This window comes from Anastrepha obliqua, chromosome 4 (assembly GCF_027943255.1).
Source record: "Anastrepha obliqua isolate idAnaObli1 chromosome 4, idAnaObli1_1.0, whole genome shotgun sequence".
In the NCBI taxonomy this organism is placed as follows: domain Eukaryota; kingdom Metazoa; phylum Arthropoda; class Insecta; order Diptera; family Tephritidae; genus Anastrepha; species Anastrepha obliqua.
In genome coordinates, this window is record NC_072895.1 from 84,943,725 (window position 1) to 85,015,813 (window position 72,089).

Below are 72,089 nucleotides of genomic sequence, written 5' to 3' on the forward strand. Positions count from 1 at the left end.
CCGATAAATTAAAGTTCGGTTTTGCCTTGGTGAAAGATGATTCATCTTTGTCATGTGCGACTCATCTACGCCCGCGATCTGAAAAGCTGGAAGTACCTCAACAACTTAAAACTGCTTAAAAGGTAAGGTACCTCAGCTGATCAAGGAAGAAATTCTTAGCTTAAGTGTTAGACATCTGAGGCAAACAAAACTTCCTGGATAGTTTTTTGATCGTTAAAGTATATTCATGCTTAAAATTTATTTTATAATAGGACTATGAATAAGTTCGTGCGGTTTTTTTTCGAAATTTGAAACTTTATTGACGTAAAATGGTTACAAATTTAATATTCAAAGTATTGTCCATCGCTTGCTACTACTTTTTCCCATCTTTCTGGCAATTCACGGATTCCCTTTGTGAAAAATTCGGTCGGTTTTGCCGAAATCCACGAATCGATCCATTTTTTGACTTCATCGTAATTACGGAAGTGCTGGTCAGCCAGGCCATGTTGCATCGATCGGAAGAGATAGTAATCGGATGGCGCAAGGTCTGGACTATACGGCGGGTGGGGTAGGACATCCCATTTGAGCGTTTCTAAGTATGTTTTGACCACTTGTGCAACATGTGGCCGAGCATTGTCATGTTGCAAAATAACTTTGTCGTGTCTATCGGCGTATTGCGGCCGTTTTTCTCGCAGTGCTCGGCTCAAACGCATCAATTGTCGTCGGTAGACATCCCCCATAATCGTTTCATTCGGTTTCAGTAGCTCATAATACACAACACCCAGCTGGTCCTACCAGATACACAGCATAACCTTCAGGCCATGAATATTCTGCGCCGACGTCGATGTTGAAGCATGGTCAGGGTATCCATACGTTGCCCGACGTTTTGGATTGTCGTAATGGACCCACTTTTCATCGCCAGTCACAATTCGATGCAAAAAACCCTTTCTTTTGTGCCGTTGAAGCAGTTGTTCGCATGCCATAAAACGGCGTTCAACGTCTCTTGGCTTCAATTCATACGGCACCCAATGGCCTACCTTTCGGATCATTCCCATGGCTTTTAAACGTTTGGAAATGGTTGATTGATCAACTCCCAAAGTTTTTGCAACCTCTTCTTGCGTTTGAGCCGGATCTTGATCGAGCAATTCCTCCAATTCGGTATCCATGAACTTTGGCGGCGCACCCTCGCGTTCTTCGTCTTCCAAGCCAAAATCATTACTTTTAAAGCGTGCAAACCACTTCTGGCACGTTCGCTCAGCTAGAGCATGCTCACCATAAACTTCCACCAAGATACGATGACTTTCGGCTGCTTTTTTCTTCATATTAAAATAATGAAGAAGAATTCCCCGCAAAAACACATTATTTGGCACGAAATTCGACATTTTCAAGTGTGGTAAAAATATTGTTGTTTACGCTTCAAATAAAAAACTTATACTGACGTTTGTGCCTTACGACAGTAGCTCTCCAATGAATGTTTGGAAATGTGGATCGATGGAATAATAATCAAGTTACGCCATCTGTTGTAAAACCGCAAGGAACTTATTCATAGTCGTATTAAGTATACCGAACTTGAAATTATTGACTTATCACAGCGACATAGGTAATTTAAGGCCTTTGCAATCACTACGGCAACTGCAAACCACGGTACGAATTTTTGTGCTATTTAGAAAGAAAGAGCAACATTTTAAAAGCGAAAGCGTCAATTCTGCGCATACAATCTTTAAAGGATTATTATGATTGACGTAAACCATTTGTTGTCGAGGAGGCTAATAAAAGGGTTGCTATACTCAAATCGGACTAAAAACGAGTGGAACGCTTTTTGGATAGCTTTTTTATAGAATCATAAGCTAGTTGGCAGTGTTCACTTGTGATTGCTCACCTCTCCAATTTACCTTACCGGTAATAATCAACTGCGTTAGCCACTGCATCGTATTACTTTATCTACTGAGACTATATACAACGACTATATAAATAGGCGGATATTAGGCGTCATAAAAATTATATATTTATTTATTTTGGCTGAACCTAAAATTTTTTCTTAATTTGATTTTTTTCGAGAAATATGTAGCTGATCTTATAACTATTAGAAATACAGAAAGCAAAAAAAACGTATAAGGCTATTTTTGTTTAGTCTTAGTCAGGACCAAGTAAAAAATATTGCAATCAGTTGTGGCTTCCCGCAAATGAATAATTTACTTATAAATTACTACATTCCCAACACCTCTTTGGTAACTCTTAGCCTTCCTTAGAGAGTGTGACCATGTATATTAGTAGCTAGACGTATGATATCCGGATATCAAGTATCTTTTAGGCTGCAGTATCGCTCAATTCCCTTTGATACCAGATGATTTTTATAAACAGCTTTTTCAAAACAGAAATGCCCTAAGAAAATAGTCATTATTTGCTGAGGGGCAACAATTACTGGAGGCAACAGTGACACACAAATCCTTTCAGTTACAGGGGTCGTTAAATAGATAAACTTGAGGTTTGCACTTCGAAATCATGGTCTTTTGCGCCCACCGCTCATTACAATTTCCCATCCAAACCCAGTTCCAGTATTAAATTTAAGATAGAGCTGGGTTAGGCTAAGCGTATTCGCCTTTATTCTGGCCGCATCTAGCCGAGATGTAACAAACCTTCTCTGCGCTACAGCGCCATATTAAAGGAATTGGTAGTAGAAACAACAAGAGCAAGTGGACCATATATGCCATACTCAGTTTATTTCAAGGAACGCTATGAGTTTCTTAAACCCCTTTTGATTGTACCCCCAGGACTCCGCCTGTAGGTTTAGTCCCTTAGTTTAAGTTCTTCACTTCTAAGCTTCTCCTTGAGAGGGTGTTGTATCATATCAAGGAAGGAGCCGGCACCTATTGGTAATAAGGCAGCAACCTTTCTAACCAATGTGTCCGCTACTTCGTTTCCAATTATACCCCTGTGTCCTGAGACGCATATGAGCCGGCTGCGACAGGATGACAATGATTTGAGTGTCGGCTGACTGTCGCTCAAAATAGCAATTAGTTCATTTTGGAGATTTCTGTCTAAGTTTATCTCTACACATAGGCAGATGGCACACACCTCCGCTTGAAAGCTGCTTGAAAATCAACCCATGGCAGAGAACGCTTTGTTTTGGGGCCATATATTCCAGCGCATAAGCCTTCTGGTGTCTTCGGACCATCTGTACACCAATGCAGTGTACACTTATGGAGCTTCCTCTCAAGTGCAGATGTACTCCAGCTTACTTCTGGACTTCTTCCTCTCACTGAAGTCATTAAATCATCAAGTCCATCAATCATCCCTGGTTAGGTGGTCAAGTGGGGATGCAGACTCAGTTGTTAGACTCTTTAGTTTGGTTGATTGATGGTAGCGTTGATTGCTTTTCTAGTCCAGCACCTATTCAATGCTTGAAGCATTATTTTAACGCTTGATTCACTTTAAACTTCCGGAATAAATCCAAGTCAATGAATAAAATTATGTTATTCAAGGAAAATATGCAGGGGTGCTTTAAATTTCGATTTAAAAACCCACTTAACACAAATTGAGTTAATTCGTTAGTTTAGTAAGTATATTACAACACCAACGCATGGAATGCGAATTTGATACTATGAACGCAACACTCAATAGCTCTTAGCTGCATAATTTAATCAACGTAAGCAAGTACGCTGAAAATAAATTTGACAAAATTTTTCCACTAATTATTTTTTTGAACGAATTTTTGCTCATTTTCATTAAACTTTTTTCCATAAATAGCACACGTAATTGAAATAACTTTATAATTGCTAGTGCAATGTGCATTCGATTAAATGCATCCCCTTCGAATTTGCAAAATTTTTCCTCACAATTTAAATTTCTGTTTTCATGGTTTAATCTCAGTTTTTTTTTTATTTTATTTCGCTCACACTTTTTCTGCTTGTTGCACTACTTCACATTTGAAAAAAAAGAAGAAAAAGCAGTCATCACGCACTTCATTCATGCGCTTTGTGCACTTCAGTATTGCGCTGGCAAAGTCAAGTGCACCAGGGCGTATGATGCACATTTAATTAGTTTTCCACAGTTTTATGCTGCGTTTTATTTTATTTTTGCTTACTTCATCAGCGTGAAAAAGCTACATTTGAATTTCTCAAAAAATAAAAACAACAATAAGAACACACACACACACAGAGGTAGTGGTTTTGAGCACGCTGCAGCGCCACAACTGTGGATTGAGTTAATAAAAATCGAAAGAGTTGAATTGCGAAAGTGATATACAATACATAAATATGTATGTGTGTACGTGCAGCAATAAATTATTTTGGCAGAAAATATGTCAATACTTTGTCATAAAACTAAGTTGTTGCATTATGACGCGCTACTGAAAAATGGCTTCCCAAAACAATTAATGCAAATAAATGTGGCAGCAGCATGTTGTTAATTAGCTGGAGTTATGCTTGTCAAAAGGCGGCCGCCGTAGCCGAATGCGTTGGTGCGCGACTACCATTCGGGAGTAGGTCCCTCCATTTGTGGAACAACATCAAGACGCACACTACAAATAGGAGGAGAAACTCGGCCTAACACCTAAGAGAAGCGGCTTTTAATGGTTTGGAGATTCTTTGGAGAGAGAATGCCCCGTACTTAGAACCTAATATTATGAAAGAGCAAAAAAGGCTAACGTTACATTAAATATGTACTTGCAAAAAGGTGGTCGTTTTTAAATGGGGGTTAACACCTCGCGTTACATATGGCCTCATTACTTCTATAGTTAGGCTAATCTTAATATATAGAATACTCGTATGGTGAGTTACGCTAAACTCATTAGTAAGGTCCAAAGAATCGCTTTTTTATGCATCTCTGGTGCTTTAAGGACTACCCCAAAGAAAACGCTGAAAGTGCTAATCAATTTACCTGCACTAAATTTGGTAGGGAAATACGTGGCTGCCGCCTTGGCGCTCATACACAAAAGTATGGCGTTTGGCCACGCTTTTATTTTGCACTCTCTGAATAGTCACAAACAAGAAATAGACTACTCTATTCCTAGACTCACCTTCGAGAGGCTCTGCAAGACGAGTATATATACTTTCAAGAAGGGAGTGGCGGACACCAAAGCCATGGAGAAGGGGAAAATTTAATTTTTATGCAGATGGGTAATAGCTAAACTTTACAGTTGACTAAGGAGTATTTTCGAAGGAAGTGAGATCAAAGGTTGCACAGGAATGTCGTGCAGCCCTAAATGTTATTAGCGTCGCAGTCAAGGTCAGTCTTGAGGGAAATGTAAGCCGGGAAAGATACTGCTCTTCAACTGTTCAGTGATAGAAGTACCATTGGGTTACCTATGACCACAACCAATTAATAATTAAGAATAACATCCAATAGCATCCAAGAGACCAATAAGTCATGGAGAGATGAAGATACATGTGTAACAGCTAGGCTACTGTGGCCGCAAATAAGCAAGAAAAAGACAAAGGAATTCATTAGCCTCTCAAGAGAGATGATCTCTTGAAGGTCGTGGCTTGTATAACCGGTCATTGTCTATTTGTCAGCTATTCCTTGAGACTAGCAATTTTCTGCCATGGATATTGTAGAAGTTGTAGAGATGAAGAAGAGGAAGAATCAGTTGAGCCCTTCCTTTGCAATTGTTCAGTTCTAGCTAAAATCAGAGCGGGTTGTCTAGGTAAACACTTTTTCAATTATCTTACAGAACGGTCTGGCGTGGGGATTAGACCAATCCTGCGCTTCATAAGAGCCACCAAAAGCTTTCATGAAGATAAATAAATAAGGTTCCTGTGTGGCACTGTGGTATCACAACTGACCTGTAGGGGCTAAGTGAGTTGGCCGTACGGACCGACTACCACCGAAACCTAACCTAACAGAAGTGTATGCGCCAATTATTTATTTTTTATTTTTTATGTTTATCAAAGGCGTATTGTGAACTACTACGTGGGTTGTGACTTCCCTTCATTTTTCTATTACTAAATGAAGAATTTGTTATTTCATTTTTTATTGTCATTGCTCTATTACATGTGCATTTCTGCCATGAAAGGCAGTAATATCTGTCTATCCACGATTAGGGATCCTTCTAATGTATTGACTCGCTGAAAACGCTGTCTTTATTGGAAGAGCTTTTCATGCAACTTATTTTAATAGATTAGAGTCACTTTTGGAGGTTTTTGCATGATTTTCTTTTCCCTAAGTGAAATTTACAGACCCTGACCCATCATACTGCTCACGCTGTCTATTAAAGATAGATACTGAGCATACTTTTCGTTTTGTTGTTGGCATCATTTCGGGTTCTATTGATTGTGCGTGCCTGCTTATGAAAATTGAGTTTAATTTTCCCCTTGCTTTACTTTTCTTCTTTGGAATTTCATTTTCTACTTCTAATCTAATTTTTACGCTTTTAACAATAACAGCATTATGTCTTTTCACGCTTTTCTTCACCAGTTTACTGCAAACTTAATTACTGTTTATTCATTAATTAAAGAAATGAAAGCTTCTATAGAAGCTGCAAAAAGGCCTAGATGGCAGAAACAGCTAACTCTCTTGCACTGCGTAGAAAAAATATTTGGTACAGTCTGTGCCCGAAACAAGGAACCGCGATTATTCATGAAGGCCACCGTAGCCGAATGGGTTGGTGCGTGACTATCATTCGGGATTCATAGAGAAAACGTAGGTTCGAATCTCGGTGGAACACCAAAATTAAGAAAAAGTTTTTTCTAATAGCGGATGCCCCTCGGCAAGTAATGGCAGACCTCCCACTGTTTTTCTGCCCCTCATAAAAATATCTGCCGTTCGGAGTCGACTTGAAACTGTAGGTCCCTCCATTTGTGGAACAACATCAAGACGCACGCCAGAAGTAGGAGGAGGAGTTCGACCAAATACCCAAAAAGGGTGTAATATTATATATAAAGGATATATATTTAAATTTTTTTACCTGAAAGTATGTATAAAACTACGAGTCACAATAACCGTGTAGCCTTCATCGTTGTCGAGTATAGCCTGGCATCTTCTTTATGCTTTGAACCAGCTTTTCTGCGTAGATGCGTTTTCATAGTTTCCCACGCATTTTGAATGGGGTTGGCATCTTGGGACTGTGAAGGCCAGCCCAATACTGTGCAGCCGCGGCGTAAGATAATTTCGGCCCTTTCGAATGCATGCATAAAAATACCGCCTCAAAACGCTTGGCGTGCTTCTCACACATTTTTGTTTGGTTGCGTTTACGGGAAAGTTTTGAACGACACTAACCGGAGTTAGCACTGGCGTCGTAGCCCTTGAATGGGACTATTATGCAGCAAGAATCAGAACGAAATATATCTTGCAGTTACAAGACACACACTGTATATGGGAATAACAGTCTTAGATACCTTAAATCAGGTGACGAACATTGGCCTAGAAGGCTTTATGCAATTCTTCAGAGACACAAGTTGGTTCTCCAAAAGGTGGCCCCTGGTAGTCCAAAATGTGATATCATAATGAATGATCTACAATTTGCATTAGCACTACCTTCATTATACCAACTTCTAACGCTAGTTGTCTTTTTATGAGAAGCTTTTTCATGGCAGAAATTTACTCGGTTGCTTTCCTCTGCTCGCCAAATGCTATTAGAAGCATTTTATTCTATGTTTCATGCCCCAGCTTCGGTAACTGCGGACTGCATATTTATGCATTTACATTACTATTAGTGCAGTATGCCAATTATTTTTTATATTTAAGTAGCATAAAGCGATTTATGTACACATAAAAACCTTAAAAACAATTATTTACGTACTTCGTATGGCAGAACATGTTTGACACTCTATGCAAAATAAATTGCCAAAAATCAACGATATTTTATATTCACTTGCAACTTACATTTAATATACTAGAATTGAATTAGCTAGAAGCCTACATACCAAAAATTACTCTGAAAATTTAGATTAAAGAGTTTGAAGTGTCTCCGAATTTTCAAAGCTTTTGCGCAAATTAATTTAGAAGATACGCCGCTTTTAATTAGAGCGATCGGACGGAAGCTACTCTCTTCCAGTGGGTTCCATTATACGCTTACTTACTAACTTGTATCCAGAAACTGAACTGCTCGCTTCCAGTGCGCACTGTCCTCACCCACGTCAGCTTTGGGTGACCACGACCTCTTTTCCCTAGCGGATTCTCTTCAAATAGTCATTTTTACTACGTTGCTGTTGTCTTTACGTGTGTATGTGTGTCCAACACAGCTTCATTTACTCTTTTTGATTTCCAGATTGAAGTGATTTTCCAGTGAATATGTTGTGAGAGCGTGAAGCTTCTCGTTTATGATAGCAATTTACCAAAACATCTACCAAATTTTTTGGGGGCATTTGTTTGCGAAACTACAAGAGTTTATTGCAGATCCCTACAGGAGAACAGTTTTGATGCTTGTATTTGAGATACTGAGCTTAGTCTTGCGGGATAGAAGATTGGAGTCACAAATCTTTTTCACAAGCGCACATAAACAGCTACGTCTTCACCTCCGTCCTTCGCCATCACACTGCCCAGATGGATGAATTGCTGAACATCAGCGATTGATTCAGTGTTGGCGTTCATCCGTTAAAGCATTCATTAATTAAAGGCTTAGTCACAAGTGTCTTCATGCGCATTAGCTTTGTTTTTTCTATGTTCATTTTTAAGCGCACATTTAACAAGGGCTTCTAGGCTCAACTTAGTGCCTTGTCATGAGTGAGACAGGAAGAAAATATCCTCTGCATAGTCCGGTCGCTCAACATTTGGAAGGGATTCCATTAAATTCTATCAGGGGCTTCGCGATCAGACTTCCTTAAGATTCCATCCACCACTAATATGAAAAGGAGAGTTGACAAAATACAGCCCTGACGTACTCCTTTCGCTATCCCTAATTTCTCGCTATCATTTCCTTTGAAACGGACGCTGCACTCTGCATGAGTGTAGTGTAAAAAAAATTAATAGACACTAAATATGCAAATGCAATGGATTGTTTTTTGTCCATGAATGTATATGGGTGAAAACTCCTGAACTGGACCACCTTCTTTTTGTAAATTAATTTTTTATGAAAGGTAATAAAAAGCAGTGTTGTCAATCGAAATTTTCTATGAAAATAAAACTTTCTTTATCTATGTGACGCTACAACCGCGTGTGGGTTTTCGCCTGTGCTTGCTGGTACCAGTTAGAAATCTCGAGTACCGACAGCTCCTACAGCACTTGGTCCTTCCAACAAAGATGTGGTCTTCCTCTTTCCTCGCCTTCCGTCTTGAGGTACGTACGGTGCCGTAGATTCGCATTGCTGGAGTTCCTGCTTTCATATGGGTGACATTGCCAAGTCAGTGTAGCCGCTGTATTTTCACATGCTTAACTATGTCCCTCGATCGCCGCCGTAGCCGAATGGGTTGGTGCGTGATTACCATTCGGAATTCACAAAGAGAACGTTGGTTCGAATCTCGGTGAAACCAATTTAACAAATTAACATTTTTCTAATAGCGGTCGCCCCTCGGCAGGCAATGGCAAACCTCTGAGTGTATTTCTGCCATGAAAAATCACCTCATAAAAATATCTGCCGTTCGGAGTCGACTTGAAGCTGTAGGTCCCTCCATATGTGGAACAACAGCAAGACGCACACCACAAATAGGAGCAGGAACTCGGCCAAACACCCAAAAAAGAGTGCATAAAAGGGTTATATATATATAACTATGTCCCTCGATTCAAAAAAATTTCTCATTTGCTGTTGACATCGTCCATGCTTCTGCGCCATGTAGCAGCGTCTGCTTAGTCCTTCGAAATGTAGTTGTACTTCTCAATTGCCTACTGAGCCCAAAGTAACACCTGTTGGCTAGAGTTAAAAGTAGATACGTCTACATTCGGAAAACAAAAACTTGTAATATATATAATAAACGCCAATTTTAATAATTCCGTTGAGAAAAATAAGGACCGCAATGAGCTTGAAATTTATTAATATTATAAATATTTCTTATATTATACTTCAACTCAGCAATATCACTTTGAAACAAGTAGAACATCTCAGAAAAATAGAAACACTATTATTGAGTGCAATCCTTTTTCTTTTTAACTCCCACCGTTGGGCCATTTTCGGGAATTTTAAAAGTAAAAAAATGCATATTTCAGAGATAAGTTTCCGTTCTTCCTTAGCCAAAGTTACGAATTATTTAAACAATTAAATAATACAAGGTATTATGTCAAGTATGTGCCATTGGACGCTACAACTTTACTCGACATTTCAGGCAGAATACGGATTCCTCTGGCGAAAAATTCGACTTCTTTTGACTTCAACCATTCATTGAGCCAGTTTGCGATGCTCTCGTAAGAGGTGAACTGCTCTCCAATAAGGGCTGATTGAATTGATCGCAACAGATGGTAATCCGAAGGTGCAATGTCTGAGGATAAAGGCGGGTGGGGCAAGATTTCCCAATTCATTGTCGTGCAGCAAAATCAGTTTGTCATGTCTACCGTCCCATTCCGGCCACTTTCCTTTCAGAGCTCGATTTAATAGCATTAGCTGCAGTCGGTAACGATCGCCAGTGATGGTTTCAGATGGGCTAAGGAGTTCATAATAGATGACACCCTTCTGATCCCACCAGATGCACAACATAACCTTTGAAGCATAAATATTATTTTTCGCGGTCGATGAACCTGGTTCACCTGATAGGCTCCAACATTTTCGATGCTTAGGGTTATCATAATAGAACCATTTTTCATTCAAGAAGCATCTCACACGTCACCAAACGTCGCTTTATATCCCTCTCCTTCAATTGATGATGATGCGGCACCCAGTTGCCTGCTTTCTGGACCATTCCCATCGCATGAAAACGTTTACCGACGGTTGATCTGTCAACATTCAACTCTTTAGCATGCCATCAAGGGTTCGACATGCGTCTTCATCCAATGATCGTGGTAGTTGAGTGTCTTCGATTTTTTTCGGTGCCCCTTCGTATCTGCAGCTACACCTCTTTTAGCGGGGCGCAAACTTATTTTGATACACTGACATCAAAAACAGATATCAAACTTAATTGAAACTTTGGCTAAATTCCTTTTTTTTGCGGGTAAGGGGGTGGAAAATGCCTAAGGCATCATCAAAGCTGCCGTCGCAACAATGGTATGTCCGGAGACTAAAAAACTTCCCTCGTTTGGAACCGTCGCCCACTCTGGAACCACTTTCGCATTCCTTCAAAGTGGCTTTCCATCTCCCACGTTTCCTCGCTGCTTAACATCTTGTCAATTACATTTTCAGTGGTTATGTGACTGCAAGCATTGGAAGAATGTGTGTTTAGCGTCATCTTCGGCGGCATCCCGTCTTTGCAAATGAGGTGTTCGTGTTTCCCTATTTTAAACAGATATTTCTGGTAATACTCCTGCTCCGAAAGCATTTAGTTGTATAAATATTCACTTCACTAAAGTCCTTCCTGTTTCATGTGGCGACGTCTTTTTTAAGCCTAGTCGTCCATCTGCCGCGTGTTTCGTTAATCCAGCGGCCTTGCCTTCCTTTAAACTCTAGCAAACAGGATGCAAATAGTGCATTTGGACTTTGTCAAACATTTTTTTTGAAAATTATTTAACTCAAACGCGCCCATCCTGCATACAATTAAATTTTTGATTTTCATATATCCGCTTTCTATGCAGCTAATAAACGAAGTTGCAAATTGAAATGAACGAATCCGGCCAACAATCATGCAAACTCTTTATTCATATAATATTCATATATGATGTTTTTCAAAATTACTGAAAATGCGATACTGTGCGAAATATGATATATATTATATTATATATGTATATATATAATCTCTCACAAAATTAAATACGAAAAAAAATCGAAAACGACCCTACACATTTCCAATTATTTTATGTGACCCAGCTGGCTGCGGTATAGTAAATTTACGCAAAAGCCGCATTACATTTTTTAAATAAGTACCACAAGCCGTCATGTCCCAAATTACGTAGGTAATTTAATAAATCATACAAATTTCTCTGGTCTGCATAAAGAATTTGTTGTCGCAACAGATTTCACTGCTCGTAAACAAATGTCACTCATACGCCAAGTAGCACAAAAAGTGTATACGTGGTCCTCTATATGTATATATATGCACCTACATGCATACATATATCAGTCAATGTGTGTATAAAGAACCTGTCTTTTGTTGTTATAATACGTTTGCCAGGAATAAAGCATATATTTTTGCATTAAGTTTTGTGCAAAGAGGAGATAAAACGAAATGGCAGAAGATGTCAAAATGATATACAGCTGTGAACAGATAAATGACACACTTTTGGCAAATAACGGGTGATGTTTTAGCTATTATCTTTTTAAACAGTTCGTTTAAACAGCTGATGCACATTTCGTGTTTTATTTCACTGTCAAACATCTTCAGTTTGGTCTACAATTTAACCATGAATCGTCTTACAAACAAACAACGCTTACAAATCATTGAATTTTATTATCAAAATGCGTGTTCTGTAAAGAAAGTTTATCGCGCGTTTCTTCCATTTTATGGTCAGTTTAGTCGACCCACTGAAGCGACTATTCGAGCTATTGTGACTAAATTTAGAACCAAATTTACATTATTGGACATCAAACCACCAACACGCTTACGTAGAGTGCGAACTGAAGAAAATATCGCAGTTGTATAGGCCAGTGTTAATGATGACCATCAATTATCGATTCGTCGCCGTTCGCAGCAATTGGGCCTCTGTTACTCAACAACGTGGAAAATTTTGCGAAAGGATTTAGGTGTGAAGCCTTTCAAAATACAGCTGGTACAAGAATTGAAGCCGAACGACCTACCGCAACGCAGAATTTTTGGGGAATGGGCTCTTGGAAAGTTGGCCGAAGTTCCACTTTTTCATAGAAAAATTGTGTTCAGCGACGAAGCTCATTTTTGGATCAATGGGTACGTAAATAAGCAGAATTGTTGATTTTGGAGTGAAGATCAGCCAGAAGAATTGCAAGAGCTACCAATGTATCTAGAAAAGGTCACAGTTTGGTGCGGTTTATGGGTGGAGGTATCATTGGACCGTATTTCTTCAAAGATGCTGCGAATCGTAATGTAACTGTGAATGGTGAGCGCTACCATGAAATGATATCCAACTTTTTTTTGCCCAAAATGCAAGAGCTTGACTTGCATGACATGGGGTTTCAGCAAGACGGTGCCACATGCCGCACAACACGCGTAGCAATGGATTTGTTGAGAGGCGAGTTCGGTGAACATTTTATTTCACGTTCGAAACTGTCAATTGGCCACCCAGATCGTGCGATATAACGCCTTTAGATTATTTTTTGTGGGGCTATGTTAAAGCTCATATCTATTCAGATAAGCCTGCTTCAATTATCGCATTGGAAGACAACATTAAAACATTTATATGTGAGATACCGGCCGAAACATTGGAAAGAGTATGCCAAATTGGACTAAGCGGACGGACCATTTGAGCGCAGTCGCGGTCAACATTTGCATGAAATAATATTCAAACATTAAATTATATGAACTGTACTATCGATTTAAGTAAGAAATTCATGCATTTATCTGAATTTTACGTGCGTTTTTTTTTAACTTTCCCATAGCTCTTAAAACATCACCCTTTAATATAAAACGGTGGATCCTTTCACACTTTTATATTTATTTATTTTGCTTTAAACAACAAAAGTTCTTACTAACTAAAATTATAATTTAGATGAACATATAGAATAAAATAATTTTGAGTGCATTAAAAATGAACCATAATGGAATTTCAAATCTCGTTTAGTTATCGAAATGAACGCACTATTGGTGCAAACGCTGGTGTAATTTGTACTAAAGTTTTTAGATATAAAAATGATAAAAAGAACGTAGAGTCCTCTTTGCAATAAGAATAGCAACCAGTAGTAACGGACAGTCAATATCACCATTTATCGCAACAAACACAAAATGCAGAGATAGAAGAGTTCTTCTGTTTTTAAGGGACTGTAGTTAATTAAAAAGAGGCAACAACATCAGTCAGTAAAAACTAAATATATATGTATATATATACATATATATATATATATATATATAATTAGCAGGTAAATAAATAGGCAGGTAATTTTTCTTGTAAATAAAAACAAACATAAAATGCAAAAAGTAAGCAACGCATTGGATACATGTAAAAATTTATGCGCCGTATTTGGAAAAGATATTGCAACTGTTCGTACTTGTGAAAAATGGTTTAGCAAACTTCGTTCCGGGGATCTGAGCCTCCTAGAACGTAATCGATCTGGACGACCATCCAAGATTAATAGTGAGGTTTGGCGATGCCTTTTGGAAAATAATAAACATTTTACAAGTCGAGAAATTGCAGAAGAGCATGGCATTCATCATACAACTGCTTGAGATCACATTAAATGTCTTCAGTTTAGTGTTTGGGATCCACATGAATTAACGGAAAATAATTTGTCTGATCGTGTAAGGATGTGTTCATCACATCTGATTAGACACCGCTGAGCTAATTACTGGAAATGAAAAGTGAATTCTTTACGAAAATATTAATAGAAAGAAGATAAAAAATCTTACTGGAAACCATAAGCATCATCAGCAACAGTTCCAAAACCAAGTATCTATCAACGAAAAGTACTGCTTTGTTTGTGGTGGGACAGGAAGCATCCAGTGTACTACGAGTTGCTGAAACAGGGAAAAACCAGCAACGCGGATCTCTACTGCAATCAGCTGGCCAAACTAACTGCAGCTATTAAAGAAAAAAGCGAGCGTTAGCATCGAGAAAGGGAATAGATTTCCACCCCTATAATGCTCGACCGCATACTGCAATGGTGACACAACAAAAACTGCATGCGTTAGGATGGGAAGTCCTTAGTCACCCACTGTATTCACCTGGCTTTGCACCATCTGATTATTACCTGTTCAGATCTCTGCAAAATTATCTAACGGAAAAAAATTCAAGTCTTTTGAAAGTGTTTCTTAGACAGTTGCTGACTATTTTAATTCCAACTACGAGAACTTCTACAAAACAGGAGTTCACAGGTTACCTGAAAGATGACAACAAGTTGTAACAAATAACGGAGCATATACGAGCATAATTGATTAGTATTAAACAAATATTTTTATAAATGAATTCAAATATTTTCTTTGAAATACGACAGAACTTTCCTCAAACCCAATATTTCTATTAATGAAAAAGAATATCGAAATCAGCTATAATTTCAACCTGTTAATTTATAACTTACATTTCAAAAACCCTTTACTCATGAATTTATATGAAGAAATAAGGTGCAGAAAAAATACTGATACTGAGCAAGAAACCAATGATTTCATCCGTGATTCAGTGCTAGTGTGTGCGGCGGGGTAATGCGGTAAAATATTTCTCACATAGGCAGGGCTCCAAAATTTGTTCATTGTTGCCTCTATTTGGATCTGCTGTACAATTCCAATAAAAACGGGAAAATATACTCTAGACCATTTGGCTTGCACCTTGCCGAACAACAACAAGCCAACTCGTTGCTATAACTTCGCTGGTGCGTCTCCTTACGAAATACATGCCAAAAGGGTTACATTTTCAAATCAAAAGTCACTTTTGCCAAACCAACTTTGTGGAAGTACTCCCAGCTGATCTAGAATTTCAGTGTCTTCGACAGTTTTTAATATACTTTACAAACACATATACTCAAAATATATCCTCAAGATAGTCTTTCTGCTTTTTTTAATGACAAAAATCTAACGAAATTGGTCCTAATGCATATGTGATGAGCAATTCTAAATGAGGTTGATCTGAACTCATAGTTTTGTTGACCGCATCTTTTGGTTGCCAAATCAAGCAAAAAATGAGCAATAATATTTGCTTTAAATACTTTTAAGACTAGCGCCTTTGTATCGATTTGTGCGACTTTACCTAGCTAGTGCAGCAGCGTGATCTTCATTCACTGCCCGATATCTATGTCACGCGGAGCTATTCATTCCGTTGGTAGAGCTCTTCATTGTGCGGCAGTCGGAGTCGGCAATAACACTGTGGAATACGAGGAAGTAAGAATAGAAAAAATATCACATTACTTGTAAAACTAGTAAAGTGACTATAATCTTATAAACGCAATTCCTTGGATAATTTCTAACGAATTCTTTTGAATTAGGGGTCATTAAAAGCAAAATTAAATACACTTTTGATGTAGTAAGAGAAAATAGATGTTTTATATAAAATTAAAGCTACCAACTAGTCTCAAAGCAGAAAAATAAGTAAAAAAATCAAATTTTTTGAAAGTTTTTGGTCTCTATCTCCATGAATTCAAAAGATAATAAAAAAATTCTTTCACGGTTGGAAAGGTTAAACTTTTAGCTGGAAAATGAAAAAAAAAATTTTAATTTCGTCAAAAAATGACAAAGATACGATGTATTTTGTACATGAATATGCCTAAAAACGGTTTTTTGGCTCTAAAACGAGATTTTGAGGGTGTATTCAAAATTTAATACATACCATTCTTTTCAGTTTTTCATAAGCTACAACCCTCACCATGTCCGATCCAAAGTTTTTTTGCAACTTTTTTTTTTGTACCACAGTGTAATCGGTATAAATCTTGCATATCACCTCTCTTTCTAACACTCTTAGGGTGCAGTTGTCGAATATTATCATCATCCAAGCTTCTGTCTCATACAATAGGACAGCCTGAAGAGGAATATGTAAAGTGTATCATCGTTCGTTGAAAGCGTTCGTTAATAACATAACACCCGAAAATTCCACTAAGCCAAATACTACTTTTAAAGTTAAGGAAGACGTTCAAAACAAGCTACAACATAGCTTGTCTTGTCCAGCTTAGCAATCCATTACTACACTTACAAATAACGAAAACTGCAAACGACATTCCTGCTCTGCATTTTTACGTAATTTTGTATATGGCAGTGTAAGCGAAAATTTCTTCCATCGCATTGATTGCTTGCAAATTCAGTTATTCTTTCATATACAGTCAGCCTAATGGAAGTGTGAACGCCATAATTTAGAAAATATGTCACCAATTTTTAATTTTAACAAAATGCATTCTGCGATATATCCATTTGTGGAACAACATCAAGACACACGCCACAAATAGGAGGCGGAGCTCGGTCAAACACGTAACAGAAGTGTACGCGCCAATTATTTATTATTATGATTTCTATAAAAGAAGAGTATAGTTACCACCATTAACTATAATGGCTTCATGTTTCTCCAACATTTCAATCCAATTTTGCTGCATCCACTCTACATACCTTCCGCTTCGAGGCTTTGGGATTCTGATCTTTTTATAAAATCCAAAATTGGCTAGGTTTTCAAACATCTATACAGCTGACGGTAATAATACTTTTTTGGTAAATTTTACTCATCAAAACTGCATTCAAATTGGGCATTCAATGTGAGCACTAATAAGCAGTCAAATCCATTTTCGGAGAAGCAGCCAAACATGTACCATAACTGGATACTTAGCAGTTCTTTGAAGTTGTCGATTATCAACAGTACACCAGAACCGACGTACCAACTATTCGTCCAAAACCTGGATTCATCCGTGGATGAATTGACGTTTGCCCGATTTCGTTCTGAATTTGCCATAGCCACTGCAAGTCTTTTTTCAATGTGTGGTAATGAGAGCAGCAGTTTTTTCAATGCACTGCGGGATTTGAGATTTTTTGCACGTACACGTCTCGATTCGTGTCTTTGGATGCATAAACACCATTTCTCCTTAAAACTACTTCATCTTCACGCAGCGAGAAGTTTGGCTTTGTCACGAACAAATCAATGATCTTCTGATCTTGCTTTGGGCCTTGTCCGAGAAAGTCGTCAATGTTTTTAGCTTCTGTATACCATTGCACCCATTTATTTATAAACGTCCTCGACTTCTTCAAATATTTTGTTGAAGGTGCAAGTGATATTTCTGAACCTTTAGGATGTGCACATAGAATCACTGCTTCACCTTGGTTCATTTTGTAAAAGCAACGCACGCTTTCTAAAATTTTTTACAAAACTAACAAACTGCACAACGAATTCTTCAAAAATTTTGCTGCAGATACGCGTAACTTGTATGGATCTTCAGGGTTGTGTACATATGTAGGAACACGGCGTCAAATCGTTTTTCATACGCAGAACTCATTTTGTAAAAACAACGTACGCTTTCTAAATTCCTCGCAAAACAAACTAATTGCACAGCACGTATTGCGAAAAGGATACGACTATTTAGCGGCATCTACATTTTTTTATAATTTGGCTCTAAGTTTGAATTTTGCCGGTCACACTTCCATTAGACAGACTGTATATATGTACACGTACTTATGCATCAGTGTAAAGACAATTCAAATGCTCCTTTTCTATTTTTTTTTATTTTTTTGTCATTTGCTGCTAGGTTTCTTTTTTATTGCCTTCCCTGCTTTCAACATTTTTGAAATGGAAGTCTTAGGTCTTATGCTGCCTTATTATACATGTTCCTGGTTTTATGCGTAAATCTTTGTGGGGATGCTATCGCTCATGCCCCTTGGCCGTTATTAGCATATCATGGTTATTCACATTAAAATTCAAATTCAAATTCAAATTTTTCGCCACAAATGCAATACGTTTCCCTTCAAAGCATTCATTTTCATTCGCAAAGTGTCGGCCAGCGATGGCTTGTGCAAGCATTGAATTTTTGATATATTCTGATTAGGCATGCTAATCCCGGGTCGGTTTTACAGTCTTTTTCAAGTATCGAAAATCTCGGTATTTTTGGGATTTTTAATTTCTTACGAAGCATAGGAATTGGAGGCAGTAAAATCCATTTGCAGGTCAAAAAAAGTAACTTTGATTTTAATTTTTTAGTAAAAATAGGTGTCTTTGAACGCTTTTGCTTTTTCTTTTGCTTTACTTTTAATATAAAAAGTAAGGCATGCAAAAAGTGTAAAAAGTTGCACGGACTTACCTGATTTTTATTTTAACGTAAGTGAATATGTATTCATATTTACTACTTTCCGCTCATTCCGCTTAAATTGCACGAGACTAAGAAATATATGAACTTCTTACAACCACGAAATGAAATGTATACATTTGCTTGCTTTTTCGCTTTTTTTACGGCATAGCAAAGTTACGTTACTTTATCAGACAAGTACACTTAAAGTATTACAAAATGCGTTTAAATTGTCTTTTGTTTTGTTACTCATGAAATAATTTTCATTTTAAATAAAAATCATCCCGGACTAACCCCGAGATCCGGAATTGTAATGCCGAAATCCCGAAGTTTTTTACTGTAACACTAGATTTACTAGACCAGTAATTTTGACTGGTCGTGCAATTTCAATTCAAAACTCTTGCTACATATAACATTTGCTTTTCGAAATGATGTGATGACTTTTGTAGCTATAAATAGAGAATATATCTTATGAACTCAATATTGCTTTATATGTATTAGTAATAAAAATATATTTCTCGTTATTGACACTTATACCAGTACCAGTTAAAATAACTGGTGCGAGTTTTTATGAGAAGTGTATGATCTCGGAAGACTCATTAGACCGACGCAATACATATAGCGCGCTTGCATCTTTCGTTCAGTTATCGGCATTGAGTTGATTGACAACCATATTTTCGAGCATATAAGAATTTGTACAGAATAAGAAGTCTCTTGAGTTTTGGAGGAAAACTGGGCATTACGCAAGCAGAACTGAAGGCATTTCTTGCAATATTGTAGGCACGTGGGGCGTATGAAGGAAATACTTTGAGACTTGAATATTTGTAGAACAAGAAGTGCGTGCCAACATTTTTCTCCGGCACTATGAGTAGCCGTGATTTTACTGAAATTCTGGGATACATTCGTTTCGACAAAAGAAATCAGAGAAGTCAACGCTTGCAAACAAACAAATTCGCTTCACTTTCAGCAGTTTGGGACAAATTTATTGAAAACAGTCAAAATTGCTGCAAGCCGGGGGTTTATATTACCGTAGATAAGCAACTTTTCCCAACGAAGCCCAGGTGCAGATTTACCCAGTATATGACAAACAAAACCTATAAATTTGGCATACAATTTTGGCTGGCGTCTGATGTAGAGACGAAATATGTGGTAAAGGGCTTTCCGCATTTAGAAAAAGGCGAGGCTTGAAATGCCTCAACCATCCCAAGCGAATTTGTTGTAATGCAACTTCTTGAACCGTATACCACAGAGGGTAGAACTGCCGACAACTTTTTTACAAGTATTCCTTTTGCGTTAACATTAAATCTCTAAATATTATATACTTCGTTGCTTGGAACAAGACGCGCAAACAAGAGGGAACTGCCGAAACCTTGCAAACTGAAAAAACGCAGCATGGCAAGTTTCTCAACGTTGTTGTACCAATCCAAAAGATGCACCCTGATATATATATAATTGGCGCGTACACCCTTTTTGGGTGTTTGTCCGAGATTTTCCTCTATTGGTATAGAATGGTAGTCACGCGCCAACCCATTCGGCTGCGGCGGCCGCCTTACCAAACCAAATAAAAAACTAATTATACTAAGTACAACATCTAAACACATCAAAATGTATAAAGCTGCTAAGAAATTACCAGAAACTGTATCGTTTTATAATAGAAAAAAATTTGGAGTAGATGTCACTGATCAAATGGCACGAAAACATACGGTGAAATCAGATTCCAGAAGTTGGTCACTTCAAGTGTTTTCCAGTATTTTAGATTTAGCCGGAATAATTAGTGGGATATTGTTCAAAAACACATCAGGAGAAAATATCTCACGGAAAGACTTTTGTTTAGATTAGCAGAAGAAGTTGCTTCAGAATTTCATACATCAAGGCAAAAACGAAAAGTCAAACGTCGACAAAGTCAACGAAATGGTGCTGGAAAACCATCACACCATCATTTAAGTTTGAGGGAGGTACCTCGTGACCTTAGCGTATCTCACGAATCAATTTGCTTCATTTTACACCATCAATTGGACATGAGACGCTAAGACGCGTGGCTGCTCCGCTCATTCCAAGACAATGGAATTTCTTTCGAAAAATTCTTCGAAAGACGGTGACTGAAGACATGCTTGAGCAAGTGACTTCGGAACCAACGTTTATCCAGCGCATGATAATAAATGATGAGACGTGGGTATATAAGTTTGACAAGCAAACCAGTCAACAGACGGCAGAATGGCGTTATCTACATGAGCCGAAACCCAAACACCACGTCAAAGTCGGTCAAAAGCGAAAGTCATGGTACTCGTTTCCTTTGATTATCATGGTCTTGTGCACCTGGAATTCATTCCGAATGGTTCTAGGGTAAATAAAGAATGTTATTTGGAAGTTATGCGACGTTTGAGAGAGAGTGTGCGTAGGAAACGGCCCAATTTGAGCAAATAAATCTCATGGATATTGCATCATGATAACGCACCGTCTCACAAGGCTCATATTGTGAACACTTTTTTTTAACAAAAACTCGACAAATTTAGCCTTCTGTGACTTTTTGCTTTCCCAAAACTTAAATTGCCACTCCGCGGTTGCCGCTTTGAGTCGATAGAGGTCATTAAAGAGAATTCGCTGAAGGAGCACCTCTAACAGGTGCTTTGATGACTGGACTAATCATTGGTCTCACATCCATTCGAAGGCGATAAAATAAATTTTGATGATTAAACAATTATTTGGCGTTTTATTGAATAATTTCCGGTACTTTTTTCACAGAATGTACACACAAAAAAATATACCCGGGAAATGTATACACAGCAAAATATACCTATGTAGAAACAGTGACCGACAAACTGTAAACAGTTAAGTGTTTTGTTATTTGGTAATGTCTATAAATCCATTTATCTATTGTAATTAATATGGTTCAACTTTTTTGGCATTTTCTAAGAGTGAATAAGGACTGAAAGCCACAAAAAGCATTTTTTCTATACACCAGTCACTTTGACTGATTTTGGTAGAAATAGATTTATTTAAATAGCTGGTAAATCTAGAGTTAAATAAAAGTGATCCCGAACTAGTCCCGAGATCCAGGGACTGTAATACCGAAATCTTGAAAATCCCGATATCATAAAATCAGAAACATTTACCTTCCTAATGTGTATGTGCAATCATACTTATGCAGCTGCCACCGTTTGAATACAAACATTATTTATGCTGCTTTCGAGCGATACTTAGTCAGAAAATCAGCGTGGTGAAATTCAGTTATTCAACTAGTTTTGCACCACTACTAGTTTGAGGTTGATTTGCAAGATTTTTTCTCCTGTTTGTTTGAATAACTGTCTTCTCTTTCGTTTACGTTCAACAAGCTGGTAATTTATTTCGGTAAAGTAGTTTCTGAGTTATTCAAAGGTAGTTTAGACTTCATTTAAGTGGAATAGGTTATCTTTTATTTGTTTTTTTTTGTTTTTTTGTTGATTAATTGTCATTGCGTGTGGTGTATAGTTTCCACGATGCTCAAATCTATAATATAAAAATGAATCGCAAAATTTGTTGGTAAGGGCATAACTCAACAACGCATGGGCCAATCTTAACAATTCTTTTTTAAATGTTCCCTGAAGTCCAAGAATGGTTTGTGCGGCGAGAAAAATTCGAATAATTTCCGGGGAAACCCTAAAACAGCCCTATTATTTTTCCCATACAAATATTGCGCGTTCATGTGTGTGCGTGTTCGCGTTGGAGGATTTAATGCATTCACACAAAAGTGATAATATCGTGAACCCGACCAAATTGAAAAGCCAAAAAATGTAAGTGCTATAGATTTGATTGACCTCGCTATATTCTTTCTTTTGTTTTAGTTTCAGAACGAGTAAAGGTATGATTTTATTCACAAATAATAAATAAAAAAAAGGTAAGTTAATTCTAAGAATAATCATGCAGGGCTGAACAAATCCAAACATATTTTAAGAATACCAAAAGATAAACATTAGCGACCGCCGTAGCCGAATGGGTTGGTGCGTGATTACCATTCGGAATTCACAGAGAGAACGTAGGTTCGAATCTCGGTGAAACACCAAAATTAAGAAAAATATTTTTCTAATAGCGGTCGCCCCTCAGCAGGCAATGGCAAACCTCCGAGTGTATTTCTGTCATGAAAAAGCTCCTCATAAAAATATCTTCCGTTCGGAGTCGGCTTGAAACTGTAGGTCCCTCCATTTGTGGAACAACATCAAGACGCACACCACAAATAGGAGGAGGAGCTCGGCTAAACACCCAAAAAGGGTGTACGCGCCAAATATATATATAAAGATAAACATATATATTTTAAGAAGAACAAAAACAAAGATATGTTAAGAATAACAAAAGACAAACATTATTAATTAATCTAGAAAACCCATGTTTCACACATGGTCAATTGTATGTTGCCTGTTCCCGTGTTGGAAAGCCATCAGATTTGTTTGTATATTCACCAGGTAATCAAAGAAAAAACATTGTAAATCATACCATAAAGCACTACAACAAAAATAAAACAGATTATTGTTAATAATTATGAATCATTTGATTTACAATAAAGCGATTGCTGAAAATACTTATATACGTTTTGTTTCATTATTCTTTATTATATCGGTTATTAACCCTATGTTAATAATAATAATAATAAGTAAATAATTATCTCTATGTTTTGTCATTGAAGCACCCATGTCACCTTTAGGTTCCCACTATCCCTTTAGATTATTTTTCAATCAGGTTTGAACCTTAAGTTCCCTTCTTAGTTTGAAGCCCTCTGGCAAACATCCCAGTCGAGGTTTTTAGTGGGTCCGAAGTTCGTGGAAGCGAAGATACTTAGGTCACCCGAGCTGACCCTTTTCTTGAATTCTCCTGAACAGAACCGTCACCATGATGATAGGGCGGTGTGTGAGGGTCAGCAGAGTAAAAACATCTTAAGGTCGAAATATAAACTGGCACATTCAAAATCTATTTGTCAGAACGAAGTCTGTTGGGTCCGCTAGTATAATATAAAATTATGTTCATACGTAAAAGTCTGAAACTAGAGTTTATCGCTCGATAAAAATTAGAAGGTTTAGAAAATTTGCACATTCATGCTTTTGGCATAAGCGGGACGATGTCTCTGGGGTGTTCCACCTCAAATGGTGCAGATACGTAGCCGAAAGTTACTCGGTGATTTTCGAGATTGCTGAACACGAATCTGTAGACAGAATTTTAAAATTCGAGCTCAGGGATCCTATGCAGAGAAAGATTTTTCAAAACATCTCCAGAGATTGCTTGAAATAAAAACAGTTTAAACATTTTTGGTTCAATATGTCGAATATTTTTGAAAGCTTTTTTGCTTTTGTTTGCAGAAAACTCCGAAAACCTCCGCAATTTAATTTTTTTTTATTTGAATACGACATTTTGAATTTTTAAAATCTGCGAGCAGATTCGCATCCAGTGATCCCAAAATTGCTCAAAAAAATATCTGTTTTTTTTATTTGCTTCCATAAAATATTATACCGGAAGTGAGACAATAAGTAATATGATTAATAAGAAACACAAAACTTGGAAGAAAGAGTGATATTGAAGAGCTATGTTGCTTTACAGCCACACAAAAAAACAAAAAATATTAATAACTGGCTAGTACACCTCTGTTAGGTGTTTGGCCAAGCTCCTCCTCCTATTTGTGGTGTGTGTCTTGATGTTGTTCCACAAATGGAGGGTCCTACAGCTATAAGTCGACCCCGAACGGCAAATGGTTTTTTATGAGGAGGTTTGAGCGCTGTGGCTCTGAAAATATTCGAGGTGGTGCTAGCTGGTGGTAGCAGAAGAAGAGGAAAGCCTCTACTGCATCGGAAAGATCAGGTGGAGGAAGACTTGGCTTTATAGGAGTACCAAACAGGCGCCGGTTAGCATAAGAAAAAAACGTCTGGCGTGCTTTGTTAAACATGGCCACAATCGCTTAAACAGTTATCACGATTGATAATCAAGACGAAAAGAAGAAAGTAACTCTATTCAAAATTTTGGGGTTGGTGGATGCCGTAGCCGAATGGGTTGGTGCGTGACTACCATTCGGAATTCAGAGAAAACGTAGGTTCGAATCTCGGTGAAACACCAAATTTAGGAAAAACATTGTTCTAATAGCGGTCGCCCCTCGGTAGACAATAGCAAACTTCCGAGCGTATTTCTGCCATGAAAAAGTTCTTCATAAAAATATCTGCCGTTCGGAGTCGGCTTGAAACTGTAGGTCCCTCCATTTGTGGAACAACATCAAGAAGCACACCACAAACAGGAGGAGGAGCTCGGCCCAACTACGCACAAATTACATACATATATATATATTCAAAACACTGTATGTTTTACCTAAAGTGGTGAAACTGAACTTAAAAATCAAATTTGGTGCAGTATAATGGAGAGATGACGCAAAAATACCATATAAATATATGATAGCAGCAGAGAGAGTCTTGGAAATATTTTGCCTCAGTCATCAATATTTTGTAGTTTATGTAGACTTGATTATCGAGCTGTCTCTTTTTTATCGGACAATATGTGAACATTTGCAAAACTGATCATTTCACAGTAAATAATGGACTTGATTGACACCTCATTGGCACCCAAAAGTCACATACATACTTATCTCCTCGTATTAATAGTTCGTAGAACAATTCCTGTAAATTAAATTTTTTTTGCAAATTTAAAAATCATTGTTAGGTCATTAAAGGTAACTGATTCTTAAAAAACGTTTACATGACTTCCAAATACCAACAAATAAATGTCATTCAAACCAAATCGGTGAGAAAAAATAAAGTCATTAAACGTAACTTGCTTTTTTCTCGTTTCTCCATTTACTATAAATGACCTCATTTCAAAAGTGTTTACTAAACATGCAGTTAATATAACTGAAATGCTTTCCAGTAGAATAAATTTCAAATTAATTTCAACTACAGCCAATTTTCTGTGCTCTCTGCTTTTTAAAAATGATTTTAATAATTCAGCATTGCGGTTCATTCACGACTCAGTACCCAGCAACAGCAGCCAACAAAAGTAACAATTCATTGCTTTCATTTTTCACAATGCTGCTATTTATTCACCAGGAGTACACGTACACATGCATATACATACATACATATAATGGCATTCAGATGTTTACAATAGACATTTCATCTATGCTATGCTTTCAGCGTGAATTTTATTCTATGGAAAGAAATAAATACAAATGCCAATCAGTGTCGCCAACTCTCTGCTTTTCCACATTAATATATAGTTTTGTTGCAATTTCCCGTTATTCTCCTCCTTATTTACTGATTTAAAATTCCCCGGTGGTAGTTGAGAGGCCAGCAATACGTCGACGCCTCTGCACAAACCGCTGCCAAAAAAGGCAAAATGGTAAAGAGTAAAAACGAAAACAAAATTGTACCGTTAACGAGCAGTGGTAACATTGAATGGCAGTGAGCCTCTTTGAAGCATGGGAATAAAGGGGAAACTCAGTATAATTTGAAAATAATACAGTAAAAGAAGAGAGAGAACCGCGTTGGCACCTATCAATGGAAGTCCATTAAAAAACAGTCAATCACAGCTATGAACTGGCTCCGTTGGTGTTTATATTATATTTGCATTTCAGTGTGAAGACATATTGGCAGGTTTTGTTCATAATTTTCAACTCATAATAGAGTATGAAGAGTGTAAACCACAATATTTGTGGTTGTGCAAATCAGAGTGCTGTTTTTGATGACTTGTTTGGTTTAAAATTTTCTATTTAAACAGCAAAAAATCAACTCTTTTATTCTTAAATACATTCTTGAATTATAAATATAATGAAAATAATAATGAAAAGTTTGGTCTTAGTAAAAAATATTTAAAAGGCTCTAGAATATGTTTAGAAAGGTGTAATATTTCAAGATATTCGAAGGAATACTGTTCGTAAAGGTAAAGGTGGTCTTATTATAGAAACACAGCTCGACTGGGTAAATTCCAAGGGATGGATGCAAATTTGTCCAACTAAAGGATCTCTTCAGTTAAGGTGGAAGAAGAAAATAACCCTTTTTAGAGTTAAGTCACGATGCCTGATATCTGATAAGTTGTTACAAAATATTAGATGAAGCAAAAAGGTATGAGTATTTTCCGCTGGAGGTCTTTAACGATGCAAAAACAGTTACCAGTCATAAAAATATATATAAACATATAAATATGCAAAAACAGTAACCAGTCATACAAAATATACGGCACTTTACACTTCATAAAAAGTTTTGTGTTTGGTGAAGCCAAATTGTGTTACAGCGTGTCAAAATGGGGGGAAGAAAGCGAGAATTCGATATGTTCTTTTGTTCTACTATCTGGTGTTTTTAGCTCCATGAGAACTATCGACATCGATAACTATGGTTTAATAGCTGAGAATGACAAAGTGTGTTGACATTTCTTTTGAAATGAGTAAGAAGTTGTCGTTACGATGAATGGCGGCCGCTATTGAACAATGCTGACTGAATTTTTCTTCCCAAAAATTAATCAGCTAAACATCAACTACATTTGATTTTAACAAAACGGCACAGATTGCCATGCAACGCGCTTAACAAACGATTTATTGCAATATTCAAGCCACCATTGACGTCATACGACCAGATTTATTGGAAAAATCAAAAATAGAACCGATTCAAAGGACCATGCGATTCGCTTGTAGCCGCCATGAAATAAAACGCCCAAAAATTTATTCCAACAATATTTTTGTTTTGTCTCATTTTAAATTAAATTCTTCCTGATACAAGAAAATGAAAGCTCGGAGTGGGCAACCAACAAAAAAGGGCGCTGTGTATGGAATGCAATATCAAAACGGTGATTCCAACCATTCAACTCTGATAGGGAAATCGTCGAAAACGTTGATGAAATCACGAAAACCATCGTGTCGAACCGGTTGCTTCCATTGCGCAGAAATTAAAGGTTAGAAAAACTGTTTGGCATCATCTGTATACGGATAATTACAATTATGTTAGCTCATCGTTGAAATAAAGCGAAAAAATTTTGAGAGCTTTTTATTTCACCCAATATATGTAAATGGGAAAATGTTATGTCAGAATAGCTAGATTTTCAAGATTTTGGACTTCCGTATCAATGACAATTGTTTTGGCTGTGAGTTCCTAGTCAGTTTTCTTGGCCGAGAACGTTGAAGAAATGAAATCCCAACTCTAATAACCGATTTATAAAATGGTATATATATTCATATATATATGTAATGGGCGGATACATTATTTTTTCGGTGTTTGGCCGAGCTCCTCCTAAGCTTTGTAATGTGCGTCTGTTATTCGATAAATTGAAGGACCTACAGGTTTCAGCCGCTGACTGATGGCTTCCTATGGAAAACTTTTCATGACAGAAATACACTCGGAAGTCCATTGCTTGCCGAGGTGCGACCGCTTGAGAAAAAATCTTTCCTATCATTTGCTTTTTCATGCCCACAGCAAGTTTCGAACCCGACTTCTACGGAATGGCAGTAGCGCACACATCCATTCAGTGACGACGACCGCAGATGGCAATACATGATTGAAATGATGCTTCAAAAATGAGCAAGAGAGCGGCCGCTTAGTGCAAATAAATATACCTGGTACTAAGCTCTCCTCTGTGATGGGCGTTTCAGACTCTGGTTTTGGTTATCTCAACCTGAGCCAGAATATTTCAATTTCAATTTATTTGTTTTGTTTTGTACATAATAAGAAAAGGTCTTGCGGTAGTACATCTTCTTATGATTCTAGAATACGCGGATAGTATACATAAAAATGCTGCTTAAAATTTAAAACTATCTTAACTACTCGTATTAAACTTGTAGACAAAAACTTTGTATAAGAAGTGAGAAAAAGATGATGGGAACGGGAGAAGGAAAGAAGGATTAAAGGTTAAAAGTAGTTAAAACTTGCAGTTTTCAAGCACCTTGCTCGTTTTATACGCTTTATTGTAGTTGGTATAGAATTCCATAGTTTCATGGCTCTAACAAAGAATATGATACATTCGGAACAATGAGTGATTTAACAAGTTTTAATTTAGTTTGCCATCACAGTAAGTAGGCAATACAATATAGCTTCCTAAGAATATTATATACCTTGTTTACAACAAACTTTACATGGTCAACGCATGAAAATCTTGAAATTATTCTGAAACCCAGGTCCGCTACTATGTCATCAAAGTTAATATTTACATCATTAATCAATATTGGCGGCAAAGAGCTAAGGTTATATTTTGAATGCGAAATAGCAATAGCCTTCGCCTTTGACTCATTTAATTTCAAGTTGTTAGATTAAGACCAGTTAGAAATACGAGTTAGGTCTTCATTAAGCCTTGCTATTAAATATTCAATAAGACCAATTGGCCTTGACAGGTAGATCTGAGTGTCATCAGCATAGAGACGAATCGACGAATTTTGGCAACAATCCACAATATCATTAATAAAAATACAAAATAAAATTGGACCTTTAACTTACGAAAGCAATTGTTTTCCTTCTTTTTTTCCTCTGTGTGGCATCACAATGAACGAATTTGATTCTTTGTCGCTTGGGCAGCCATTTATCCTAACCTAACTTAAAACTATGAAAGGCGCATTTATTGTTATCTTTTAAGTGAGTTAAGCGAATCAAATTTTTACATCCCAATTAGTAAAAGAAAATTATGAAACTATTCGTCTTCTGGGAAGAAAAACACAATAAAGATGGGTTAGCTTCCTGGTTACTGCTAGATTGCTGGAAAAGAGCTACCAAGAGGAAGTAGTTTTGGAAGTGGAAGCGGTGGTCCCCTGAACTTGGTTCTTAGCTGCACATAGGAGATTGAGTTCTGCCATTCAACGATTTAAAACATGTTGGACACTTTTTAGTAGATATGGCGCAAACTGAAGGAGTTGGTGGATTTACCTTACCATTCCTAACCAATCCCTAACTGCACCGGATGAGTGTGATTGTGATTCCGTTTATATTGGATTGGATATATTAGAATTCTCCTCAAACACCTTCTAATCCTAGATGGCCTCAACAGCCCATGAGGCCAAAGTACTCATTGCGGCCAAAACCTATTTATGGTAATTGGCAATAATAATGGGGATTTCCTTCTATCGCTGATAACAAGAGTAAATAAAGGTCATCAGTGGCAATACCAAGGACAGGTTAGGTATTTTAATCAAATAGTGATGAAATAAAAGACTTCAAATGTCATTGATTCTTCATCTTTTGTTCATTTGCTGAGATCATCACTAAAAAGTTTTATGTGGCTAGTTCCAAACCCAGTGCACTAAGGCATCGGACCCCTGCAGATTCGATGGGATATTAAATTACAGCATATTCTTTAATTGCTTTAATCGCATTGCACAGGTGTCCTTCTTTGACGGTTAATCAGAAGAAAAAGTCTTCAATTTGTAGTGTGTTTCTTGAAGTTGCCTTGGAAAATGAAGTATCCCCCATTTGTATGCCACCTCTGAAATGCTGATGGTGTACTCAAATTTTAAGTAGACGTAGCTTTGCCATTGGTTGCTGAGCAGCGACCTGAGGGGCTAGCTTAAATCAATCTAGGACTGACTGCTGCTGTATCCTATGTTTTTTTTAATAAAATTTGATACACTAAACCTGTCAAATTCATTTTTACGATTTTGCTTTGCCCGTTGTCACAGCTCAATTTCAATACTTTCAACTGATGTTATCTATCAAATCTGCAATTTACTAAAATAAGTTCGATTTCGCTAGAGAATCGCATTAGAAACATTATAATTCGCCATTTCACAAATTAGTAGTAGATATTTTGGTCTTCGTAAGCGTCCTCATCATACCCGTCCTATCGTATGGCGCGCAAGCTTGAACGATTACAACATCCAATGAGGCGTCCCTTAGTGTGTTTGAAGGAAAGATTCTGCAGATTCTTATTAAGGCCTTTGCACGTTATCAACGGTGAGTATCCTAGGCGATGTAAAAATGGACTGTATGAGCTTTACGACGTTGGCTAGGTCATGTCGTCCGAATTAATACAAATGGTCCGGCTCTGAAAGTATTCGATGCGGTACCAGCTGGTGGTAGTAGAGGAAGAGGAAGGCCCCCTTTGCGAAGGAAAGACCAGGTGGAGAAGGACTTAGCGTGTCCAACTGACGCCGGTCAGCACGAGAAAGAAACGACTGGCGTGCGTTGTTATAATTAGCCAAAATCGCTGCAGTGGTTATCGCGCCAATCAAGAAGAAGAAGAATCGTCCTACAAAGCCAGAAATATAAAAGTTAATCAAACAATTTGGGCGGCCGGCTCGATGCAAGACATAATAACAACAGTTTACACGCGAGCTATTTATTGGAAATATCGCTGCTGTAGGGGAAAGAATTGAAAAAGACCAAAATTTTTGAATTGGATGCCATTCACAGTAACTGCACCTATCTGTACTCACGTAATGTCGAATTTCGCGTAAAAATACTCAAAAGCCTCAAACGGCTGAGTTGTTACACAAAATTAATTTAAAAAAACTATCTTCTCAGATACCGTATTTGGGCATTGAAAAATCTACCGCTGTACGGCTCTACATTCCTATGATAATGTGACTTACGCTGTGATGGTGTCATCATTTTCTATTGTAAATACCATCAACGGATTGTGATATCGAGATATGTTATCGAAAAAGAAACTCATGCCTGGAATACGCTGTTTATATCCCGACAATTCGTAAAGGATTTGTGGCCGTAATCCGCAGCCGCAGTTTATAGAGCTTAATCTTGTTGGCGAGAGGCCTGGTGGAAGACGAAAACGAACATCCCAAAGTTCAAAAAATGACTTTAGCGAAATTGAAGTGCTTCCTTCAGCAAAGCACTAACGGTTAATCAGATAGGAACACGGACTTAAGCCCTGCAAACACTTAGAAGTAAAACAAAAAGATCGACTTCTAAGAGTGGCCTTCTCTTAGGCTGAGGCGCAGTATGGGATGAGAAGAAATCGGCTCACAGGTGTGACGCAAAGCTTAATTTTTTGACCTCATTTCATGTGGTGAATTATCATTTTTGAAAACCAAAGCTTTGAATATGAACGAGACATTATCAATAAAACGGTCCGCGGATGACATATGGCGGTAGGACTGTTTTTTTGGTAGGACTGTTATAAGCTTACATGGCAAATTTCAGCGTGATAGTCACATAGTTTATTTTCTGTGCTACTGTAAACAAGTCAAGCTCGAGTGTGTTCTTCGAATTTAACGATGGAAATTCAAAGAATTTGTTTGAGATTTTGTTATTCCAACAAAATTTCGGCTTCAGACGCCTTAAAAATGTTGCAGACAATCTATGGGGACTCTGCTCTATCGCGTGCACGTATTTTCCAGTGGTACAAATCGTTGAAAGAGGGCCGTACATCAACCCAAAAAACCACGCCAAAGTCGCTCAAAAATTAAGATTATGCTGACTGTTTTTTTCAATTACGAAGGTGTGGTGCACTCGGAGTTATTTCCGCAAGGCCGATCGGTTAACGCTGAATATTATTTAGACGTTTTAAAGCGTTTGCGCGAGAACATTCGTCTTAAAAGGAAGGAATTGTGGGACAACAAGTCATGGTTCTTGCATCACGATAATGCACCAGCTCACACATCACGTCTTGTTCGCGATTATTTGAACAAAAATAATGTTAATATCGTTCCGCAAGCACCGTATTCGTCTAATTTGGCTCCATGTGACTTTTTCCTGTTTCCCAAGCTCAAGTTGCCGTGGACATTGTGAGACAATTGAAGTCATAAAAGAGAATTCGAAGAACACACTCGAGCTTGACTTGTTTACAGTAGCACAGAAAACAAACTATGTGACATATCACGCTGAAATTTGCCATGTAAGCTTACCAAAAAACAAAAAAATTATTTTTGCCAAATGTCATCCGCGGACCGTTTTATTGATAACGTCTCGTTCATATTTGAGCAGAAGCTAGATACATATATATATATGTTTTCTTTAACTCGTAGAGGAGTACAGGGCGTCTTAATCTTAAGCTAAGCGACATTAAAATTTGTAATTCCAGGCAGAATTTTTAGCAGACACGCAATCTGGAGCCAACCAAGGCAGTAAACTCAAAAAAAAAAAAAACAATAAAATTTCAAAATTGTGGCGCACTGTGTAGAGGAACTAAACTCGCTCAATCAATGACTCGATATCACTGTAGTATGCATTCTAGGCCACAGGAACATAGAGGATAACCAGAAATGAACTTGTTGCGCTAGGATCCTCCTTAAGTTCGGCCGAAGCGGAGCCAGTAGAAGTTCCCGTCAGCCAGATTAAGACATGTAAACGATGGTGGGAACTACCAACCTGTACCGTATCAAGGACCAAACCATTGCGGCGGTACGGACGACCCAACATCTGAAGATTAACCGCGGTTCTCACAGGACAAGGGCAGGAAGGTAGCACGCGACGAGGTTAAACATGCTACACAAAAACATATACAGTAGTTGTGGTGAAGTGGGGACCAGAAAACTTATACGGATTTGTGAAGGGCAAGATTATGCAAACCATTCCTTAATAAAAAAATAAAATTAAAATAATAATTGGGACGTACGCTTCTGTTAGGAATTTTGCAGAGCTCCTCCTCCTATTTGTGGCGTGCGTCTTGTTGTTGTTCCATAAATGGAGGGACCTTTAGTTTTAAGCCGACTCCCAAGAGCAGATGGTTTTTTATGAGGATCTTTTTCAAGGCAAAAATACGCTCGGAGGTTTGCCATTGCCTGCCGAAAGGCGACCGCTACTAGAAAAAACTTTTTCTACGCACTCCCGAATGGTAGTCACGCACCAACCCATTCGGCTACAGCGGCATTCCTTAACTACATTGACGAAATTTAGCATGGAATTTAGGTAGCTGCTTTTCTACCTAGACACAACGAAATGGCTATAGCAAATAGTAATCTCGGAAATTCAACTGTCAAAATAACAGAGGGTTGTGACATTCGTTCCCACTACAATCGGTTCTAGGCTACCGAAACGACCCGAATTTATATTCGGCCAAGGACTGTCTCTTCTACTATATTTCCCGAACGTGCTACAACAAGAGCAATAAACATTGTGGTATTAAAACGACGATAGGCGCTACTTAAGGGGTAACACCACTGTAGAAATTTCAAAAAATTGATTTTTTTTTTTATAAGCTTAAAAAATTCTTTGAACCTTTTAAAATACAGAACAAAAAGTTTTATACGTTACCGAAGTCTATTTCATAAATATTTTAAGCTTTTAACCAAGCGTTAGTGACTGCTACCTAATGACTTCTCCAAATTTCCAAACTTTAAACGCGTTTTTCTCAAAACACGTTTTCTGAAATTGGCACGCAGCATAACTCAAACAATTTCAAATATTTTTAATCAGGTTTTTCACTACGTCGGTATAATAACCTTCTTAAGAGAAGAGCGTAGGGGATTTTCGATAGATTAATTTAAACGATTGTTATAATTATTTAAGTGCCGTTTTTTTAGTCCAAAATAGAGTTTTTTCCTTCAAATGCTTGCTAATTCCACAAAAATAAATATTTTTTAAATCCCCTACGTGTTCCTCTAGCTATTCTTATCTAGATTAAGAAAAAAGATGTTTCTTTGTTCCAGATTAAAATTTGCACCCTCTGTGCTGCGTGCCGCTGAGCTCCTTCAAGAGAAACCACATTACAAAAATGTCTCCAATGCCGCCATTTTGTAAAATTTTTCGATCAAACTTTGTAGTTTTGTATTTTAGTATATAAGTAATAACTTCCCAAATCAGAGTGATTGTTTCCCCTTTCCTTCTATACAAAAAAATTCTTTAAAAATCGTGTTTATTTTACGCGTGTACAGTGGTGTTACCCCTTAAAGGTGTTCCAGTTCAGAAAACGCAGTAACTCAAACATCAACAAGTTAAGTGCTGTGCCGAGAACGGAATCGACTAACTTTAGAGAAAGGCCAAAAAGACCATAAAGTCGTAGTGCAAACCTCATAAAGAATCTAATCCATCTTCAGAGGAGCTCGAGCCATTTTTCCAAATTTTTTAATGCGTTTCAAGGCGCGCATTCCCGTTCAGAAGATCACTGCGAAATCATTATTATATTTTACTTATTCATGGCACTTAAAGTTTTGATATTTCTTTTATTGCTTCATAATGAACCATGTCGCGGAAGCTTAGGAAATTATATGTGTTTGTTAAAGAAATTGACACTTATTTTTTCTTATCCTATAAAACGTAGTTTTTTTTACATTTTTGTTCATAGCCTGTGAAAAAACAGTTCCATTGGACAGTTCATAGACATTGCATAGATTACGTGAGCCCCATTAAAAATGTCTTACTGCGTTTGCTACAATACTAACGCAATTAGAAGAACAGTAAATCCATAATGGAGGCAGTGCTTTCATGGCTTTTCGCAAACACGCATAGCACTTCCACTTCCACGCTAATCACACATCTCTTCTCTTACGGCTGTCTCTTCTCACCAACAAGTCGATCGCATTCTTTCGTAGTCTGAGTAAAACTTCTCCATTTTTTTCAAACGTTTCAAGCTCGATGTGCAACAAAGTTTGCAACAGCAGTTTTTCCACTTGTTTATTACTTTGTGCATTTGTCATTTGCATATCAAGTAAAGGCGATGCAAATGAAATGCTATGGATGAATAGCGAAATGACAGAAGGAATGACGGGATGCATGAATGACTTTGGAGCGTGAACACGTAAATTTCATTTGAGCATGAAAATTTCACAAAAAAAACTCGGTATGTAACTGAAGCTGGTAAGCGAAGCGTAAAACTGGACGAAACTTCAAATGCAGATATGCGAAGTGATGTGATGGAATAGGATTGGGAGTGATGAAGAATGATGCGCAGCGTTGTTGTTTATTTTTGTTTCTTCTGGCTAGCGAAATTTCATCAGAAAAATGCTTTTTGCCACTTTCATCTTCGTTTTCATTTTATTTGCCAGCATCTCTTTGGCTGGCGTTGTCATTGCCATGGAAACTTTACTCAACGCTCAACGCCAACAGATTTTCGTATTCGTATGCCAAGCACGTCCATATGCCGCGACAGGCGACAACACTTGAAATTCAAGCAAATATGCTTATAATGAGTAGCTGGGGCGAGGAGCGGTAACTTACTTCGTTAGTTGGTTCAGTGGCAGATTGCTTGGTCGGTTGTTTACTTGGTTGAGTGGCACCGCCGCTTCAATGCCGCAGCGCAATTTCCGAATAATGAGCGCCCACAGCGCACATACATACTTACTTATATATACATATGCAACCGTGCATAAGCGCAATTCACGCACACACCCCAAGCCAGCAAACCAGCGCTCACATCCGCGCGCGCGTAGCGGCTGTTGTTATCGCGGCATATACTCACACAGACATACTGCAATACTTACATATATAATATATGTCATATGACTCCATCCGTGGCTGATGCTAAACCAGACTGTCACTAACAATTTGTTGCAGCCACTTACCTGCCTGCGTACGATGTGACACGCGGTCGCACGGCATCTGCCACATCACAACCGCAGCCTACTTCCTTGCACTTAGAATCACTTGAGGGCGCGAGGTAGAAATAAAAATGAGCAACACAAATTACTCAGCAGCTTTAGCTTTGGAATACTCTGAAGATGAAAATAAAGTAGTTGCCATATTGGTGACATTTGCACGTGTGTGCTGCCATAATTTGTACATAGATTAAAATTTGTTTGCCTTCATTCTTTTTCTTCATTATTTTCTTCTTCTTTTTTGCAGTGCTTCTGCCAATACTGTTTTTCTTAGCTTTATCACTGTGAGTCACGTGAGTCATTTATTGTGCACACTTACATGTAAACACGGCGAACTGACAGTCGCAGACAATGACCCTTACCCTTTCTCTTAACTGCGTAAATTCCTTCCTTAAATAATATTGAAGAGAAACCTACTTTCCACCACACTCGTGGCTTTCAATTCAAAATAATAAAGTGAGCGGGCTTGGGTCTCAACGAGCACATCTACTAGAGGTACATCTCCAGGTCTGCCAGTTGCTAATTCCTAAATGAAGAGCAGCAAGACTGACAGGGGGCAAATGTACCAAAATACCTAATAAATTTGGATCGGCGCTGACTGAAACTACAACCCGTAAAGTGACAGACACACGGCAGAAAAGTGTAAGAAAACTGAGCTTCAAAGTAGCTCAACATCCAAGGAGCTATACCAAAGCCAAGTAGTGGACAGGGTTCTGTGCAAACTCTCAGCTTCGGTGGGCCTTATAAAGTGAAAAGTGTTCTGAGTGATGCAGGCACCAAATGCTATCGGTAGTCGGTAATCCACTTCCCATTTAACGGAAACTTTCAAAAACGTGGTAAACGAGATATCTATGCTTCTTGAGAAGATTTTCTTTAATTTTCCGGCCAGAGCTCTGCGTAGCTCGAAGTTCTTCTATGTTGGTCTCTCAAAATCTCTATGATCATAATGTTCCTATTATATATATAATTAGATGATGCTGGATGATTTTCAGCACAATGCCTCAATGACATAGGACGTCCCAGATGCCTCCTCTATAAATACTGTCGAAAGCGGTTCTGTAGTCGACGAAAACGAGGTGTAACGCCGCTCTCCGTTCTGCCGACTGCTCAACAATTATTCTTAACGTGTTGGTTTGGTCGATACAAGAACGGTGTGACCGAAACCCCGCTTGCTGCCTGTGCATTGCGGTGTCAAATTTCTTGTTTATGCGGTCCAGAAGTAATCTTGTAAAAACTTTCGACGGGGCAGATAGCATAGTTGTCCTATAGTTTCGGCACTCAATTAGGTCTCTGTTTTTTGGAACAGTAACTAAGACTCCCTGCAACCAATCATCCGGCAACTTATCCTCATCCCATATTTTTACAAAAATAGGGTGTATTATTTTAGCGGTAGTTGTGGGGCAGGCTTCGAGCATTTCTGCTGTCACTTATTGTTAGATTATGGTCAGTATAGCATCCTTAATATCTTGAAAGGTTGGAGGTTGGGAAGCCAAAGAGGAACTTCTGCTTGTCATTGTAGGAGAGAGGCGACTCGTAGACGACGGCTTGTCAGCCGGAGGATCATTTTTGAAGATCGCGGAAAAGTGTTCTTTGCAACGATTTAATTGCTCTTCAGTCGAGGTAAATAAGTGGCAAGGTGTATGTTTATTAATACGCTTTTATTAAAGCTTATTTTCTTTAAATATTAAATGTAGCAAATTTATTTCGCCCTATTAAAAGAGGTGCCGCTGCTGATACTAGTTTTATGTTCGCTTTAGTAGTATGCTGGTGATTTGAAGGTGTATATCTATGGTCTCGATCGCAGTAGTTGACATTCGTTTGAAGCGTAAAGATCTTTTTCATCGGACGCCAAAAATGTCGTGCCTCATTACTACCTTCTAAAGAAAAGTGCAATTGAAACGTGTCGTATATTGATTAATATTTACGATGATCACGCTCCATCAAATACAACTAATAAAGAGTGGTTTCGACGCTTCCAAAAGGCAATTTTGACGTGAGTGATATAGATCGCGAAGGGGCCCCGAAAAAATTCAAAGATACTCAACTACAACAATTATTGGATGAAAACGCATGTCGAACACTTGATGATATGTCTAAAGAGTTGGATGTTGACAGATGAACCGTCGGTAAGCGTTTGCACTCGATGGGAATGGTCCAGAAAGCAAGAAACTGGGAGCCATATCAATTGGAGGAGATGAATATCGGCAGACGTTTGGTGACGTGTGAGATGTTTCTTGAACGAAAAATGGATCTATTTTGATAACCCTACACGTCGAAAATGTTGGAGCCTGTCACGTGAACCTAGTCCATCGAGAGCGAAAAAAAGTATTCATGCATCAAAGGTTACTCCCAGGTCATCTGGTGGGATCAGAACGGTGTCATCTATTATGAACTCCTTAAACCATCTTAAACCATCACTGGCGATCGTTATCGACTGCAGCTAATGCATTTGCATCGAGCTATCAAGGAAACGCGGCCGGAATAGGACGGTAGACATCCACACGTTGCTAAATCGGTCCAGAAATATTTAGAGGGACCGAATAGGGAAATCTCGCCCGACCCGCCGTATTCCCCAAACATTGCACCTTCTGATAATTGCACTCACTTCTTACGAGAGCATCGCAAACTGGCTCAATGAATGGATCAAGTCAAAAGAACTCTAATTCTTCGTCAGAGGTAATGTATTATATTTGTCCGCGAAGAAACAACGCCTTGAGTGAGACTATAAACAATACGTAATTAGTAGTGCCACAAAAAGCCAACGGCTAATGGTGGTGGGTGCATTATTCATGGCATTTAAAAAGCACTCGGAGAAGTAGTAATTATTAATACATTAAGTATCGATTCCTACACGTGTTTAGATACATATGCATGTAAGTGTGTTGGCAGGTTGTCTCTACCTTAAAAAAGTTCCTTCACTAACCTGCACTTACGCCTACACAGCCTATAAAATAGCACACGCATAAACCTTTGGCAATTATAGAAGGGAACCGACCATACACAGGCCTATATACTAAAAGCTCACACAATATTCATCACCCAGAGTTGTCATCCACTAAAAATGAGTTGTATGCTTCTTATATTTCATTTCATATTTCATTTATTATATTGTATATCATTTTATCATTTTGTAGTTTCTCATATCCTAATCTTTTCACATTTTCGAATTGCACTGCCAATATAAAAATGCACAACAATAGATTAGTGCACCTAAATATACTCCTTCCTCAACTTCGAGTACCCTTATAAACTCATACACATGCAGTGGTGCAACTAAAAGCAATAACCGTTATCTGATATGTAAACATGTCGATGTCCTTATACACCCAAGCACTCACGTATGCTTGTGACTGTAAACATATGCAAAGTGCGATGGAAAATAACAAATGCCAGCCTTCAATGAAATAAAAATCGGCATTCATCAATTTGAAACTTATATACAAGCATACGCGTTCCAAAAAAGTAAAGAAAGTTTAAGGTAGGGGTAGTTGGTACCCAGTAATAATCATTGTATTTTAGCTTTTTGGTATAATTAATACAAAATATCAGATCAGCCTTGACATATTCTCATTTTGTGTTTATGATAAATATATTATTTTACACATTGGGTGTCGTAGAAAATTCTCAATATTTTTTCTCACTTTATTTCGACGATAAATTTAGCAAAGCTATTAATTTCCGCGAGTGCATAGGTTCGAATCTCCGTGCATGAAGCAGCCAAATGATAGAACAAGTTTTTTTTTCTATAACGGTCGTCCCTCGGCAATCAATGGCAAACTCCCGAGTGTATTTTCGCCATAAAAAAGCTCTTCATAAAAAAAGATTTGCGTTCAGAGTCTGCTTAAAACTGTAGGTCCCTCCAGTTGTGAAACAACTTCAAAATGCCCAAAGAGCTCGGACAAACACATTACGGAAGTATATGCGCCAACTATTTATTTTTTATTTATAAATTTCCTTATGTAAATGGTTCCAAACAGTTGCTGAATAATCTTTAATTTCCGTACAATGGGATAAGTGCCCACCTGCCAGTACGACGCGGCGATTTCTATGTTTCTTTCCTCAGCACAGTTATTGGAATCACCGTTTTGCTGTTGCATTCGATATTGTCTATAAAGAAAAAAAAATTATCCAGGCGCCTACTCTGAATTTTCACCTTGGTTATAGTTGTACTGAAGAATATATAACATTTTATCAATTTTTTGCTTTATTTTGGACCCATGCAAAAAAAAAACATGTTTTTGTCATATAGAGAAAACGCAACACCGTCAGAGGAAAAATTGTGCATGGAATTGTGATGTAGGGATTGTGCAATTTTTCTAATTTTTGCGCAAAGTTTAAAACATGACATTGTATGGTTTTTGCTAGGCAATGAGCTTTACATAGCATAACTAGCATAAAAAAAACTGCTCAAAATGTTGATGGTTATCGCTTGTCGCTCTAAAGACAGCTAGCGGAAAGCACTCAGAGCTTTGTTATTCACCGATATTTCGGGGGTTTTTTCAAGAGTTTGAGAACTTAAAATGATAGAAATAATAAACAACGAAAATATTGTTGGAATGAGTTTTTTTTTATTATATTTTGGTAGATAATTTCATGGCTTGTTTTTTGAAGTGAAACTTCTTAGGCGTCGATGGACGAGCGAGAATGGAGAGTAAAATTTCACACATGCAACGTTTTGGTCATTTTCGTTCCGCGAGAGTGAACAAAGATATAACGTAGAGGAAAAAGGGAGAGGGCTATACCTTATATGTATATCTTATTTACACTTTAGGCTATTTTTCCAGAGTTTTTCCTTCTGATATATATTCTTTCTCTCTCTCATTCTCTCTCGATTCTTTCTCTCTCTTTCTCTCTTTGCTAACGCGGCTACCAGTCACATGGTGCGAAATATACATACTCTTAGCACAGACACACCCAGAGGATATGCGGGCAGGCACATCACTTCTGCCGAAGTTGTCTGCCTAGATGAAAAAAGGGAAAATACGATTTCTGCTCCATCCAGATGAACATTCACCACTTTGGGTGGGCAATTCTTAAATGAGTTGGAATCTCTTAATGTAGTGAAAACCAGGGACGCTCTATAGACTTAAGAATGCAGAAAATGTCACACATAATAGAAGCTTTCAATCATTTTTTACTTCTTCTCGCTTTTGTTGGGATAGTTGCAGTTTCTTTGATATGTTTTGTAAAGGGTCCTGCAAAAGTCACGACTAGATGTCAGTTGTGAATAATTCCTAGATGGTATATTTTTTATGTCATCCTCTACATTATTCAAATAGACGGATGAACAATTTTGAACAATGGTCGATCTTTAAGAGCAACATAAGCGAAATTCGTGATTTTTTTGGTGGAAATACTCGTCTGTATGAGTCAACAATTCAAAGGTTGGTAAAAAATTTCAAGAAGCTGGTCTATTGATCATAGAAAAGGACCTAGCAACCCAAAAACTGTACATTGTGTTGAGAATATTGATGCCGTAGCGCAAAGTGTTGTTGAACAATCTTCAACATCGATATCTCGACGTTCTCAACAATTGGGCATTCATGGATCGAATTATTGGCGGATTTTACCTAAAGACGTGTTCACGTTGATAACGGCGAGTATCGCAGGCGAAGAAATAATGAGCTGTATGAGATTTACGATGACATAGACATAGAGCAGCGAATAAAGATCCACCGGCTTCGTTGGCTGGGTCATGTCGTCCGAATGGAAACAAGCACTCCGGCTCTGAAAGTATTCGATGCAGTACCAGCTGGTGGTAGCAAAGTAAGCGGAAAGCCGCCTCTGCGTTGAAAAGATCAGGAGAAGAAGGACTTGGATTCACTTGGTGTTTCCAACTGGCCCTGGATAGCACAAGAAAGAAACGGTAGGCTCTTTGTTAAAATCGGCCAAAATTGCGTAAATGGTCATATTTTGAATAAAAATAGTGAAACCTGAAAGAACCGAAATTTTTACATGTTTTATTTAAAAAAACACCTACATGCTCTTTTGAAAGACCCCTAATTTCAAGCGTAATATTCGGCGTTGAGCCTGGAGCATTCAAACTTGCGTTTCTTGCTCGTCCCTCAGCCACATCAACAGATCCAGTAATACGTTATTGGTTATACATATAATGTCTCAAATGCCGTTTTTTAATGTCTCAAATGCCTTCTTGCGATTTTTTTTTCCTTTCATAAATTGATAGGGTACTCATTAAAGTGCTGCCGAGTGGAGCCCTTAAGTCTACAGTTATTTGGCTTAAAAACAGTACAAATTTATATTAAAACAATTATAACTGCTTTTAAAACTCTTTCTCACAGTCGACTATATTTATGAATTTATTCACTTATATGGTTTCGCCAACCCAATGTGCGGACAAATATTTGAGTCACTGTATATAAACGCGCATTCAAATTAGTTTGATATGATCGGCACGTGTAACACAAATAATTAAAAAAATGCTTATCATTAATTTTGTTTTGCATCTAACGCCGGTCAGCAATTTGTCTACTGGGATGCTAATACATATACATACATACATATAGACATGCAAGTGCAATCAGAAAAACTTATGACTATATCGACAACAATCGACAATAATGCGAGTATGCTCTTAGGTGAGTAAAAACGTCCTTCGCCATCGCATATTCACCCCAACCGTCAATTTCCACCCGTTCAGGCAAGACAGTACCAATCTGCCAGTCGAGTACTCGATTCGATAAGTGTTGTTTTCAGTTTGACGTTATTGACAATAACTGCGACAGAGACATGCACAACAGCAGCAACAACAAGTGCTTAACATTACAACTACAGCAGCAGTAAAGAGTATACGATATATCCAGCAAATAATAGAGCGCTTTCATACATAATAATGAGTCACCACGAACGGTACATGCGCCTGAATTGGCTTTGGAAATGGCGACCCATCGCCAAGTATAATGTACACTATACACTTGCTTCTAATCATACTTAGCTACATATATACGCTTCTATATAATTTTGAACGACCCGTATATGGAAGTGTAGGTTGTGTATGTATTTGGGCAGTTTTTGATTCGTGCTTGCCCAGTGCAAGTGTCACCGCATAGGACTAGCTTGCATGTTTTGCGTTTGTACAGGCTTTTAGCTATAGTCTTTTGTCCATCAACTATCGTGCCCTTATGCCAATATCAATGCCTGTCTGGTTCATTAAGCAGGCGAAAGGTTGACTGATTATTTGGTTAGATGTTTGGCGTCGTACGTTTACTAATTTCCCAAATATGCATCTGTATGTGCGCGCATGTACTTTATGAACATAAGAGTAAGGACCTTTCTGTTGCGTACTTGCAGGTTGTTGGTTTGTGTAAATGTGCCACAAAAATGTGTGGTTATATTTAGGTTTTCTCTTTTTTGGTTATTTAGCCTTAGAGAATAGCACAAAAATGCCGTAAATGCATGTATAAATATACTTCTATACTTAAATTCAAACAAGCATATACACTTTTATAAACAGGTGAATAACCATTTATACCACGTCCTTTACTGCCTGTATATACACATACACTCATACACAAGCCCCCTGTATATGTTGGAGTGGGAAATTCGTCTGGCTAGTTGCTTTTAATGTACACTTCATTGTCGCCCCGCAGTTTTTATAGGAAATTGCGGTAATAAAAATCGATTGATCGATGGATGAATGACGACAGAAACTTAAGGAATAAAACAACCCTGATGGTATCAAAATTAAATGGTGGAAAATAATTTTTTTTGTTATCTATTAGTAATGGAACTTTTTCTTTATTTTCGTTTATTTCATTGCATTTCATTTCATTTATTTCAGTCTATGACGTTGACAAACTTACAGGCTTGATTACATACTAAACACTACTAAAGAGTAATTTAAATTAAACTAAGCGTAGAACGATTTAATATATTGTATCTTTAATATCGCCTCGGCAGATATTTTTTATATAGGGCTTTTTCATGGCAGAAATACACTCGGAGGTTTGCCATTGCCTGCCGAGGGGCGACCGCTATTAGAAAAAAACTTTTTTTGTTTTCTTTTTCCTTATATAGGTGTTTCAGTTGGATTCGAATATATATATATATATATGCCATGAAAAAGCTCCATATAAAAAATATCTGCCGAGGCGAGCTCTTGTTTATGGTGTGCGTCTTGATGTTTTTGAACAAATGGAGGAACCTACAATTTCAAGCCGTCTCCGAGCGGCAGATATTTTTTACGTGGAGTTTTTCATGGCAGAAATACACTCGGAGGTTTACCATTGGGGGGAGGTTACCGGGGGTCGAACGCTATTAGAAAAAAATTCTTTCTTTTTTTTCATTTTGGTGTTTTACCCAGATTCGAACCTACGTTCTCTCTAAATTCCGAATGGTAGGCACGCACCAACCCATTCGGCTAAGACGGTCGAATTTAATATTCGATTTAAATAGCGACCATTGCGCTGAACATTAACTTAACATTTGTTACTTTTGAGATTTCATTGAACTCAGTAAGAGTTCGAGCGATCAGAAAATGAGCAAAATAGTACGCTTCGTATTACACATATCAACTTTTTTCCTTATCCATAAAAATTTCCTTATGCAAAAAGAACAATTGATTTCATATAGTGAAGCTGCATACTCAGTTTCTTATCAACTTAATGTTTTAAAGTACTTTAAAGTTTCAAAGTGTATTACCTTTACCTTAGCTTTATTTAGAGGTATACACTGCGTATACTTTACTTTATTCTAGGAGGGAAGCTTAACTAACAACAAGGAGAACAAAGCTGAGGTAAATCCATATGTACAGATATATATACGTACATATCTATACATATACTTCTCTTCTTCTTCTTAATTGGCGCGATAACCGCTTACGCGATTTTGGCCGAGTTTAACAAAACGTGCCTGTCGTTTCTTTCTCGTGCTAACCGGCGCCAATTGGACACACCAAGTGAAGCCAAGTCCTTCTCCACCTGATCATCGTTCCATTACCTGCGATATTCGCCATTGCCAACGTGCAAAGGTCCAAAAATCGTACGCAGAATCTATACATATACTTACATATTCTCAAAATAAATCACCCATGCATTTTTTCTCAAAACATTTCATTCGGAAATTTCGACGTTATTTATGGATGAATTTTTCAAAGGACGTTGTTGTAATATCCTTTGCAATTCCTTTAATTAGCTAGATATATCCTCCTTCGTTCGATTTTTACATTAACATCATGGAGTGAATATAAGTATTTAAATAATTTGGTTGCGTTTACGGGAAAGTTTCGAACGACACTAGCCTGAGTTAGCCTTGGCGTCGTAGCCCTTGAAGTTACAAGAAAAAAACTAGTTCTTTGTTGAAGATCACACAGTGTTGGAAGGTGTTTAAACAATATTGCTATTACAATATCATCGCCATATGAAATTATCTTACCTCACATTTTCTCAAGTTCCTGAAGCTGATTATTGACGTTCAGGTTCCCCAGAAGTGGAGAGATTACCCAACCCTGGGCTATACCCCTGAACGGAACTTTCTTAATGGATGTTTCGTCCAAATCTGCGCTTATCGTCTACCCGATTAGTATGAAGACAGCACCCTTGTTGTCTTTCTCAAAGGGTGTATTCCTTAAAGTGAAGTGGTCTCTCGATGTGTCGACTAGCGAGTGAAGCGCTGTCTCTACTGATAACTGATAACTATGTATGGTTTTCCCTCCTTTAGGAATGAAGACCACTTTTCACTTCAGCCAATGTCTTGGGGATATAATTAAGTCTTAAGTCTCCTCAAAATTTGAGGCGAGTTTAGGGGTCATTAAATCTATTGTATGTTGCAGATCAGCGGGGATAATTCTATCTCGTCTCAGCGATTTGTAAGATTTGAAGGTTATGCTATGTTATCCTCCGGACTTCGATTGTGCACTATGACTTATAAATTATTGGAATAGGAAACAAAATTTTGGCATAGGGATCGAAATGGTTCTTAATATTAGTAATTTGTTTTACACTGTGAAGGGTTATATTAAAGTTAACTTCTGCCAGAAGAAATGGACTAAAAATCGCTGGTGTGAGCAGTTTAATTATAAAAAGTTCTCTCAACATTTTTTTACGTCTAGCATCAGCGAACGGGAAGATTGATAAGTCTTAGAGACTACTGTATGGGAGAAGATCATGAAGCGATTCCAATCGAAAATCTCTACTACCTACTATCAAAATTTTTAAAATAAAAGTAATAAAATTAAATTCGGGTTAAAAATTGCTACTTAAGGGGTTACATACGTCCAGCAGCGACAATAATGCGCTAAAAGAAAAACTGTTTTTAGAAGGGATAACAATAGAAATAAATATAAAAAAATTTTTACGTAAACTTTATACAAAAAATTATTTTAATTTTTCTTTACAAAAATTAGTTCATAAAAAATCACGTGACCCAAAGTATGATACAATAAAAAAAAGTTGCTCCATGGTTTGCATCATTTCTCCTTGAAATGTTGATTGATCTGTAAAAAGTAAAAATATTCTTGAGCCGGATTTTTGAATTTCGAAAAATTTTGCAAATTTACGGCATTTGAAAAACAAGTATGCGTTTTACGTCATAAATGTTACACTTTAATTATTTCTATAATTTTTTTTAATAAAAATATCTAAGTTCCCAAGTTCCCTAAAGTCAATAGATGCCGCCAGCAGTGTGTACTAGTCGATTCTAACATAACCTATACTTTTGGTTTTGTGAAAATGTCTGATTTTGTGCCGAATAATCGTCATTTGCGGGAAATGAAATGGAAAATCCAACCCCACGTGCCATATTCTCCAGATTTTGCGCCGTCCGATTATCACCTGTTCCTATCGATGGCACATGGTCTAGCTGACCAACAGTTACATTCATATGAAGACATCAAAAAATGGCTTGATCCATGGATAGCCTCAAAAGATGAACCGTTTTACCGCGACGGTATACGAGATCTACCAGAAGGATGGGAAAAAGTAGTGGCCAGCGACGGGCAAGACTTTCAGAATAAAGTGGTATTTTCATCTTAGAACTTAGTTTCTCGCTTATACTTTCGAATATTAAAAAAACGCATCAAAAGATATTAAAAACTGTAAGCTATCATGCAAACCGTGCCGGAAAAAAAAGTTTCGAGAAAAACGTGTTTAAAGTTTGAGGTACAGCGCGCGGACCGCTCTCTACCTAGTTAATGGGCTGAAGAAGCTATAATATTGGGAATTTCCGCATGAAAATTTTACAGTATATTCTTAAGATACTATAAATACTTTCGAAACATGAAAAAAATCGACTTTTTGAAAATTCTGGACGTATGTAAACGGTCGCTACGTGCCAAACTCTATTGAGCGGGTATTAAAAAGCAGTCAAAGCACAGCTCAAACTTGCATGCTCTAAGATTTCTATGTCTGCTGGTTTGTTATTGTGTTGCTTATACTTTGTTTTAATGCAGGACAGCCGGGTATTTTCTAGTATTAATACAACTTAAATTAATACAACTTTACTTGGTTCAACTGTTGAAGATTTAAGCACATACAGATTGGTCCACTTTGACTATCGCATGGATGGCAGTTCTTAATTAAGGCACTTCTTAACAGGCTTTCCCTAGGGTCATTACTGAAGCTCTATAATCCCCTTTGTGAGTGCATTGGTATGTAAGTTAGGCGTAAATTACACACCATTTACAAATTACACAACCTTAACACCCAATCGCCATTGAGTTAAGAATATCATTAAGCCACTTTTGTCATGTTATTCACGCCATATTGTTCGGTTACTCTTCTAACTTATTACAACTGTTGTTGGTGTTGTTCGTGTTTTTGCTGTTTGTTATGCATGGTTGACGCTCTTAATTTATGTACGTACAAGTATTATTGTTGGTTATGTGTTTATTAAAGTCAAACAAACTCATCAGCCACTCACACTTGCACCAAAAACGAACGATTATCCTGTTGCTTTGACAACGACAAAAGAAACAAAACGCCGATGGCACTTCTTACACATTACAAACATTTGTATGTTTGTGTAGATGGCAAAAGTTCCTCGCTTCATGCAAGTTTCATAACTTCACACCCAACTTTTACTCCAGGGCAAATTTATTTACCATAGTGTCGTATTATTAAAACATGCCTCGGATTATTAGGAAAATGCCCTATAAAGAGTAGATAATTGATTACAGCAGCGTCTTTACGTACTGCGCAAATAATGAACTGTAAATCTCATGTGACAAATATGTACTAAGTGTAGTATATGCACATGCATATATATTAGGATGGGTCAATTTTTTGTTCGCCATCGTTCCTAACAGATTCGTATTCTACGTGAAATTTGAAGAAACAAAGTCCACTAGGGCATAGTTCTAAAGTCAATTTCCAGCGCCCAAAACATTAAAAGAGGCTGTCTTTAGTTATCTTTTAATGCGCTTTGTAGAGGCTTGAATTGTAGAACCAATTCCATTTCCGTTTGAACATGAATTTTACACCTCTAAGTCCGATGTGCATACTGCCGAATCAGGTGGATTTTCCACATAAATGTGGGTACCACTTGAAGACTGGTTTCCATTGGGGGTTTACATTCATGTTTTTATCTAAAATTTCGATTAGCTGTGTAGACCTCAGTGCACCTGTGAGACAACCAGATAATCTGTAATATAAAACATGAGGATCAGACGCCTGTTGCAGACGCTCACTCCGAGACAGACACTGGAAAGCTTCGGGGGGCCTTTAAATCATTTATGACGAAGTAGCATCGCCGAAGCTCCCTCTCTTATTAGCCCGGACCGCACCTCCCATGTGGATTAGTTACCTCATCTTTGAAATGGTTGCTCAGGTGACCAGGATGTCTCACGGGGAGGTGAGAGTAGGAATCGAGGAGGTGGATTGCTGATAACAGCTACTTCAGCTTTTCTAAAAGTCCCTTTACTCTTTTCGAAATTCTAGCCATGGCTGAAATTCTAGCCATAATTGAGGTAGCCGTCAGGTTCAGCAAAAATATGCCTAGCTTTCGGGAAATCTACATCTGTTCTGAAAGCTAAGCGACGAATAAATCTTGCATTAGCACTTCAGCCAAAACGAAATGGGTTGATAGTATGGCATGTAACGCTACAAAAATAATTTCCCCAGAATGAGACGTCAGGCGCTCAAAGATGCTAATTAATCGGTCGAGGAAAAACTTCTCTATGTTAGTTCCTTTGATCACAGGCCACTGTCTCATAGGTCGGCATGATGAAAGATTGATCGTAGATACTAGAGCTCATCGTTCTTGAATGATTCTGATAACCTTAGGGATATTAGTGTCAGCCAGATGAAGAGGCTTGCATTTAAATCAAAGTGGCTTAACGAGGAGTAACAGGTAAATTGCTACTGCGGTATCACAATGGGTCGCCAACGGCCTAAGTGGATTGGTTTAAAGCGATTGCCACTTCTACCTACCTGTCTACTTACCTAGTTATATATATATATAATTGGCGCGTACACTTCTGTTAGGTGCTTGGCCGAGCTCCTCCTCCTATTTGTGGTGTGCGTGTTGATGTTGTTCCACAAATGGAGGCACCTACAGTTTCAAGCCGACTCCGAACGGCAGATATTTTTATGAGGAGCTTTTTCATGGCAAAAATACACTCGGAGGTTTGCCATTGCCTGCCGAGGGGCGACCGCTTTTAGAAAAATGTTTTTCTTAATTTTGATGTTTCACCGAGAATTGAACCAACGTTCTCTCTGTGAATTCCGAATGGTAATCACGCACCAACCCATTCGGCTAAGGCGGCCGCATGGTTAATATGATTGTGGCGCAAAATTAACCAACCTATTTGAAAATGTATAATTTTTGCAAATGAGTGAGCTGCAGTGTACAAACAGATAAGTAACGGAGCGCGTAGTGTCAAAGTAAAGATTTCCATTGCTAAAAACCATTTTTTTCTTTTTAGTATTCAGAACAAAATTAAATATTTTTTTTTTATATCCTTTTTCACTCCGCTCGGGAGCATAGGGCTCCGACCAGATTCTTCCATCGTACACGGTTCTGCGCTATGGTTTTTGCACCGTCCCATGTAATGTCGACATTTGCCAGCTCGCGCAACATCGACCTTCTCCAAGTGATCTTTGGCCGACCTAGATCCCTTCTCTTGCGGGTTCCAGTCCAGTGCCATTCTCGTAATGCTATTCTACGCGTGTGACCTACCCATCGCCGCTCTCTGCGTTTGATTTGTCATAGGATGGGTTCCGCATTCGTTGCTCTGCACTGCACGTCGTAGCTGATTGTGTTCGGCCAAAATATTTTACTTGCAAACGAAAAATTGTAACCTCTGTGTGAGGGTTTGGAGGCCAGCCATGCTTCACTTCCGTAAAACTATACTGACTTTAAACATTAGCTAAATATTCGCAATTTACTGCGCCGGGAGATTTGCCAACTCGTCCATACTGTATGCATTCACCCGAATGCCGCCTTTGCTTTTTTAGCCTGCCTTCATCTGCTCCGCCATCTGTCGTGATAAGGCAGTCGAGGTAGCAAAAACTTTCGACAAATTCCACCGGACACCTGTCAACCATTACAGGTCTTGCTTTATCTCTCTCATAGCCTCTCTAGTGCGTGCCAGCGTGACTAGGAGGACACAGGGGACAACCTTGCCTTACGTTAGCGTTGATGGTGAATGAGCCGCTAATGTTGCCGTTGTGAAGCACTGCCACTGAGTTCTCGTAAGGGGCTCTGATGAGGAACTCCCTTTCTACTCAACGCCAGCCATATTGAGTCTCTTTTGATTGTAACGAATGCCTTCTTAAAGTCTATTTTTTATTTTTTTATATTTTTATTTTGGCCGAATTTAACAAAGCGCGCCAATAGTTTCTTTCTCGTGCTAACCTGCGCCAGATGGACACACCAAGTGAAGGCCAGTCCTTCTCCGCCTGATCTTTTCAATGCAGGAAAGGCTTTCCTCTTACTCTGCTACCACCAGCTGGTACCACATCGAATACTTTCAGAGCCAGAGCGTTTGTATCCATTCGGACGACATGACCCAGCATTATATTATATATACGAACTTATACTTGCAAAGAAATCAAAAACAATTAAATTTTTGAGTATTTAAACAGATATTTTTAGCTTTTTTTTCAAATTTAATTTAGTTGGTTTACAATTAACGACGTATTTACAATCATTTTGGCTTATAACCATATAACTTCCAACAGCAGTTGTAGTTTTGCCACTCTCTATATTCACTGTCATAACTCCCTTATAATTTTCTTATTAATTAAACATACCTATTTTAAAGTTTGAGGAGCTCAAATGACTTGGTTCTAAAGCTGTGACTTTAACTTGACTCTCAAATGACTTTAAACTGACTCTAAATCTGTGCTCTAATGTCTTTTTTTCTTAGAATTTGCTGTAGAATCTGAAACTTCTAGGAGCAGTGTCGAAAAAATCATTGCATACTAATTGATCCCCTCTAATGTTTGTATATGAAAAGGCGGCAAGTTGAATTGTTGAATATTTTATTTATGAATTCAATACCATCTGGCACCGTAATTGTTAAACAAATACCCAACGGCTAACTTAAATTCTTATATATGCGAATATAGTTATTTACTTACAACTCTGTGTGCATGACTGTGCATTCCTTCGTGTTGGCCACCACATCTCACTTTCTTCGCCTTCAAAAGAAAACTTAATCCAACCTGTCAATAAGACCGCATTGTTTGCTGTGAAGAGCAAATTAATGAATGGATGAGCTGAACGAAAGCTCAGAATTGTGAGAAGCAATGTTTGCATGGTTTGGTTGGCTTTTTGCCAAATTGACTAAGCAAAACCTTACAATAGGTGTAGGATGAGCGCAGTGGCTGTTTTATGGTCAAAAATAAAATAACGCTGATGGCTGCTTTAAGATAATGGTGAATTAAGATTTCGGCTTGGCATGCACTATTGGAAAATTATTGTATCAAAAGCTTCATTTAAAAAAATGTCATCTTTCATTTTCATCTCCCTTTCAAATTCCTTCCATTCATCACTTTTTAATTTATACGAGTAGTAAGAATGACCAGCTATGGACAGAGAAATAGCGCACTTCCCCACAATACTCGTAACATAAAATGATGATTATTTTTACTGAATAACCTAGTAAAACCAATTACAAGGAGTTGGAAAAATCAGAATTTATCACATTTTGAACTGGACACTGAAATAGCATACTTTTGTCGATCTGCAAGAAAACCAAAAAAATTGTTATTTCAAATTGGTTAAATTTCTTTATTAATTACTTACCTGATTGGTACTTTGTTGTGTATCCATTATTTTTCAAAACTGATTCACAACTGCGAGGAGGATGACAAGGGTCAGACATCTTATTTGTCACTATACTGCGTGGTATTCCACTTGAATTAGATACTAGAGCTCATCGTTCTTGAATGATACTGATAACCTTAGGCATATTAGTGTCAGCCAGATGAAAAGGCTTGCACTTAAAACAAAGTGGCTTAACGAGGAGTAACAGGTAAATTGCTACTGCGGTATCACAATGGGTCGCCAACAGCCTAAGTGGATTGGTTTAAAGCGATTGCCACTTCTACCTACCTGTCTACTTACCTAGTTATATATAAAGGGTTATTCAATAGGTGTGCTTCAACTTTTCTCCGATAGGGAGAGCGAACGACGCAATATTTTTTATTTTTTGCTTGTCATTTGTAAACTTCATTAGTATACATTTCATCATGGAACGCTACACACTTGAGCAACGATTGCAAATCGTGCAAATTTTTATGAAAATAATCGTTCTGTTGCTGCTACTTTAAGAGCATTACGGCCATTTTACGATCCATTTAACAAGCCGTCCCATTTTGGGGTTATGTGAAGTCATTGGTCTACAGTAACAAGCCGGCGACGACTTGTGAGCTCAGAGCCAATATTGAACGCGAAATTGCTGGAATTTCGTCCGATTTATGCAAAAGAGTGGTCGAAAATTGGGTTCAACGATTGGACTTCGTAAAACGTGCACGCGGTGGTCATGCAAAAGAAATCGAATTTCATACTTAAATGTATATGTTGAAACTCGATAATAAAAAAAATGAGTTAAAAAAGTCAAACCGTTTGTGTTTTATTCAAAAAAGTTCAAAAGTTGAAGCGCTCTTACTGAAAAACCCTATATATATAATTGGCGCGTACACTTCTGTTAGGTGCTTGGCCGAGCTCTTCCTCCTATTTGTGGTGTGCGCCTTGATGTTGTTCCACAAATGGAGGGACCTACAGTTTCAAGCCGACTCCAAACGGCAGATAGTTTTATGAGGAGCTTTTTCATGGCAAAAATTCACTCGGAGGTTTGCCATTGCCTGCCGAGGGGCGACCGCTATTAGAAAAATGTTTTTCTTAATTTTGATGTTTCACCGAGATTTGAACCAACGTTCTCTCTGTGAATTCCGAATATGATTGTGGCGCAAAATTAACCAACCTATTTGAAAATGTATAATTTTTGCAAATGAGTGAGCTGCAGTGTACAAACAGATAAGTAACGGAGCGCGTAGTGTCAAAGTAAAGATTTCCATTGCTAAAAACCATTTGTGTCTTTTTAGTAAAAAAGGTATTCAGAACAAAATTAAATATTTTTTTTATATCCTTGTTCACTCCGCTCAGGAGCATAGAGCTCCGACCAGATTCTTCCATCGTACACGCTTCTGCGCTATTGTTTTTGCACCGTCCGGTTTTTGCATCCTGGTTACACAGATTTCCAATGGCGCTAAGTTCGCTGCTTTGTATTGGTCAATCCAGAGCTGCAATTTTTCACCACTTTTTCTGCATGCTTGAGCTGGTTATCAGGCATGATAAACCAGTTTAGTGGCATGGACTCAAAGAAATATGGCTCCATCGCAAGATGGAAAAATATAAAGGTAAGCAAACTTATCCATATTCCCACTCATTCTTACTACTGGTCCAACTGCATTACAAAAATTATCCCCAATATTCAAGTAACCCCTACCGTGCTTTACGGTCTTTGTTGTGTATCGGGAACTTAATATTTCATTCTTTTTGATGATGAACAAAAGTCTTCCCATCTGAAGCTATCATATTACTTTTAGTTTCGTCCATATAAAGTATTATTTTCCAGAGTTTTACATATTTGCGAAAGACAAACGCTACTCCACCTAATCTTTTTCGGGAGTAACGGTTTTTCTGATGGCTCGCCCATACAATTTATTTTCACTAAGGCGCCTTCTCATAACTCTGCTTGATATACTCAGGCTATATTACTCATTTATTTTCAGCGTTATCGCTTTACTTGGAAAACACTGCAGTAGCCTGCATTTGAATCTGATGGGCAGCTCCTTGCAAAATATTCCTCCGCCAACCTTTCCTTTCAACTCGGGTCCATCCGTGAACAAGTTCACCAGGCCCTGTCTGTCAGAAGTTAAAAAAATTAAAAATGGCGGGTTTAATATAAGTCCATCGATCACGATGTAGAGGATATAAAAGGTGACGTCTTCTCTCTTCAAACCAACTCTAATCAAAAATTGCAACTCAAGCTCCACCCTTGTGGCATCTTTTCATAGAAATTTTCTATTTTGGGAACAAGGAAAAGACGCAAGGTACCATGTCCAGCGAGTACGATGATTGAGGTAAGGTTACGGGGTTGTTCTTGGCCAAAAAGTTCAGGGGTTTTATTTTAGATTTTTTTCGTGTTTTGTTCGCAGAAAACCGCTCAGCACACCAAAATAGGTCTAACCTTTGTAATTGTCAAAAGCAAATTACAAATTTTATGTACGTTGCCCGCGAAACTTGAAGTCCCTTACTTTTCCTATAGGTTCTAGATCATTTCAGTAAATAATCAAAGACAAATTATATTTTGCCGTTAAACATTTCTTATGCTCTATCAACATGGATTTGCTCCGGGCAGATCTACGTTAACGAATTTAGCTGCCTTTACGGAGGATTGTTTGGACACATTTCAAAGGAGTTTCCAAATGGATACAATCTATAAGATTTTTCTAAAGCTTTTGATAGGGTATTCACCCCATATTAATACCTAAACTTGGCTTGGGGTTTCGGCTTTCACTCCGAATTTCTTAAGCAGTTAATTTCCTATCTTAATCATAGACACTGTGTCGTTCGACCTCATAAAGTATCGTCTTATTCTTTTATTGCTTCGTCTGGTGCTCCCCAAGGTAGTGTCCTAGGTCCGTTACTATTTATTCTCTTCATTAACGATATTTCTTCCTGTTTTTCATTGTGTAATTTTCTTTTATACGCGGATGATCTAAAAATCTATTATGAAATTAAATGTCCAAAAGATTCATTCATTCTCCAGTATGGGTTGAACAACTTATATATGATAGTTGGTGTGTGCGTAATCGTTTGTTCCTAAACATTAGTAAATGTCACTATACTTCGTATGCGAAATGCGTACTACATAACAAACTCGCCACTAAAGACAATTAGTGAATTAAAATACCTGGGAGTTTATTTTGACGCCAACCTCTACTTCACCACCCCCATAAGCTATATTCTTTCTAAATCATTCGCAATGTTAGCCTTTATTCGTCGAAATAGTTCTTCGTTTTCTGATTCGTATACTCTCAAGCTGTTGTACTCGTTCTTAGTTCATTTTAGGTTATTCAATGGGGACCATTTCATTCAGTCTATATCAATAGATTAGAGTCTGTTCGGAGAGCTTTTGTACGCTTTGCTTTCTGCTCGATGAAATTCCTTGATCCCATTCCGTCCTATCGTTCTTGTTGCTGATTAATTAATCTAATGTCCTTAGAGTCCAGGCGTCTTCTGTTGTCGATGTGTTTTGTCTTTGATATTTGTGCGGGCTCAATAGATTGTCCGTAACTGCACAATGGAATGAATTTTAATGATCCCCCACGTATTTTTCGTTGTGCTGAATTGTTTTTTGTGGGCATTGCTAAAACCTTTTATGGAATGAATGCTTAGAGCAATTTAGAGCTTATTCTTCTTCCTTAGACTTTGACTTTTCTTACTCTAAGTCTATTTTTAAAAAGTTACTCATTCGGAAATCACAGAGAGAACGTCGGTTCGAATCTCGGTGAAAACACCAAAATTAAGAAAAACATTTTTCTAATAGCGGTCGGCCCTCGGCAGGCAATGGCAATCCTCCGAGTGTATTTCTGCCATGAATAAGCTCCTCATAAAAATATCTGCCGTTGGGAGTCGGCTTGAAACTGTAGGTCCCTCCATTTGTGGAACAACATCAAGACGCACACCACAAGTACGAGGAGGAGCTCGGCCAAACAGCCAAAACGGGTGTAAGCGCCAATTATTATAAATATATATGTATATATAAATATATATGAATAGTCTGTAGGCGTCTTGTTTGTTGATTAAATAAATAAATAAATATGGATCTGCAAACATTTTACATTTTACTTTTTGAGCTCACCTCGTACGTGCACATATATAAGTACTTGTCCTAACCACTATTAATCCATACCTCTTCTTCTCATTACACCTGGTTACAAAATTATAATCACACCATTATTTTTTGTGAGCATTTAGCTCTTACTACAACAAAAACCATATAGCACAGTATTTCATCAGAACTTAAAATTTTTGTGCAAGAATTTTCAGAATTTTTCTGAGTACACAGTTTTATAGCTCATTGAATTTTGGCATAACAAAGTGAAACTTTCAAGTGGCTGTAAAATAATGTTGATTTTTGCCAATTTTTTTTCGCTGAGATGTCACGTATTTTCTTCCATACAAAGTACCCGGTTGTTCAATAAGTTTGCGGTTCGATAAAAAAGAGCATTGCTACTGCCTAATTTTTTTTTTTGCTATGTTGGTACACTCTTCATATGAACGGATGTAAAGTTTTATTGCAATCTGTCTACTCATTCTTTGATTACAAGCCATTTAGTACCGACGTGTTGCAGTATTTTCTGCAATGGAAAAAATTAAGAATCGTGCGGTGATTGAATTTTTATTTTCGGAAGGTTTAAAAGCAAAGGAAATTTATGAACGAATGTTGAAAGTGTACAAGGACTTTTCGCCATCAATTAGTACAATCGAAAGATGGGATGCTGAATTTAAACGTGGCCGTACTTGCCTTGCAGACGATCCACGCCAAAGACGTCCAAAAACAGCAACAGCAATAACACTAAAAATTATTGAAAAAATACAGAAAATCCTATTGGAAAATCCTCAAGTGACTGAAAGAGATTTAGTAGAAGCCCTAGGCATCTCATTGGGTGGTGCAAGCAATATTTTGACTGACGTATTGGGTTTCCGAAAGCTGTGTGCACAATGGCTGCCGCATTCGTTACCAGTGGAACTAAAAAACACATTCGAATGGGACTCTCTCAGCAAAATTCAGAGCGTTTTCGAAAGGATACAATGGATTTTGTGTGGCGATTCCTAACTGTGGATAAGACTTGGGTCAATCACCATGATCCCAAATCAAAACAAGGGGCTAAAGTGTGGTGTGAACCTGGTTCTTGGACTCCGAAACGAGTTCGTGCCCAGAAATCAGCCAAGAAGGTGTTAGCATCAGTTTTTTGGAATGCGTAAGGAATTTGTGGACTAATTGCAAACTGGTAAAACAATAAATTCTAAACTGATCAACTGAAGAAAAAAAATCGTACAAAAAGACACAGTTTGCAAAGGAAATCAATTATTTATCATCAGGACAATGCAACGTGTCGCAAGAGCATTTTGATAATGGCTAAAAACCATGAATTAAGTAAATCCATATTCACCAGATTTGGCCCCTAGCGGTTTCCATCTGTTGCCAGACCTAAAAAAATGCATGCACGGAAAGCGTTTTTCATCAAATGATGAGGTCAAAACAACTGTGGAAGCGTATTTTGTGGTCCTTTCAGCTTTTCACTTCAGGAATGGAATTCATAAATTGGAATCTTATTTGAACAAGTGTATTGATGTTCAGGAGGACTATGCTGAATGATAAAGTGTATTTCAAATTATAAAATTGTGTTTTTCTTATCGAACCGCAAAACTTATTGAACCTACTAGGTAGTTCATGCTCAATTTTTTTTTAGTATATGGAGGAAAAAGCCTGGCACCGTCAACAAAAGGATTCCAAAAAAATCAATGGTAGTTTGTATGGACTTAAGACTTGCCTTTTTGGGAAGAAATCGTGAGCTACGAATTAATAGTGTTTAAGGCAGGTATCTACTTAGTCGTATATAAGCCGATATGTTCTTTTGAAAATTCTTGATTGCATTACCATTTTCGGCCTCACAATTGTTCAGTGCTATCTTCCTATGCATGCATGTGTCGCTCATGAAAGTCCTTGAAAACGGATACGTTCAACAAAGTTAAAAGCTCGCTTCACTCATACATGCACGCAGCAGTAAAACTACAAACACGATTTTACGACTACAATACGAACAAGTAGTTCAACAAGCGTCGGAAATATCACAAGTTTTATCAATAAAATATCGGGCGAAAAAAGCAGCAAAATGCTTTAGTTTTATATTCAAAGCGATCCGATGCATGTCATAAACGTACATCCGCGTTTAAGTGCATGTGCAAGTGGGTATGTGTGTGTGCGTTCATTGCGATTGCATGCAATAAAAGAACTTTGTTTTGTACTACAGCACATGTCAGCCAACACCCACACACTTACGCGCACACACATCCCCTCACAAAGTAGCAATAACATTGAAATAATGCCATCACTATCAGTTTAGTTAGTAAGTGTTTTTCAATACGAATACAAAACAAACTGTTCGGCGCTTTCTGCCCTGGCTTTGCTGCATGTCCTTGATACACTTTGGTGCACAGGCCTGTAAGCATTACTTGCCTTCTTTCCGGCAGTTCAAGTGCTCATTGCACTTTGTGTATTCGAACATCTGTGCGAGTGGCATATCTGCAATTCCCATGATTGGGTGGCACGAGAGTACTCAACTACATGTAAAGTGAGTGTGAATGTGCGTTGTCGGTAGAGAAGCACCTGGTGCACTGCTGCACCATGGCCAAAGTCAACAAATGTCATGTGCAAATTAATACAATTGTTCACACACATTTATGTATATACACACATACATACATATGTCAGAATGCGATTACACGCTTGACCTTCATTTTCGATCATATCCGTACAAAGCACACAAAAGCAGCTGAAGCATACCTGCATTTAGTAGAGCGAAAATAATATCAGCTATGCAAAAGTTAAATAGTACAGTTATTATTTCCAGGTAATTTATATACGCATTTATGTGCACACATACACACATTTAAAACTAGAAACCAATCTGAGCATAATCTCTGCTCTTTGAAATTCTTAACTCAAAGGAGTGCATTTAGGCACTGTCAGAAATTATATTTTTATTATGTTGAAGGAAATTATTTAGGGAAATTATATCATTTAAGCTCCTCCTTGAATCTCCTCACAAAGAAACCGTCTGCCATTCGGAGGAGGGATAAAACTGCCTTCATTTCCGATTTTCAAACAAAATTACAATAATTTCGTTTTCTTCAGGAGTTGTCTGTTAGCCTTTCCTGACATTTTACACTCGATATTTGTTGGCGAATTCTTTTCTTACAAAAACTGCAATAACTCAAATTTTCATTTAAAAATTATTCATGAATTTTTACTATGTCATAAATTAATCGAAATTCCGAAGTGTTGTGTTCAATTTTTTTCAAACGGCATTTAGTGTTTTTCATCAATCCGCTATATGAAGGTTGCCTTTCACATTTTGCGCCCAATAATGAAAGCACAGTCAAATAATAAAAAAAAAAATGATTTAATTGTTTTTCAAAATATTTTTTTTTTTTGGAAGTCAATACACTTCTGCATTCGCTTGAAGCAATACTTTTGCTACTCAGAAGTGAATAACTCCAAAATGAGCTGTTTGAAGGTTTCACCGGCTTCTTCAGGCGTTGAAAAGCGTGAACTCCGCACTTCATTTTTGATGTTCAAGAACGAAAAGAAATCATTAGGGGTCAATCCCTGATAAGGTGGAAGACCCATTAATACGAGATTTTGAGTACTTAAAAGTTCTCTTAATGCAGAAACGTGGACGATGACAATATCCGATGAAGCGTCACTTGAAGCGTTAGAGAGAAAGATTCTGCGGAAGATTTTTGGACCTTTGCACGTTGGCAACGGCGAATATCGTAGGCGATGTAAAAATGGGCTGAATGAGCTTTACGACGACATAGACACAATGCAGCGAATAAAGATCCAGCAGTTACGTTGGCTGGGTCATGTCGTCTGAATGCATACAAACGCTCCGGCTCTCAAAGTATTCGATGCAGTACCAGCTGGTGGTAGCAGATGAAAAGGAAAGCCTCCTCTGCGTTGGAAAGATCAGGTGGAGAACTTGGACTTGGCTTCACTTGGTGTGTCCAACTGGCGCTGATTAGCACCAGAAGAAAATGCTAGCGCGCATTGCTAAACTCGGTCAAGATCGCGTAGACTGTTATCGCGCCAATTAAGAAGAAGAGCTCTCATCGTGAGAACTCTCATTGGCTTGGTGAACGATGATTCATCTTCGGCGATTGATTTTTCTTAATTAGCTGAAAACTTTTGGTAAACAGATGAATTGACTGTTATAAGTTTTTCTGGTGGTACGAGTACAGCTGGAACATGACCAGATTTTTCGGATATATAGGCGACCATTTCATTTGAGGTGCTTCCTACGCGAACAATTTTTATTTGATTTAGCTCGTCTTGGAATGACATACTGTCGATTGTTGTTCTGTTCCAACTCTTATGTACAGATCGAAAGTTCGTCACCTGTTACAATGTCATAGTCGTATTTCGAAGAATCGCGGTTGCATTTCCTGAACATGAGCAACGTGATTGTCAAATTATGCGGTATTCAACCAGAACAAACCTTCTTGATGACCAAATGTTCATGCAATATTAAATACATGCCGATTCCACTCAGCTGGTTTCAAGAATCCCTCTATCACATCTACAGTATCGATTGATCTCGCGCAACAACCAGTTTTGGACGGCCTCCACAAAATTCATCCTGCAAGCATCGACGGCCTAGTTAGTATTCGTTGTACCAGCGTTTCGTAGTGGCTAAGTGTGGCGCTTCAATGCCAAAAGTCGAAATAAATAGATCAATGCACTCCTTCACTCACAAATTAATTCCATCTTTTAGACGAGATGGATTTTTCAACTCTCTGAAAAGAGAACAAATAGAGCTCGTAGGTGAAAATGTTATGTGTAAGTTTATGCTAAAAATAAAAAATAGTTTAAAAAAACTAAAAAACACGCTTTTATTGCCAATCGAACTAAAAAGTATAAAATAAATGTAATTCAAATTAGAGTTAAAAGCGTGGGATGCTTGATATAGTAAATATTACAATCATTCTATTGGCAACTACCTATGTGCAGAGGGTTATGAAAGTGAAGCAAAATGCATCCCACGCTTTTAACTCTAATTTGAATTACTCTATTTGTATCTTAATTTTTATTATAATTCTGTTCTGAGGTAGTTGACTATGACTGATCCTTCGATTTGCTATTACTTCATTATAGGTCCCTTTGTCATTAAAATTTATTTTATACTTTTTAATAAAAGCGTGTTTTTTAGTTTTTTTAAACTATTTTTTATTTTCTACTTTTTAGTTCGATTAGCAAAAAAGGGTGTTTTTTAGTTTTTTTTTTTAACTATTTTTTATTGTGAATGAAAATTGTTGTTATCATTGCAGTCAGTGAATTAATGATTCGATATATTCGTGTTACATTTAATTCCTTTCTTATCGACTGTGAGTCTAAAGCTATGCAGTTATCGGCCGTGATAAAGAAGTAATAGGGATGAAGAACTTATTTCGTGAAGGGAGCCTGAGAAACGGCTACCCCACTCCACTGGCCAGTTTTTTCGATTTTCGTGGTGTGGTGCACTATGAATTCCTTCCACCTGGCCAAGGAATATTATTTGAGCGTTATGCGTCGTTTACGTGAAGCAATTCGTCTAAAAAGACCAGAATTATGGGCCAACAACTCTCGGTTTTTGCATCACGATAATGCACCGTCTCACACTACACTCGTTCTTCGTGACCATTTCGCCAAAAATTCCACGCATATCGTTCCGCAACCACCGTATTCACTTGATTTGGCTCCGTGTGACTTCTGGCTATTCCCAAAACTCAAGAGACCACTCCGGGAAACGCGTTTCGAGTCGATTGAGGAGATAAAAGCTGAATCGAAGAAGGTGCTGATGGCTATACCGGAAATGGACTATTTAGCGTGTTTCGGCGATTGGAAAAATCGTTGGCATAAGTGTATTTCATCGAGAGGGGATTGTTTTTGATAGGGGAGAAAATTGATTTACAAGAATAAATAAAGATTTTTCATTTTACAACCAAATTCACCTTACTTTTTGCCCACAGGTAAAAAAAGAAAATATTAATCCTGGCAATCCTAATAAGGATAATGGAAAACTTTTATCAAATTATTGCATTGTCATCGGTCCTTGATAGGTGTGCAAAATTCCAAGTCGATCAGATTTTTAGAAGCCAGTGAAAATTAAGCTCAAAGATTCTGTTACATACATACATACATACAACCCGACCTAATAAAAGTGTATTAATTACCAAACTTTTCGATAAAAATATCGAATTACAGCTCATCACAAGTAGTGCGCTTACGAAGGCACAAAATATAAGAGCCAACCCTCGTATTACAAAATGCCGAATACTTTTGTCCAGCCAAACATTTTTTGAGAAACCTTGTTTTGATCGAGATTCTCTGGATTTTGGGTATCTATATCTACTACACGTGGGCATAAATTGTCCTCTTATTAGTTTTCCCGAAATTGACATTGTCTCAGATAAGGTTGCTATGCTTAATTTCCTTTCCTTTGAATCTGTTCCAGACACTTCTTAATGAACTTTATTCTATGCAGCCAAGTCAGTGCCGGCATATTTTGAATTATTTCATTTTAATATAAATAACTTTAACTATCAAAATCTATAGATGTGTTCCGAAATATACTATGAACTGACATTTCAATAGAAAAAATTATAATTATTGCATTTTATTCCTATATTCGATGCTTTTATGTCAGTCCAGACTTGTACACTCGGCTATCGAAATATCACTAGAACATATCCTACAACTCACAGCATGGAAATTGGTGACCCAAAAAGTAGTAAAATCCCCAAGTATTCAACTTGACTGCAGGCTTATTTTCTGGTTCCAAATACGGCATGCGGCTACAAAAGCAGCAAAAGTTAAGGTAATGCTAAGTAGATTAATTGCAAACAAAGGTGGGCCAACACAGAGCAAAAGAAGTCTAATCATGGCGGCCACAAACTCAATTCTTCTGTACGACAACAAAGTATGAAGGATTGTGCAAAACTGCAAAGCCAAGCGCAAAGCACTGGAGGCTGTGCAATAAACAGAAGCACTTAGAGTTGCCTCAGCCTGCCGCACTGTCTCTGGCGCTGCAGTCTTTGTGATCAGCGGGTAGATACCCGTCGACCTCATGGCTCGGGAGCGAATGGATTCGCGGGACTCCAAGAAGAAAAACCTCATCACTTGCGTCTCAGAACGATGCGGTGACAAAGCAGATGGGACTCTGAACCGACACACTGAATCATCAATAGTCAAATGGGTGCGAAGGAACTACGGGGAAGTGAACTACTTCTTAACTCAGTTCTTCTCCGGCCACGGATACTACAGATAGAGACACAAGAAGACGAGCTTATAGCATCAAAGCTGGCTACAAATATGGTGGACGCAGACTTGGGTGAATAGTATTAGTCCTTTATGGATGCTGTTTGGGGCCCTCCCGAAGTAATGCAGAAAGTAGTCCCGGGAAGGGTGCCTCCCCAGAAGGAGAGGAGTGATTGTTTTAGTGGCCACACCACTCGACGAAGTAAACGACCGTCGCTGTAATTGCGAAGGTATTTTGAACCCTACCTCACGCACCAAATAAAAACAAAACAAAAAAAAGTATTTTTCACTTATAAAAAGTTTGGGTTTCTTTGGAAGAGAAGGTACGGGTATCTAAATATTTGCGGGTTTTAAAGTCGTACAATTGCAATGATCCGTGGGATACTACCAAATCTTCAGGAAGTTGAATGAAATAGTATGACTAGGGAATCATCAAAAGTAACGGATTTTGAATTTCGCAATGCCTTAGTATGACTTTTATAATTTGAAAGATGGTATAACCATTTGGACATTGTTAGTGCCGTTGTTAACGGCAAGCACTTGCTTTAAATCCAATGATAATGCATCCCTTTACAGATGAAGATTCATAATTGAGCTAGAAAATTATTCTTATATGAACACAATTTGGATCTACATAAGCCAATCGGCCTTGTGGCACTAGAACCCTAAGAGCCACAAACATTCGCTCTATCACCACTCCACTTTCTTCGCTCCCATTTGGTCTTCCCGTCCTAAAGTACAGTGTTATTCAAGGTATTTGTATTGCCATTTCGATCTCTACATTCTCTTAACTGTGACGTGATATACATATGAACATATATTCGTACTCGTTTAAAGGAAGAAATTTGGTATTTAACCTAAAATTCATAGTTGTCACTTCTTCATACTGTGACCATCAACACAACAGCACAAGACTTATTTTTATTTGTAAATGCTGCACACTCTCTTCATTCTGCTCCTTCCGCTCATTCCTCTTACATACGAGTGTGCTTTGCATAGTTGAAAACAAAATTTGCATAACTTTGTTGATTATTTCCCTGAAAACGTGGGGAAACTGTGTAAATATTTATCAACGTTTCACTCACTTTGAATGCCATATTGTCACTTCCAAACTGCGTATTTTAATTTTATGGTATCTCACAGCACTGAGCAGTTATGTGTATCCGCAAAAGTATGAATAGTTCACGTAGTATTTACATACCTACTTATATGTACATATACGGGTATGCGCACATACAGTATTTGAGTTATAAAACTGCAATGAATGTCAGCGGAGAGAAAATTTTGAAAACTAAAAATATAAATTTACACATTAGCAACGCATAGAAGTCTCAACACATGCGCTTATAAAAAAAATAATATACCAAAAAATTTAAAACCCGCAAATATTTATTATGTAATGTAACCTCATACCCTCTCTTCTAAATAAACCCAAACTTTTTACAAGTGAAAAGTATTTTTTTTTTATTTTTGTTTGGTGAATGAGGGTCCAAAATGCTTTCGCACTTACAGCGATCGTCGTCAACTGCGTCGAAAACAATCCTTCTTCCTATTCTGGCGAGACTCTCTTCCCGAAACTACTTTATGCATTACTTCATGAGCGTCTAGAACGGCATCCGTGAAATGGATCAATACTCTTCACCCACGTCTAGGTTCATCATATTTGTAGCCAGCTTCATGCTATAGGCTCGTCTTCCAATATCTCTGTATCGTCATAGTAGTGGTATGTGAGGCATGGTCCCAGGTTCGTCTCACATGGACGTATGGAGGTTATACGCTAACGATAGTTTCTTCTGCTTCTGCAGCAAAACAGAAACATCGGAAGATGTTGCGGTAATACCATATTATACCGCACTTGAGTCGAGCGTCTGTGATTTGTGGTCAGTTGGTAGACAGTCCATCTCCTGTCGAGGGCTGATTTTTCCTCTTTCAGGCACAGCAATATTATCTTTGCAAATCTTTTAACTGTTCACCCAAGAACAAACACAAGCGTTCGGCGTTCTGCGTTAAAACGATCGCGAAAGAAGAACACGTGCGCCGCGCTTTCTATTGCATTATTGCAGCTTGTCCAGAATGGAGTGTCTTAAATCTGGAGGTAATTCGAAAAACATTCGTGACCGCTCAATATTTGGGATGAATAGTGGCCAACATCTCCGTGTCTTCTGGTCACCCATTGGATAATTTTGGGAATAAGTTTATAGGTCCAACGTCCGTTAACAAACGAGTCCCATCTGATTTGCCATTTTTCGAACGAATGCAGACGTTCCGTAGTTTTCTCTTCAGTTGTCGGCTTTACTCTTTGTCTGTCATAAAGGTGCCCCATTTCCTACATAAGTATATATATTGCAAGCTTTCCAGCGATGACGAAAAAAGTTCTTATGAAGCTTTCTATTGGGGGTTTGAACCCTGGGACCAGTTCGACCACAAGAAGTTTGTACCTCCAGGAAGCACTGTAAATGCGGCATTTTACAAAGAAGTGCTCCTTCGGCTGAAAAACCGCGTCGCCCGGGTTCGGCCCGACCTCGTCAACAATTTGACCCTTCATCACGACAATGCGCCGGCTCACACCGCCTTCCTCTGCACCTCTGCATTGGCCAAGATGGGGGTTCCGGTGCTTCCCCACCCTCCCTACAGCCCAGACCTATCCCCTCCGGACTTCCTCTTGTTCCCGCGCCTGAAAAGAAAGCTGAAGGGGAGGCGTTTTGACTCCATCGAGGCGATCCAAAAAACTGACAGCCGAATTGAACGAATTTTTTGAAATTTCGTTAAAATCAAGTCGAAACATGATGTATTAATGCTATGTTTGTAAAATAAAGCAATTGACTAGCAAAAAAGAATTATTGAAAATTATAATTATAATCATAATTTTTTCGGCCTCTAACCCCTTAATAAAAAATATTTGCTACAGAGTAAACAACTTTTTCTATTTGTGAAAAGTGCGGTTTTTTTGAAATGTAATATAATATTTCATATGTATCCTCTTTCAACTATCCTGCATACAGCAAACCCACCCGATACGTTACATTCAAAGCCGTTGTTTTTGCGTGAAAAAGTTTGGAATGATTTTTTTCATTTTCATTTCCATTTACCCTCTATACTTTTTCTGCCTGTGCTGATGTGTGGACAGCATGCGAACACGTATTTTTCTATGCGCATGGTGCGGTCTGTCGGATCTCGGTTTTTCCATGCAAAGTCAAACAATGCACAATATTGCAATATGAATTTGTTTATGAGCGCCGAGTTTGGCATTTTTTTTTACTTTTTAAAGAGTTATTCTCTTGCATTCCTGTATTGCAAGCGGTTTAGAAGAAACAAGTTTTTGTGATATTAAAAAAAAATAACTCAAGTGGTTAAAATTCTTGTTCTTTTAAGGATTTTAGTCCTAATATTTAGTCCTAGTTATATATTTCATGATTTTTTTTTAATATTTTTTTAAAGGAACTTTTTTAAATACTTTTTTTAAAAGGAACTGTTGAAATTTTCTTTCCACCTGCATCTATATCTACGGACTTTTGATAAAACTACTTAAGTCTACTTAGCACTTTTTCTTTAAAGCTTTAAGGCAAGGCTAAAGTCCTTGCTTTTCTTGAAATATTTAATCAATTAGTCATTCTTAGCCGTAGCTTGAGTAAGCATCCTAATAAAAGTTGAGTTAAATAGAATACTTTTCTACGATAGTTCTGAATTCCTGGACCTTACGCATACAATCATGTTTTTTTGAGGCTAGAAATAGATAGAAAAAGATAAGTAGGGAGAGTAAATCTGATGTTCATTGTACTGGCCGAAGAATCGAAGCCAGTAATCATTCTAATCATTTCAATATCTGCAAGCTTTAATTTTTGCAGGCTAACAAACAACATGAATCTGCTGAGAACTTTATGTCAGGAAAAAGATGAAATACAGGGTGCGCCATCTTTTATGTCGGTATGTAAACGCTGAATAACTTTGTCATTTACCAACCGATCGACTTCAACATACATGTTTTCGTCGATTCAGTACAATTTCAACCATGTGTCGCTTTACACCGAAACAAGGCGTTGAAATAGTGACGCTATATATCACAAATAGTCGTTCTATTGTTTTAACTCAACGCACATACGAGTATCGCAAAAAGTATCGCGGCAAACAGGCACCGTCTGACAATACTATTCGTCGTTTGGTGCCGAATTTTTTTGAGCACGGGGCAGTGGGAGATCGTCAACATGCCGTTCATCAACGACCAAAACGTTCCAATGAACTTGTTGGAGCAGTGAGGGAGAGCGTTGCCCAGGAGCCAACAGTGTCATATCGTTGTCGCGCTCAGCATTTTGGCGTCAGTGAAACCGCAATGTGGCGCATTTAAAAGGATGATTTAAATTTGTTAAAATGCAATTGACACAAAGAATATTGCTGACAGACCATTCACGTCGCTTGGAATACGGCCAAACAGTCGCTCGACACTGAACCCAATTTTTGGAAGCAAATTTTAATGACTGACGAGGCACATTTTAACCTCTCTGGCAGCGTGAATAAACAAAATTGCCGCATTTGTGGAACTGAGAATCCATACAAGATCCATGACACGCCATTGCATGACCGGAAAGTAATTGTTTGGGCCGATATTTGCGCCACAACATCAACAAATCCATGGGCCATATTTTTACCGAGAAAACGAAATGGTCGATGGAAACCGATATCGGTGGATGTTGGCTCATTATGTCTGCCCGTGAGAATGCGTGAGAAAGGTTTCAACAAGACGGTGCGCTATGCCACACTGCGAATGAAACAATTGAATTTCTGCAACGAAAATTCCCGGGACGTAGTGTCAAAAAGAGGGACATCGACTGGCCCCCCAGATCACCTGACTTAACCCCCTGGACTTCTCTTTTTGTGGAGTTATCTGAAAAGTAAGGCTTACGCCAACACCGCAGACTATTGACCAGCTTAAAGCAAACTTTCGTGCTGAAATCGACGCAATAAAACCCGAAATTCTTGGCAAGGGGATGACAAACGCAGAAAAAAGATGGTAGTTTGTGGTTGCTAACAAAGGTGGCCACGTGATTGATATTGTATTCAAAAAATAGTTTTAATAAATTGTAAATAACCAAACCAAATAAAAATACTTCACTTATACAAATCAGTTTTTTTTTTTTCAAAGTTATTCAATGCTTTCATACCGACATAAAAGATGGCACACCGTGTATAGTTCTAAACTGAACAAATGATTTGCAATACTTTTTGAAACTGCGAATATTTTTCAAAGCTTTGAACAATTTTTTGTTCATAAAAATAAATAAAAATTTCTTCCAGTAAGAACGACTCTTTCCGAGTACCCCTAAGGTCACGAGGCCCACAATATTTAAACTTGTTTGCCAATATCACGTCCATAATCCCATTTTACCTTAGCCATCTTCGGGCGCTCCAAAGAAGACCTTTTAATAAAATGGTTCTTCTTAGCCTCGATCCTAGAAAAAATGTGAGTGCAAATCCAGCCAAAATCGAATAATTACATGAACAACGTGCTGAGGGGCCTCATCCTCCCCCAGAATACTCGGCAGTCGGTTATGACCGTCGAGGTGACTTGTGATAAATCATAAGCCGGTAGCACTCAACCCAAACTCAGCCATTTATTTTTTTTTTTTTTTGTGCTTTCCTTTGTTCTCATTTTGTTTCTTACGATTTCTTTCGGTGAGATGCACTTCTTCTGGTTGTTGCTACTATTTTATAACCGCCGCTAAATCTGTCATTTCATTTTGCTCGAAACTTTTAATGAAACGTTCAATTGCAATATCGAATAGAAGGTGCTAAAGTACAACTAACTTTGCAGAACTTTTTGTAAATCAATATAACATTTGATCCATATAGTTGTAATAATAAGTTTTGTCTGCACTGCAGAAGCAATTATTTGAGTTGGGAATGAATACAGGTAGCAACGCGGTGGGAAATGAATTGAACAGTGCTGAAAAATCGCTACTCACACTACTTTATTTTTAGTTTTTGTTGAGCTGCTTGTCACTTTTAATTGAAAAAATCGTAGTGGTTTTTCATTAACTGCCGAAAACCTTAGAGTTTGGTGCTATGTCTGAACTAAAATTCATAAAATGTCTAAAATTTATTGCAGAAATCGTAGAAAGTTATGATGAGGACCAAGTGATGACCATTTACGGTTGTGTTAACTGCTTTGCACTTTTAAGAAAATTCATCAGGTGCGTAAACGGCTACATAAATAGGAAATAAAAAATGTCTAAGCCTTAGCCCCAAGAAAGCAGGAAATTTGAGAAGAAGGTGTTGAGATTATTCCACATATTCCTCGTAACTACCATCATCATAAGTTCCAATGTGAAACATAGGGTCTCCACGAATTTCTTCCTTTCGGGTCTGTTAAGCGCCAATTTCTTAACTTCATTCCAGCTGAGCTGCATGGCATGGGTTTCTGACTCCAAGTATTCGCTGATCTTCCACGTCTGCGGCTTCCTTGGGGGCGGCCCTTGTTAAGTCACCATTTCCTCTGCGTAGAACATGGCCAGCTCGTTTCAGCTGACGTCGCATTCACGTTTCACAACTAAAAATTAAAGTCGACTTTATATTGGAGTTAAAAATGTGCAGTTTTGAATGCCGTGAATTTTGTGATGCATACCAAATTGCTTGCAGAGAGCCAAATGCCGCCACAGCTTTCTTTATACGGATTTTGATATCTTCGTTCGAGCCTCCAGAGACCGATATGACGCTGCCTGAATAGCAGAAAGATTGTACATCTTCGAGTTATCGATCTCAATTGAGAAATTTTGCGTATTTCCAGTGTTTATACGCATGGTTTTGGTTTTCTGGATATTGCTCTTGAGGCCGGCTTTCCCAACTGCTTCTCGCACTGCTTGAATCTTCGCCGCCATAAGAAAATAGCTGTGGGACAGAAGACAGATGTTATCTGCATGGTCAAAATCCGCTAGACGTCCTTGCAGTCCCCAGATAATACCGCCTCCAGATGAGGAGGCGTTTTTCATGACAACGTCCGTCCAAAACGATGTTAAAGAGAAGTGGCGACAGAACACATCCTTGTCATACACCTGCTGATATTTTAATTTTGTCACCCAGAAGTTTCTCATATAATATCCGACATCAATTTCGATGGGAACCCTTTCCACTTTAGGCCGTTACGAATAGCGCCGTGGTGTAAAGTATCGAACGCTTTATAGAGGTCTATAAAGACGAGATATAGCGAGATTTGGTCGATGCATGAACGGTTCGCTCTGAAGCTCGCCTATTCTTGTCTTAGATCTGGTTGTAGCACCGCTGGAAGTCTTTTGTTTATGATTTGTGCGATTATTTTATTAATCATACTGAGCAAGGTAGTGCCTCTCCAGTTCTTTCATTTCGTCACATTTTCACGATCATGCCTTCCTTCAGTTCATCAGGCAAGTCGCATATTGCCCAGAATTTCAAAAGCAATGGATGTTTTAAACTCGCGCTGATCACGAGATCTGCTTTTAACAATTTAAAACTGAGCTTTTTCTGCTAGTGTAAAGCGAAATTTTACCTAAAAATCCGATCGTTGCGACTTATATTTCTGGCCTGTTGTCAGGCGTCATCTGACTTTTCCATTGAAAATTTTGACGTATTTGATAACAAACTCCCTCAGAATATATTCATGTGTAAGCCATATTAATGTTGTTAACAATGGTTTTAAAAATTCAAATTCACAAAAATGGAATTGCACCTTGAATTTTTTACAATTTCCGACACGGCTTAACAAGAAAATAATACATCGATGAACTAAATACATTTCTTATGATTTTGCTTTCCTTTTTCTATCATTTTGCTGTTTCATGCACGGATACTCAAAGCTGCGTACTCCGAATGGTAGTCACGCACTAAGCAATTCGGCTACGGCGGCCGACTTAAGGCCATACTTTAGAAACGTAAAAACTGGTACAATGAATTTTCTCGTAATGCTGTTTGCTCACCGACGAATTTCGGGAAGATCGTCAAAAATCAGTTTTTGTTCCAGAAATTACCAAACGGGAAATGATTAAGCAAGATCGTCATGTCACACAACTTCAGATTGAGGTATCTTTGAGTAGTTGTATGACGAACATCAAAAAAGATACTTTGTGGTGAAAAAGTTGTGTTGTGTTGTTGTGTGCTTGGAAGCGCCACTGAACAAAGTTCTTCGAAAATTAGTTCAAGCGAATTCAAAAGTATATTGATTATCATGTATTTTGAAAAATAACAAAACATTTTTCAAACACCAGTGTTAATTTTTCCATTCAATTCATCATCATATTGACATTACAGACCGGAGTAGATCATTGCCTCCTCTACAATACGACTCCATTCTTCTCGACAGCCCCCTTTCGCTCAATGTT